At 34.8% G+C, this 67,459-nt stretch overlaps 2 protein-coding genes across 6 annotated transcripts; both read left to right on the top strand.

Moving 5' to 3' along the window:
• Window positions 1-7,612: 7,612 nt before the first annotated feature.
• Window positions 7,613-54,114, top strand: LOC106052687 (transient receptor potential cation channel subfamily M member 8-like). Of its 5 annotated transcripts, none has more exons than XR_008773565.1 (28): window positions 7,613-8,083; window positions 8,957-9,119; window positions 10,832-10,909; window positions 11,047-11,163; window positions 12,685-12,862; window positions 14,054-14,238; window positions 15,223-15,382; window positions 16,449-16,549; window positions 18,492-18,628; window positions 19,495-19,592; window positions 19,953-20,071; window positions 21,090-21,221; window positions 21,521-21,638; window positions 22,585-22,688; window positions 24,038-24,138; window positions 25,674-25,902; window positions 26,250-26,281; window positions 27,071-27,143; window positions 28,282-28,413; window positions 28,533-28,628; window positions 30,818-31,024; window positions 31,478-31,658; window positions 32,256-32,418; window positions 40,805-40,965; window positions 42,021-42,108; window positions 50,204-50,374; window positions 51,964-52,422; window positions 53,513-54,114. XR_008773565.1 is itself a non-coding variant. In XM_056003628.1 (27 exons), the coding sequence occupies exons 2-27, from the start codon at window positions 9,012-9,014 to the stop codon at window positions 51,965-51,967; spliced, it is 3,312 nt and encodes a 1,103-aa protein (XP_055859603.1). In that variant the 5' UTR covers window positions 7,613-8,083; window positions 8,957-9,011; the 3' UTR covers window positions 51,968-52,587. The 5 variants fall into 5 exon arrangements, 1 of the variants encoding a protein (XP_055859603.1); XR_008773563.1 differs by having other exon boundaries at window positions 30,779-31,024; XM_056003628.1 differs by lacking the exon at window positions 53,513-54,114 and having other exon boundaries at window positions 30,779-31,024; window positions 51,964-52,587.
• Window positions 54,115-57,160: 3,046 nt separating this feature from the next.
• On the top strand, window positions 57,161-61,048 carry LOC106052979 (uncharacterized). The gene is made up of 3 exons (XM_056045444.1): window positions 57,161-57,261; window positions 58,464-59,015; window positions 60,530-61,048. The coding sequence occupies exons 1-3, from the start codon at window positions 57,189-57,191 to the stop codon at window positions 60,970-60,972; spliced, it is 1,068 nt and encodes a 355-aa protein (XP_055901419.1). The 5' UTR covers window positions 57,161-57,188; the 3' UTR covers window positions 60,973-61,048.
• The last annotated feature ends 6,411 nt before the right edge of the window (window positions 61,049-67,459 follow it).

Genomic DNA, 67,459 nt, shown 5'->3' with positions numbered 1-67,459 from the left:
CAATAATAATAATAGTATGTTTCCTTTGTAAATAGGAAGTAACTCAGGAAATACGAATGTTTAATTCTCGGAGGAGTTACCTATCTTATAGAAAAGATGGCAATGAGATAGATTCAGTGATGCTCAACCTTATTCGGCCGGCGGGCCATTTTAATTTCCGACAGTCGTGTCGCGGGCCACATCAACAAAAAGTTTTTTTTTAAAAAGAAGAAAAAACGACAATATACCATTTTTTAGTACGAGCCCCTGAATCTAGTGCTTACCTTAATTCATTAGAGGTTTATTCTAAACCAGTGGTGGGCAACCTTTTTCAACCGAGGGCCGCATTAATAAAATTTGGGGACCAGGCGGGCCGCATATATATATATGGCTCCTTTTGTCTCGAAAGGCAATGGATGCGCCCAAATGAGTCACTGGCTTTGGCTTAATCTTGAGACGGGGCAGAATCTGGTGTGGCCAATCAAGCCAATTCTAGAACGGCAGACTTTGCCACAATTCGTACATGTGTATGCCTCTGATTTAGGGCTAGCAGACAGGGCAGCTTTCTTTTTATCCCTCTTGATTAAAGCCGCTTCAATTCTTTTGTTCTCAGCAAGGGTTGTCCCAGCACGCACAGTCTGTCTCCATGCACTCCGGTCTTTGGCTATGTTTTCCCACATACTTTCGCTGATGCCTGAGGCTATCATGTCTCGCTTGCAGACATCCCTATATGTTAGTCTTGGGCGGCCCTTGGGTCTGACTCCTTCCACAAGCTCAGCATATAAGATATCTTTCGGGATTCTACCATCTGGCATGCGGGTGACATGTCCGAGCCAGCTAAGACACTAAGACAAACTAAGACACAGTTTACAGACACTCTATGCCAGTGGTGGGCAACATTTTTCAACCGAAGGCCCCATTAATAAAATTTGGGGACCATAACTGTTTACTCTCGTGCATAATATTCCGGAACCATGGAACTAGCTTACTAGTCGTTGCTTTTCTTGCGACTACTGTCAAATTAACTTCAATAAGCATCGACCTGTTCTAACACTTGATAATTTTCAAACAAAAAGAAAAGCTTTTTCAAAGATGAATGTGGTTACTTAAAATGTGAAAGCTTAGGTTTCTTAAAGTGTGGATACAGCTTCTGGCACCCATAAAACTCCCGCGAAGGCAATGACTATAACTTCTCTTTCAGGTCATAATTTGCTTGTATGTCATCTGAAGCTAAATCAGCTTCTGCATTAAATGGTGAACTGAAGCTATTGAAAACTGGTTTCAAGTTCTTGACGTCTTAAAATTTGTTTTAAAATTCCACAATCAAGGAATCCAAATAAGTGTTGTACTTTTCAACCATTTCACTAGAAATAGTTTCACCTTTCAGCTAAGGTAAAATGATAAAGCCTTAATTTCTCTTGCTGGCCTCAAGAAATGGAAAAGCTTTGTTTGAAAAGATTTAAGATGCACATACATTTCATGTGCAAACAACAAATTGCAATGCTTCCGATGATAAACATGAAGTCTGTCTTCCACTCTTCGTTAGAAATATTAGTAACAAAGTCACAGTCAATGTCCATCAAGGAACCTAACATTTTCTTCCTTGAGATTCCATGTTGATCTAATGATTGGCCAGCGAATACTACCGTGTTACCGAATATCAGAATGTTTTAATTCCAAATCTTCACGTACTTTTCGGAACTGCCAGTCAGGGCCGGCCTTGGATACTTGGAGGCCATAGGCGAAGTAAATTTGGTGGCCCCGAATAAAATATAAAAATACAAAATAAAGGTAAAAAAACTAAAATTAAGCAATTTATTAAAGACCTAGTGTACTTCAAACAATAACATTGAATTCAAGTTTCGCTCTTCCCTCTCTATAAATCAAAGCGTATTTCCTTTGCGAGGCCCCCAACAATCATGGACCTTAGCAGCTGCATACTTTGACTATGCCTAAGGACGGCCGGCCCTGTGCTTAATAGACTATTATGTAGGAATTTGAGATAATACGATGGCTGCCTGGTCGTGCGGTTTGCACGCTGGACTGTCGTTCAGATTTATCGATGGTCCCAGGCTCAAACCCTGCCCGCTCCCATCCCCCGTCGTCCTGCGGGAGGTTTGGACTAGGAAGTAATTATCTTCAACTCTGAAGGAACATCCGAAACATGTAAAACATTTTACCTTTGACAAAGATCGTATTCAGTGTTTTTTTTTTTTTTTTTAATTTTTCAGTTACTAGTTTACGGTTGGCATATTTTCTTTATTTTATTAAAAATGTTGTTTTTCTCAGTCAAAGCTCCATCAGTTGTTACCCTTGCCATCTTGTACAAGCCAGTCCAATTCATTCAACACATTTCTTCATAGCATTGAATAAATACTGGCCTGGGCTTATGTCTTTTACTGAATTTATCGAAATATTGCTATTAAATATAATGTTCGTTTACTTTAAACTTTTTAGAAGGACGTTTAGAGACAATAGTTTCTTTAGCCTCTTCATTATAAGTAATTAGAATCAAAAGTTTCAATAATTTCTATAGATATTAACACTTATTTATTTTCAATATATTTGCAATTTTATATGTGTAATGTGTGGGCACACTTGATTTATTTAGGTTTTCGCGGGCCGCATAAAACACTTCGGCGGGCCGCATGTGGCCAGAGGGCCGTAATTTGCCCACCCCTGTTCTAAACCAATGTTTAAATATCGGGCTGCATAGATGTGACGCCAAGTCGCTGAACTTAATCTAGAATTTGAGATGTTCGTCCATGAGACGATGACGTAACATGGGTTTCCCACGATTCATCGCTACAAATGTTTATATTCCTGGCACTTTCGGTAGTCATGCCCCCCACTAATTTCTCCAAGGAAGAGAAAGATCCTTTGTGGTGGTTGAAACTTCTTCGACAGGACTTCGCCAGTGGTGGTCCCATGCATGCTCCTCATGGCTACTAACTTCTATGATTTAAAAACTACTATTTGTACCGTGAATAAATACGTAGATTTTGCGCGGTATCAGATGTGTCGGTAGACTCGTCAGAGTCAAATGTAAACATTTCGAAAGATGATTTGTTTCTGAAGGTTTTGAATGAATGGAGATTTTTACCCATATCTTTCAAATGACTTCTAATCGTCATGACAAAGGCGGACGGCTCCAACAACATTCTTCTTTCAGGACACATTTCTTCCATCATAGCTAGTAAGTATTTTTCATGCATTCTTCTCGAAAAATGGCTTCATATCTCTTCAATCCTCCATTCTAGGTGTAATCTAACAATTGTGTCTCCAACCAAGAATGCTGCCTTATTTGTTTATGTGTTTGGTTTCATAAAGTTGTTGAATGCTACGTTCTTTTAAAAGAGCAACTCTTTCTTTATAAAACAACTATGTTTGCTTATTGGATTTTCTACACTTTGTGACGACTTTTCGGCGGGCCGGATGGAACCACGTCGCGGGCCGGATATGGCCCGCGTAGCGTATTTTGGGCATCACTGAGATAGATACTGGTGTAAAGGGAGGCGGAAGGGGGGGAGTGTATCTTTTTTTTTTAAAGACATTTTCGGAAAAGGCAATTTTTATTTTTTTATTTTCGAGTACGCTATCTTTAATACTTTATAATAAGACTTTTGTACTAGACCAAATAGTATACTTACGCCTCCTCACGACGACATACTAACCACTCTGCTAGAGAGGTAGCAATATAAGATCGTGTAGTTATGTATTGTTTAATTAAAATTACTTTAAAACGGCGACCTATAAAGGGGACTAATGCAGCCTATACCATTACTCCAGTCAAGTACAGTTTCTTTACCTTGTGCAAGATACCAAACGAATAATTAATTACCGCTAGTTAACTAATTGGTTATTTATTTTTATTGCTTCTCGTGTTGTCAGGTAAAAGGAATAATTGTGCAAAATTTCAGCTTGATCCGAGAATGGGTGTGATAGAAATAACGTGTACAAACATTTTATCAGACAGACATAGTTGATATAGTTTTGTAAAAAGAAAGAACACATTAATAATTTGCGTGTTTCGCATATTGGAATCACCCGCTTAATTGCATTACCAGAGTTCGACAGCTGACAGTTAAACGATTTAAGTTGTAACTATTAATGTAAACAAGTTGGGTTTTCAGGAAGACACTGTTCTTATCTGTGCATGTCAATTCAGGGGATTTCAGCTCTCGTGTCTTTGTAGTGGAGCCCTTGTGGAAACCTTTAGTGGAAGTCTGGAAGTGGACAGTTTGACAACGAAGTGCGAGAATGCACCGAATAGCATTGCATGGCCTTAGGGCGGGACTTCAACAGAGATACGCTAGTTCAGTCCAAAAAGTTCACCGAAAGCGTGCTATGAAGGGAGCTGTTCCAATAAATTGAACAATTTGGAGATAGCAGCACTCCTTTTAGAAATATATGGTATTTTAATTGGAACATGAAAGGATTCACTGAGTTGTGTACCTTTTGGTCACTGGAGATTCATGGGCAGCAATCTAGAAACATCTTCTGGAAAAAAAAAATGGAGCTAACTAGATTGTTATTATCTACTCTTGTTTGCAGGCTGCTTCAGAACAAGACAACTGGAGGTCACTTACAAAGGCCGCGGGAAACATATGTGAGAAAATCCGCTTCCGAGGACAAACGTAGATGGCGAAAAGAAAATCTTAATCGACCACCGGTGGACAATGGTTAAGCCTTGCTAGTTGTGGCAAAATATGAAGGTCGCAGCTGGGGCTGCGTAGCCATGGGAAATACTGCAATCCCCATTAATCTTCGGACTCGAATACAAATCATATCATCTTATCTTATAAGCTATACAAATAAGCTACATATATTTAAAGATAATTACATCCTACACGTATCCACGTATCTATCCAGTTGTGCGTGTTTTATAAAACTGCACTAAGCACTTGGTTTTCACAGTGGATTCAGGTAATTAATTCCGTGCTCTAATGGCTCCAGGTACGAAAGATCACTTCTAAGAATTCGTCATGGCATTCGGAATAAGAAATGTGCCTTTATCTTTGTGTCTCTCTTATCTTATCTTATATAATACAGACGTTACTCAAATAAAAAAGAAGATGATTACGTCCTACGCGTCATGCATTTAGTCATGCATATTAACCAATGACTTAAATTCTGCCAAGTCACTGGTTTTCCTGGCTAGCTCAGGCAACCCGTTCCATGCTCTAATAGCACTAGGGAAGAAGGAGCACTTGTACAAATTTGTCCTAGCTTATGGAACGATACACTTAATATAAGATTTTTTTATTTTTTTTTAACCAGTAGTGAAACAATGATTTAAAAAGAGACGTCACATGTGAATGCAGCCAAATCATACAGAACACGCAAGCGTCTAAGCTACAGTTTGTCTTATAGTTCACTATCTCAAGAGCCTTACAATTTAATTTCTAACATTTCTTATTGAAGCAAACCAGAAATAAACGTGTTTATGTGTCCTACATTTTATTATTTGTAGGATATGAGTATCGGCGTTGTAGTGGGGGGGGGGGATATAGTTGAAAGTGATAAGGGAAGGTCAAAGATGAAGGCTAAAATACTTGTTCCTCGCTAATACTGCATGTAATTTCCAGTGAATGTGGCCGACTGATCAAACGTTTATCTGCTTATATGAGCTTTTTTATGGGATCGTGTCTTAAATAATCGAATCATTTACTTCATGTTCAAATATGGCTCATCAGCCTGAAATAAGGTTATCAGACGTCTTGCATAAGAAGGCCATGTCCTGCTTTTTGGGGTCTTGTAATGGGTCCGGCCGGTATTATAAAAAAGTGTGAAAATGTCAGCCTTTTTACAAAGCTTATATTAACTCACTGTCTGTCAGTATGGTAAAAAGTTTGTACACGTCATTTCCCCGAAAACCGATTTCGGATCAAGCTGAAATTTCGCACAATCATTACTTTTACCTGACAACACAAGAATCAATTTAAAAAAATAACCAGTTAGTTAATTAATTTTGTTTGGTATCTTGAACAAGGGAAAGAAATCTTACCTGACTTAAGTGTTGGTATAAGCTGAGTTAGTCACCTTAATAGGCAACCGCTCTAAATTGTAATTAACAATATGTAATTATACACACTTTTCTAGTCATAAGTACCTCATAAGCACATTGGTTAGCACGTCTGTCCGAGGAGGCATGAGCCAAGGGTTCGAATTTAGATCGTTCCCCCACCCTTTTATTTTTGTAATGCTTTTAACCCAGATACCCCTTTCCCCCCTCCAATTCTCCCAAACTGATCTTAAAGTATTGAGAAATCTAAAAGCATGAAATGGCGCTAAATACAAACAATTGGTACACATATTTTTTATTGCCAAGATTTCTTGTTGTCGGTATAGATCTCTTACGAGTTTAATTACAAGGCTGATCCAAACTAATTGAAACTGTTACACTTCGTATGAGGTTTTATTTGTTTTAAAAGTATTTTATAGGCTAGTAGTAAAAGAAAAGCAATAAAACTCATAGCTCTCAAAATTTTTGAATATTTTTTTTAGATTAGTTTGTCATTTTAGCTCTCGTGTTTGTGTTTGTAATGTTATCACAGCGCCTTGAGCCTACATTTTGTTTGCTAACAGCGCTTTATAAATAATATTATTATTATTATTTCCGGGCATAAGTGTTTTTGCAACTTCATCCGTTTTTTTACTCCACGTGAATAGGAAAAGTACATGGCAGTGGGGTAATATAAACTAAGACTAAGGACAGAGAGGAATGGAGAAGGACGGTCGACGAATCTTGCGTGGTGCCCCAACGGTCCAACAGACTAAGGGATAGGTAAAGGTTTTAAGTAATAAAAAACAATTCGGACACTCGTATTGGCCTCTCATGTGGGTGTCTGGGGGGACATTCAAATTTGGACCCCCCCCCACCTTCCTCTCACCCTAGCTGCTCCACTCTGGCAGTTTTTATAATGTTCGGATGTTTATGTTACTACATTGTTGAAACATAAAGTCGGGATTGATTTTGAAAACACAATTTTATATAAGGTATTTTAAAATTTACTGAGTGGCTTATATATGTTTGTAATCTATTGACCATGTAAACATTACAGAAATGGAATTTACAAAACGTTTAAGTGTAAATAGGTCTTTTGTAGCATCGAAACTAGAAAAAATCTGAACTTTTTGATGTAAAGGTCATCTGTTTCTGTGATCGACGGTTAACCAGGGTGTCATGTGGCCGGCACAACGACCTAGCGCTTTTACTTTTCCCCAACGTATGTCAGGTATTAGAGCTGGGTGGACTCAGAAGTGCCCAAAGATCCCGAAGTAAAAACAATCCCAGTCTTCACTAGGATTCGAAACCGAAGACATCCGGCTCGAAAAACCGCTAGTCAGAGTACAGCACGTTTTATTTGAAACACAAAGTGCTTTAATAAGCTGTATAATTCTAGTCATGTTTTTTTCCCCCGAACAACAAAAGCCACGGCCCGGGCATGAAGATGTGTACGTGTTGAATGAATACATTCTTCGGTTGTTACTAAACAGTTAACCTAAAAAACACGTTCGAACCTGCGGCTGTCGTTCAATGCTCTAAGGCTATCAGGAGATAAGATTTCCCAGAAAATCAAACAATGCCTGAGCTCTTTTTTAAATACATTTTGTTGTAATGAAGGTCTCTATTCAAATTTGAAAACAAATGCGAACGTTTGTCTTTTCAGTTTTAGGCCTACTAGAAAGTAGTGAAGGCTCCACTTAGGCCTACTAGAAAGTAGTGAACTCTCCACTTAGGCCTACTAGAAAGTAGTGAAGGCTCCACTTAGGCCTACGTTTTAACGAAATAAATGTATTATCGCAGTGCAATATTTTCGAAATTATGTCTTTTTTTTACGACACTTTTTTGTGTTCTATTGTATAATGACGTATTGCTCATTTATTTCAGCTAATGCATATAGTTTGGTCTAAGATCTAAAGATTATAAATTGATCTAAGATCTAAGGATTAGAGTGCTAAGATTTAATCATTATAGTTTAAGACCTTTGTAACAGATTATATGCTGTAGACGACAGAAACTTAGGCCAATATATGAGTGTTGACTTGCGAACGTTGTTCACCGGATACATGCTCTAAATCCTTATCATACATATGACAGGTAAATGCTAAGTTAGCCGTTTGTCGATATATCTAGTAAGGTTCTATGTCTGAGGCATTCATATGCTTCTAAGCTACAAAAATATAATAGGCTTAATTTTGTAATTCTAAATTTGTAGCTTAAATACAATGGAAATATTAGTCCATGAATATTATTGTCTCTTGTATAAATACATAATTAGCCAATTAGGCCAACGTTTCAATTTCGATCCTCCATGTAACGTGTAAGTATATTTTTCTATTAATTTTTTTTCTACTGGCTAGGATTGCAGTCCACATCATACTTGCAAAACTCAAAACAATCTAGAAAGACAGAATTAAATACAATCAGACAGATGATCTCCTTGGTCCTGGTCTCATTCTTATATGTAGAGCTAGAGAGGATGATGTAGAGCTAGAGAGGATGATCAAAGAGTTGAGATGCTTTAGAAATATCTCAGGTATCAATTACAAAGACCGCATCACAAACGAAGAGATCGCAAACAGGATCACAACGGCAATGGGCCCCAAGATGACCTGATAAACACTATTAAACAACGAAAACTAGAACTTTAAAACTTTATGGCCATACCACAAGGTCCTCAGGGTTCGTAAGGACCTTCCTGCAAGGAACAGTACCTCGAAAAAGAAGTAAAAGCAGGCAGAGAAAGCGATGGGGAGACAACATGAAAGAATGAATGTCATTGAAAGAGATTCTATACAAGGCAAAAGACATAGAGGAATGTAGAAAGATGTTGACAGATCATGTGTGGTTCCACAACGCTTAATCAGACTAAGGGATATGTGAAGGTCAAGAATAGGTCTATTAAAGAATACATTGTGGATATCGCCATTTATAATAATGCATTGACGCTTTCAAATTGGTTTTCTTTAGGAGAAACAGATACAAGCTAACTTATTGATACAGCATTATACATAACAAGTCAGAAATGGACCAGCGACCCAAGACTCCAAAAGTTATCAAAAACCTCAATGAAAAAGACATCAAATATGGTCAGTTTTACTTTGTATCTGACCAAACCACTCAAATCAGTCAAGTAAGTAGAGGAATCTTATACAACACGCGTAAACTCACTGGTCGCAATTTCTTTAGTCTAACTAATTAACTCGTTAAAACTATTTTAGAGTATCTAATATTTAATTTTTTATGTTAAAATACTGTAAAGTATATATTTATACACGTAAAAATACGGTGGGTTTTACAGTTTTAGGGAATGACTCAAATTAACCGGGTTCCCCACCTCGGCAGGCAAAGGCAGTAATACATGACTACAAAACAACGTAAATCTGAGAATAAAATAACTTTTAACTTGAAATAAATCAAAGCACGTTTAACTAATGAACATTTAATAACGATCTATAACGTGCAAAGAAGACTGATAAGTATTGTGGTACATTGCGTTACGTTACAATATCAAGTTCTAAACTGTACAGCCTACTATTGGAAGAAATAACACAGGTCACACACACTTAAGTACGGCCCAGGAACATATAGCTGCAGCCAACCGCACAAGCGGGATGTAGCTTTACACTAGCCTAGGTCTGGCCCAAGCATGGACAAAAAACCTGGCTTAAACATTACCCAAGACCAACTTATCATGAACATAAAATAAAGCCAAGATCTAGTGAATACAAACAAATCAAGTCTGATTAAGAAAATCTTTTTATTTAACCTTTAACTAATAAACAGCGGCACAATACAGGTATCAGCACAGAACATTGACTCAACAGGAGGAATACAAGAAACTAAGGAACTAGATTCATGACTAGATTCATGACAACAAGCCCTAGAATGATGGGAACTCCGTAGGCCACGCAGCACAAGTTGATGCTCACAAAGAATAGAAATATCAAGAAAGACATTGCGTACACGCAATACAGCTTACCACTGTAAAAAAAAATGAAATCTTAAGTTTTATGACCATATCACAACGTCCTCGGGGCTCGCATAGACCTTCCTTCATGGAACAGAAACAGGAAAAGAAGAAGAGGCAGACTGATAAAGCTAGATAACATAGATAGATAAGATAGGAAGATAACATCAAAAGAGATTCTATGCAATGCACAAGACAGAGAGGAATGAAGTAAGACGGTCGACAGATCATGTGCGGAGCCCCAATAGTTTAATAAACTAAGGCAGCGATAGCTACTGAAACATCGAACATAGTGATAATTTTTCATCACTTTGGAGAGAGCTTGCCGACTTGTGAATAGTATGAAAGTAAGGGAACGGGAAGAACTAAGTTTTTTGGAAGTGAGTAAGTGAGCAGCGATTAATAGCACGTATGTTGGATGGTAAGATTCAAGGTAGACAGGTAGCTGGCTTGTCTTTTCTCCAAAACTAAATGTGCATTATTTACAAACCTCTAACTCTAACCATTGAAGGTATTTCAATTGGCTTTTTGAGCCACATAACTTTCAGAAGTATATAGAATTAATCGGAAAATTCTCTGTCTTCTTCTAGCTACAAAAACTGTCTTCTCTCTTTCACTTCTTTCTTTCTCTTTTCTCTTTTTCTTTTTTCCATTTCTTAATATTCTTTACGTCTCTTATGTCTCCTCTCTCCCTATCTTGAGAATCAAAGGTAAAAATCTAGTTTTATTGAAATTTTAAACTACTTATTCATTGTTACAGTCTATATTTAAACTAATACTTCGTAGCCTAACAGTGCTTATATACATATATATATATATATATATATATATATATATATATATATAATGTTTGTGTAAAACTCTACTATTGTCAGTTTTATTGTCTACACAATGATGGAGCTACAGAACATCGCCGTGAGGGGGACAAGAGAAAAAGATCAAAGAAAGACAAAGTAAGCATTCGAAGACAGACCTTAGGGTTACCTTCTATTATTAGTGATCAACCCATTTTGTACGTACTATTGTATTAGAGCTCTATTAAAGATAGAAATGACGCTGTAACTAGTTTCCAAATTTGCCTGTTTCCCAGCAAGATACACACCCTGGAACACGTGCGGACGGTGCAAGTCCACGTAGAGCTGTCACTATTGATTCTTTGTCTCGAAATTTTCAAATACCGAACAATGAATCGGGAGCGAAACCAAAGGTAGGCCTTTAGTAGAATTGAATTCATTTCTCTAAAGTTATCATTGGGCCAGAGGCGTCGTGTCTGAATGGTAATAGGCTACGCATGGCCGAGGGGTCTCTAGTTCAAATCCTAGGGACCTTTAGTATTTCGGGAACCTTAGTACGCCCATGAGTCCACACAACTCTACAAGGGCCACAGACATACTTTGGGGGAGTAAACGCTAGGCCTATTAGGTCGTTGTAGGCCTACTGGTCACGAGATAGTGAAACAGATGAGTATACCCCATGAGTCTGAAATGGGTAGCTATACTTTACTATGTTACTATAAGATATAACGTGAACACCAAGTTTTGTCTTTATGAAAGCAGGAAGGTGTAGGTGGACGCACCAGAGATGTGCATGTGTATGGGTCTATAGTTCGGAGTAGACACGTGTAGAAGGTGTGCCAATGGTATGGGCATGGGGAGATTATCGCACGCACAGCTACCATCCACTTGTGAATCTTATTATTGTTACTAAGTTTAACCAATACTTATGTTTTGTTATTTATTTCAGGCAAATCTAAATAGAGTGAATGTGTTATTTCTTTGTTGCTATTTTGGTATGAAAGAGTTATAAAGCCTATCCCTTTGTTTATATCCCAAGGTATGAATGTGAACAGAACACACGTGGTGGGTTTGAATGTGTTAGTTTATCCTTGCATAAGAGAGAGAGAGAGAGAGAGAGAGAGAGAGAGAAGAGAGAGAAGAGAAAGAGAGAGAGAGAGAGAGAAAGAGAGAGAAATTGGTAGTCAATTGTTTTCTGGTAGTGAAATAGAACACGTGTGGCAGTGTTCTCATTGAGTCTGTTCGTGGATATTAAATTTTTTATTTTCCTGGATGGTTGGAGTTTTTTCCGGAGTTTATTTAGTTGTAGGCCTAATGTTTGCAAATTATCGATCTGCTGTGGTCAAAGTCATAGTATTTTAAGTGCACCTTTGATCCCAGTAAATAATTTAGTTACAAAATGTATTTTGCTGAATATAATTTGCTGCTGTGCTAAGCAAACAATAACAGTGTTGGGGGTAAGGTGATTCTATTGGAGACTCCCATCTTTGACGGATAACACTAACTACTTTGGGTGTCTCAAGTGTAGGCTTACATAATGTATGGAAGTGTTGATAAACTATTTACTTTAAAAGGGTTGAAGTCATTTACAATTTTAAGTAACCCCTTGAACCAGGAATAAGAACCTGTCACTCTAAAAAAAAAAAGTGAAATGTTAAAAAAAACAACAACTAGCAATTGTTACCTGTAGCAGTATGACTATAAATGAACTGCAAATGATATAGGCCTAATATAGTGACCATTTTTGCCATCCAGGTGGCTGAGAGCTTTGCAAATGATATTACGTTCTCTATTTCAACATAATTTAAATAAATTATTGCCTTTTTTTTAATGTTAATTATTCTTTTTACCCCCCCCCCTATTTTAAATGTGTTAATTAAGCCGTCAATGAAAGATTTAACAAGGGGTAATATGTCAATATCTTTTCGTTTCAGCTCGTTATCTGGTTACTCTGTAATTTAAAAAGCCCAAATGACCAGGGCATAAACGCAACTGACACTACGGGTCAAAGCTCAAAAAGTGAAGATAAAAAGGACCATGGCGAGCTGAAAGCAAACAAAAAATCCATTCGAATGTGGTGTAGAGAACTGATAACATTCATCGCAAACACAGGTACAGCTTTAGTTTTACATCTTGTAATTCTATCTAAACCAAGAATAAAACTTGAAATAAATATAGCATTACCGAAAACATTAGCGGTTTAAAACTTTACACACACTCCCATATAACAATTAATCTATTCTCTATCTCTGGCTGATACATGAAATACATTTTACACACTTTGTTTTATAACCTCAGAGCGTTTTTTTGGAAAATATATTGATAAAGTCATAGTCAATTGAGATGGTATAGAAGGTTTCTATGTAACATACAAAGACTTGCATCACAAACTAAGAAATTCTAAACATAATCAAATTAGTGATTCGGTCCCCATACGACCTTCTGACCATTGCCAAAAAAAAAATAATAAAAATACAACACACCATGAGATCCTCGAGTACCTAGAAAAAAGAAAAAGAGGCAGCCTTGAATTAGGTTTCAGACATTCTTACAGACTAAATTGCAGGACGGCAGGAGAGGGTAGCGGATACGGTTAGATCCGGGTCCACAGTGACTACAATTTGAAGCACAAAACACTGTTATTGTCTGTTATGCTTCCAGGCAGCCATCTCGACTCAACGAAAGCAGGTGACATTTTTTTTTGTTCCTAAAGATAAAGGAAAGATTTCGGCTGCTCTAACACATTATCTATAAAGGCCCTTGACTGCATGATCGTGTGATATGCATTTCAGGCTGTCATTCGATGGTCCCAAGCTCTTCTGGAGGTCTGAACTAGAACGGAATAATCTTCATTTCTTTGGGAAGTTCCCAAATTTGTTAAACAAACAAAAACCATTGTGTCGGTTACTTTCACTTTTAAATAGAGTTTTATACTCTTTAAAATATAGTCAATCACTATGTAGGCAGTAAAAAAACTAACAAAAAATCTGTATCATTTACTTGCCACATTGATATTGGACATCGACTAAATTATTATAGAAACTGTTCACTTATATAATATTTGCCTATAGCGCATCTCTCTATTTAAATATGTTCTGTGTGGTCTCGTCTAATTGCATTCCCTGCTATTAATATAATGTGACACCTTTGAAAGTTTCATTCTTGCGGCTTTAAGGCGCTGGAAGAAAGCTTCAATTATTCATAGACAAGATATGAATCAATTTTATCAATATAAAAAAGAAATTAAGCAATTATAAGCAAATATATATATATAATTTTGACCAAACTTTTTGAACTACCTAGAAGCATGGCTCATAGCTGAAGGAGAAGACACAGAATTTTTCCGTTACATTGGCGACGCAATCCGAGATCATCAGCTTGTCTCCAGATGTAAAGACCCCATTGTGTTTGGTCTTACGACTTGGCCGTATATTCAAACGGATTTGTTTAAAGAGGTGGAACTTCAAAATACTTTCAGCATTACCAAAGTAAGGAAAATATTTTTTACACTTTATGAGTTACATCTTGTTAGAAACATTGAATTTGCTTAAAATTCCCAGACTATGCTCATCGTAAGCCGACGGTAAATGAGGGTGTCATGTGGCCACTGCAAGTAACTCTTTGTCAGAAAGCCCCATAGTTTGAGAAACGCTGATGGAAACTTTTTTGGGTTTGATTTTTTTTTTCATTTTCAATGTCACCTCTTACCGTAACAAATAAAGAGTGAAGCACATTGTGGATTCACCGTGTAACTTACAAGGACAGAAATTTTGTCTTGTTACAAAGCTTATATCAACTCTGTCCTTCTGGTAAAAAGTTATTTCTCCCACAACCCTACTCGGATCAAGAGAAAACAAAATTATTCATTGACACTGACAAGACATGAATGAATCAAATAACAAGTAACGAATTAGTCAATTAATTACTGGTAATTCGTTATTTTGTTGAAAAGCAACAAGGGAAATTAATACTTTAGTATTTATACATATGTCTAGATTTGTTGAGTTTAGTCCCCTTAATTAATTGTTAACGCTATTTCTCCCTCATACATTCTCAGGTTGATACTTTAAACAATTATCTATTGTACCTAACAAAACATGAAACAGTACACAAATTACTAAACTAGTCAATTAAATATTGGTAATTAATTATTGTATTGAAATCTAATGTGGGAAATAACTTGTAGATTACTGATAGATATAGTTTTAAGGAAGGAGTTCTTTCCCTTTAGATAAACTTTGTTTTTATTTTAAAAAAAAAAGATTTTTTAATATTTGCTTGTTTTGTCTAACTAATTTCAAATAATGTTAGTAATGTTGTGGGTGGAGAGCTTTAAAAAATGGTTTAGCACTGGCTTAGTACTATATTTAGACTACAATTAACAAAAAATAATTGCTGTAGATAATAAAAGTTTTATATGAATGCTCAGTCTTTGCAATCACTAATTTTGTTTTGCTAAATTTTCTACATAGATAAGCCATACAAGAACAACAACCAAAACAAGAACATGCCATAACATTGTGTACGAGAAGCCAGATGGATCAAAGAGAAAACTTAGTCCAAATATCAGATACTACATTTTCTCAGAAAACACAGACAATTCTTCAGCATTGAGACCAGGTTTAGAAAAAGGTATGATTGGATTTTATAATCCTCAATTTGCTGTATCATTTCAGTAGATTATATATCCACATCTTTATTTGTCCATAAATCACTGATCATTGTATTAACTAAGCCCCCATTTCTAAACAAGCTCCTAAAAATGTACTAGATGAGATACCAGCATTGACTGGGGTAATTATAAAAGAGAAAATAAAGATAACAAGCAAAAAATAAAAAAAAAACCTTTTAAAACAAAAAACATCTAAGAAGAAGAGCTCCAAATTTACAACTATATCTCTCAATAATGAAGTTATTCCCCTTTTTTTATATCAAACATTTTAATTATCATAATTGATTGACTAATTAATTAATTTTTATTGATTCATGTTTTGTTAAGTACGATAAATGTGTAAAGTATCAACTTGATCCGAAAATGGGTATCGGTAAAATAACAGTGTTCAAAATGTAATTTTTAGGAGACATAAATGTAGTGAGGGCCTAGACGAAATGACCTTGGCGGCCCCCATTGGAATTAAAACAAATAATAAATATGGAAATAATATAATTATTCAGTTTCTTCAAAACCTACCAGTATCTAATAAATCTAAGCCAATAATGAACAGAAATTCATACACAGCATTTTCCATTACATTTGACTAAGGTTCCATAAGCTTCTTAAACATATTCGAGCAGATGTCCTAAATCTTCAACAAACCAGGCGTGAAATAAAGTTTCGACATTTTCACTAACAGAAAGCAACTAGGGTCTTCTAGCATATGTACTCTATCAAGTGTATAAATCTTAAGTAAAAGTAGTTAGTTTAGTTGACAGAGAGACATAGATCTCTACTACCAGTATGTTTAAAAATTAATCCAAGTTTGGTATATGTTTTTTTTTAAATGTTGATTCCTGTGTCAGGCCTTAAGCGACTGCCTAGTTTTCCTATGACTAAAGCTAGCCCTGATGTAGTACCCATCAAAATACTGAACAGTCAACAATTTGTTTTTTTGAATATCATTATATTCAAGTTTTCTGTATTTTAAAATTATGTTTAGTTTAAACTCTACAATCACAAGACTTTTTGTTTTCTTCTTAGATATATTGGAATGTGTTATAGTCCTGAACAGTGCCAGCATATCTTCAATTCATGCACAACTGGAACAACAACATAACAACACTCCAGTCATTAACATATTGGTAAAAATCACTTTTGTAATGTGTCAAAGAACTCTGCTATTACTTCTATATGAAACAATGTTTTGTTTTATTTACTTAATTAGCTAAAGAGTTGTGGTGGTTGAGTGGTAAAGTGCTTGGCTTCCAAACCAGAAGGTCCTGAGTTCAAATCTTGGTAAACAGGATTTTAGGACACCTTCGGTTACCTGACTTTATTTAGGGAAAATAAAGGCGGTTGGTTTTTGTGCTAGCCACATGACAACCCTCGTTAACTTTTGGCTTTATTAACATATGACCCTTACCTTACTACACTATAGTTTGCAAGGTCTGAAAGGGGTACTTTACTTTTTTAGCGACCCTGAAAGGAGAAAAGTTGCCATTAGTTTTGTGTGGAATGTCTGTCTGTCCGTCCGCTTTAGATTTCGTAAACTAGAAAAGATAGTGAAAATCCAACATCATAATATTTTAGACGTTTCGAAGTTCAGATGCAACGGCTACTTTTGTCTTTTCAGACAGCAAAAAATCTAATTTTTTAAATCATTAATGCTAGCAGTTTTTCATAAAAATAAACCACTTTTACAACTATTCACTATTAATAAATAGTAACAAACACAGGAGGCTCTTTAGTAGGGGAGATAGCCATTTACCATATTTTCAACACATTTATTTAAATAGTTTTAGATGTTTTGCGCCCCCACCCATGTTTTTTTTTTTTACATTTGTTTTGCTAAGTTAGGTGAGTTCTGTCATGCTAACTAGCCTACTACATTAGCAAAAAAAATGTTTGCTTTAAAAGAGAAAAAACCTATTTAGTATGCATATAAGTTAAACATAATTTAAAACAACAATTGATAAGTAGTTTTTCATATTATCACGTGAACTGCAGTACCGTATCTAAACTATGGAACACTTTACTAAAGGAAATTTGTTTTATTTTTTATGGAAATGTTTTTTTTCTTGAGGACTTGAATACTTTACAAAACAAGTAGATCAATTAGATATTCATTAGTCAGGCCAGGTTCACATCTAACTTCATATTCACTTTCATCTATCCTTTGGTCTGCTGGACCGCTGGGGCACCACACAAGATCTGTCAACCTTCTTTCTCCATTCTTCTCAGTCACTTGTCGTTAATAGAATTTCATTCTGATGTTCTTTCTGAAAATATTTAAAAACCTGCCTTTTACCTGACTAGGTGATTCACTTCGGGGGCCGATTTTAAGTTTGTGTTTCCACACAAAGTGTCTTTGTAACCTTGTTATTTACTTTAATTTAGCTTAGCAAAGCACCTTACCTAAAATGACATTTATAGTGACTTCATAAATTGTAGTTTAGTAGCCTGTTTAACATTAACAGTTTGTATTTGACTCTTGAGGTGACTATATCATTTTTAGACTCTGTCCTATTGCATCTTTAAAGTTAGTACTCTCTTACAGTGTTGCCTTAGTAATTTATCTTGATCATGTGAGGAAGTGTATTTGAAGTTCTCCCATCTAAATATGCCTGCACAGTACCCTCTAGCACTTTGATCAAGGTTCTGTAGAAATAGGCAACACGCATCAGCCATGGTACAAGACTTTATAGTTTATACTTAAAACTTTAAAGGATATGCAGCTGGTAAAAAAAAAATTGACTAGACAATATGAAATAAGTGCAAATTTTTACTATTCTAATCAATGTCTCAATAAAGATTTAGATATTTCAATATATTTTAGGATTATATTGAGCATGATTGTATTAAGCAAAATATATATTTTTTAATGTTAATTGCTTTATTGAAAAAAAATAATTTTTATCTGAATATAATAAAAACTTTGGTAGCTGAAAATGTTTTTTTTTCTTTCATAATACTCTTTTTAAAAGGTTTTCCATTTTTAGAAATTAAGAAAAGTGCAGTTAATATAATTTGTCATTCATATGTAAACAAATTGTAAAATTTGAGATACATTACAATTTTTTATAGAAATTTGGAGAAAAATATCGAATTCATCTAAGAAAAACAAATCAAATCATATCTTCAACAAGTTGTGAAGAATCAGAAGCAGAACAGAAAGAAGCCACAGAAACAGGAAAATGTGATATTTGTGATAATGAGTATAGGTCAAATAATCTGGGCTTTATTTTTATATATAGGCCTAGCATGTTAGTTATTTCATTTTAGTAAATTATATATATTAGAGTTTTTTGTTTCTTCTCAGAAAATACTTTCAAAAAAGTAGGCCTACTTGCTTAGATATGCATCTATTTCATTATACATATCCAAAGTGCCAGAAAATATGCAATAGAAAATATGCAATAAGAATTAGGCTAGAAAATTATCACATAAAATGGTTTCTCTTTTGATCAGTTTATATATATTTTGAAGAATTAATGTAAAATTGCACAATTGATATTAAAGAAGTTTATGAGCTACAGGCCAACTTTAAACTTTTAGGTGATATACATAAATTTATATCTTGTTTACCTAATATACTCTGTTGAAAATTTCCAGCAGGTTACAATATTTCATAGGGCCTATTCAATAACAAAGACATAATATGTCTGAAGAATTGTGAAAATCTATCATTTTTGTTTTCCATCTTTAAATTTTGGACTCAAAGACAAGCCTTATTATTATTCCTTTCAAGTTTTCCTTGCCCACAAAAGGTCTATACAGGGGTTCATTTTAGTTTTGGAATCAGATAATTTTTGTACAACATCTTTAGTATTTTAAATTTATTCGATGTAAACGCTTAGTTTTTTTAATTTTCTTAAAGGAGCAATGTTTATTTTATCCCTTGAACACGCTCCATATACAAATTTCTTTTTTTTTTAATGTAAATTTTGATTGAAACAATTAACATCACCCCATATTAGTAATCATTTGTAAATTTGAATTGCCACATCAATTCATGTCAAGAAGTTTACATATACATTTATTATAATTATTACTTTAATTCTTTTTTTTGTTTTTTAAAAATGTACAGTTCCAACAAATATTCAAAGAATGAAAACAGAAGATGTGTTTTAAAATTATCATCATCCAGCAGAATTGATCAAGTTATTTTGGAAGCCCTTACAACAGGTAGAAAAATACTTGATATATCTTTTAATTTAATTTAATTTGTTATATTTTTGAACTAGAACAAAAATAAGTAAATAACATGAATAAAGGTCTTATAGTGAAGGTTAAGACTATCAGAAAGTATTTTGTTGAAGAAGAAATGACTTGTTAGAATGAAGAGTATTTCTTTAAAGATATGTAACAGTATTTCTAAATAAAGCAAAATTCCACAGCCATCAATATTCTACCTAAATTCCCTTTTGTTTACTTTACATAATTAAAAATAAAGTTAATAAAATATACTTTAACTCAAGCTCATCTGGACACTAAGTAAAATAAATATGTTAGAGACTTTATATTTCCTCCTCATCATCTTTCAAGCATCAAGCACTTCGGATAAAAAGCAAGATCTTCACAGGTTACTTTCTCTATCGTTTGCCTCTGATCAATTTCCCATTGTCCGAGACAATAAGAAGATGTGGCAAGAGATGTTTTTCAAGGTAACATAGTGTTGTGTATATATGTTCTTGTTGTGTTTCATTAGGTTACTACACATAGCTTTGAAGTTTAGAAAAATGTTAATGAAAGGGAATACACAAAACTGATGTAAGTAAAAATAAAATATGGTTTTGATTGGTTTTATTTACTTTTTGGGGTTTCAATAATATTTATTGGATGCAAATTAATAGAATTAGTGAGAGATACCAAGTAATATTTTAATATTTCCATGTATATTTAATTAAAAATGATCAAGTGCACAGCTTATTCATATAAAGTTTAAAACTATTAATATATGGCTTCTTATTATTTGTCTCAGAATATATATATACAGCTTAGGGGTAATTGAAAAGTTAAAGACAATTTTAGCTAGCTCTCATTGTTAAAATGAATGCTGTACAATCTTGTACAAATCTGACATCAAATTTAGTACAACTCAAAGTACAAAAGTTTATAAAACAATTATAAGATAGATGTATGCTCACTTTCATTATTTGGTTATTCACATGCACAGGCACATGCACGCACACACACACACACACACACACACACACACACACACACACACACACACACACACACACACACACACACACACACACACGCACGCACGCACGCACGCACGCACGCACGCACGCACGCACGCACGCACGCACGCACACACACACACACACACACACACACACACACACACAGATATATATATATATATATATATATATATATATATATATATATATATATATATATATATATATATATATATATATATATATATATATATATATATAAATATATTGTATGTGGGTTTATTACAGAATTGTAATATATTTAGCTTGAAAATAGAAAATAACTTAAAAATTTATGTTTATGAGTAACATAGCATAACTAAATAATGTTTAAAGAGAAAGTAATTCTTTTGTTTAGGCTTATTTCAGAGATAATTTTGCCTACAGTTGATAGTATCAGCTAAGAAACTACACAACTCACACATAATAATTACTTTATCCATTCCTTCAGAAATACCTATGGCTTGGGGTTGAAGCTGTAAAGTACAACCAGGTTAAGTTTATTGATGACATCATCCAGAGCAGGACTGACTTTAAGAAAGCTTTTAGCGAGCACCAAATAGGAGAGCTTTATAATAGAGAGGTTTCTGTCTTAACATAAAAAATACTTTTATCATCTTTACTTTGTAGTGGGCCCTATTTATCTTAAGCCAAAATTTTAATCACAAATTGAAAATTAATTATTTTTATATTTTACAATTAGGAAATACATGATTATCATGACTGTTTTATTAAAAGAAGACTCAAATTGTGGTTAGTTGTTCATAAGAGTTTCAGGCAACCTATTCCATATCTATATAATAAAACATTGTAGAAAAGGCTCAATTTAGTATCACTATCGGAATTTTGCTGAAATATAAATTAATGTTTTGATACTTTCAGAATACATCAAGCAATACTTCAAAAGATCTGAATGTAAAGCTTCTAGAACGAATTGGACAATACTGTGATGCAAAAAGACTAGCTATGTTTATGCATGTTACTGATACAGAAGCTGCCAGTAATATTTCTTTCTTTTGTATATATCTAGTGAAGCCCAAATAGGCAAGCTATTGAAAGTCTAGTGTTTCAATCCCAGTGAAAGCTAGAACATTATTCTTTATTTCAGCAACAAGTACCTGATACAAATGTAAGGGAAAAAGTGGGGGTTTTCATCTGTGCGGGTGCCTTAGTTAACAAAGTGGCAAAAGAAACAGATTTAAATTTTAGGCCACCAAGGAAAATTCAACTTTAAATTTTCGCTTCATAGTAGCCAAGAAATCACGTTTATATGGTAGACCCATCAAAGCTTCAGGCTTGGCATCACGATTGACAAGGCTTAGAGCGCTGTGCATTGTCATCCTATGTCCTCCTAAACGTAACAATATTCATTTCTGAAAGAACATCTGAAACGTACATATCAAGTTCTGTATTTCTGTTTACCTTCCTAATCATATGGAAAAAAAAACGATATGTTAGAAGAGCCTATACTGTGTAGTGTGTGGACTACAAGGAAAGAAGATCTATGTCTATCTATGGCCTCTATTAGTAGCGAATCTACAATGAAAATAAGATGAATGTCTGGGCATTATTTATGGTCGGAACGATGTCGCCCAAAATGCAGTTTTCCCCTCCAGCTGATCTATCCAAGGGTCAGCGGCGTCGCAGGTTTTGCCAGGGTGTAGCACTGTGATGGTGTACCTAAGGGTCGCCGGCTACTGATTTTTCTTTAGATGAATGAATATCTAATCTATACATAGGCCTATATATATATATAGATCCATGTGTTTTCAAATATTTTGTTACTAGGCTATATTACTTTCAATAAATTGATGTAACAAAAAAAAAACATTTCTTAAAAAAAAAGTGAGAAAAAATGTTCAATGATGTAATGTTCTACGTTATATTTCATAAACCTGCCGGGCGATCTTTATAGAATCAACGTCCGCTTAATTTTTTAATTCTAGAATTCTCCACTGACAAAAATAAAAATGCATTCCAAGATGTGTTCATCTGGTCTTTGATTTACAATAAATTGGAGTTATCTTTTCTTCTTTGGGAAAATGTAGCGGTAAGTAGTAGTAAGTACATCTAATCTACTTTCTTTTTAATTTTTTTTTAAATCTCTCAGTAAACTCTAAGATTAATACTACTTTATTGATCCTTATGGACATTTGCTGCGATTTCAAGGACTTTTTCTCATATAACGATAACAACACAGAAACATACACATAAATCTAAATAGAACAGACACAACATAAGTTCCCATAGCCATAGCCATAGACTATCATCATCATCTGACATCATGACTATGTGACAGTATGTCTATGAATATGATAGACGGCATAGTCATAGATAATAATAGATACTAGATTAGTAGATAGGCCTAATTATAGATAGGCCTAATACTTAATTTAATAATATTATTTTAATTTAATACTAATATTAATATGATACAGAGTTCATTCAGCGGCTATACGCATGCACACACACACTGCACACAGGCATCTTTATCTTGCCATTCTTGGTCCTTTTCATGTTTCCTGATCAACGATATAGATCTAGATTCTAGGTCTATCTATATCTAGATTTAGCCCAGTAAAAAGTCAGAAAGACAACATCAAAAACACAAGGAGTACACTCATCAGTGGTCAATGATACTTACTTACTTGGTCAATAGTGTATAGATAAGGAGAAAGACAACCAAATGATCATGTGATAATTTAAGTCTTGCCCCAACCAACGGTTGAACAAACTAGATCTAGATATCTCTTATGGCATGGGAAAGGTGAAGATGACATTGAAACAGCAAGAAGAGAGACGGGGCACCATGTTTGGAAGTCAAGCACTAAACCACTCAGCCATCCTAGCCCATCTAATTTTGTCACATAAAATGCTCTGGAGAAATTCACATCTGCACAGGTCTTCTTTAAATGATATTTATTTGTCAATCCTAGTACAGTTTGATATCAGCTGAAATTAAATGATTAGCTTGTCAGTATTTTTTGCCCTGCAGCTTAAGAAACATTGATTTGGAGGAAAGCGATTTTAGGGAATGCTTCTCAATTATGGATGCGCTGTGGCTGATTTGTAAAGCGCTTGGCTTCTGAACCAGGTTCCCAGGTTTGAATCCTAGTGAAGACTGGAATTTTAAATTTCTGGATCTTTGGTGGGAAAAGTAAAGGCGGTTGATCTTTGTGCTCGCCACATGACACCCTTCTTAACCATGGGCACAGAAACAGATGACCTTAACATCATCTGCCCAATAGAAAGGGGAATGTAACTTTTTTTTTTACTCTCAATTATGAGTTCAAAATATTTGTCAAAAGAATTATGTTTATTGTAATTACCAATAGAAGGTAACTTTCACTTCAACTGCTGTAATGACTGTTTTTTTCTTTTACTTTTTTTTAATCCTAGCATCACATTGGTGCTGCTCTGTTTGCCTATTATGTATTCAAAGTGAAGTACAAAGCTACAGATGAGACAGGACATAAGGAAATACTCCAGAACAATATGAAGTAAGATTGTTTCATTTTAATGTTGTAGTTTACTTATTTGTATTAGGATTGTTTGTGTATGACACAACTTCCATATTCCTAAAGTTTATATATGTGTGAGGTAATGTAAGTTAATGTTTCTGTACTGCCTATAGACAATCAACTCAAATCAGCTCGTCAAATGATGAATAAAAAGTTTCTAGTTCTTTTAATTCTAAATATAAGCAGCCAGCTTTAGGCCACTCAGTAACACTTTCTGCCAAGGTGACAGCTTTAGGCCACTCAGCTACACTTTCTGCCAAGCTGACAGCTTTAGGCCACTCAGCTACACTTTCTGTCAAGCTGACAGCTTTAGCCCACTCAGCACCACTTTCTGCTAAGCTGACAGCTTTAGGCCATTCAGCTACACTTTTCTGCCTATTAACACTGAGAACAAGTAGTAGAGATTTGGACTACAAAGTGTTCAATGATATCAGAATTTTACTGAGTTCTTTAGCCACAATTATAAAACTTTCTACTTGAAAAACTGACAACTGACTTTACTTCTTCTTTTAATTTTATTTTTAATTCACTTATATTACCTATAGATTACATATGTTCCTAGGCGATTCATGTGTCCAATCTAGTCATGCATTTTAATTAATGATTTAATTTCTGCTAAGCCATTGGTTTTACTAGATGATTCAGACAACCCATTCCATGCTATAATGGCACTAAGGAAGAAGGAACACTTGTACAATTTGTGTTAGCATATGGAATAAGAAATGTGCCTTTATCTTTGTATCTTTTTGAGTATTTTATTACGTTATGTTTTTGTATTTGATGTTTATGGTTCAATGTTTTATGTAACATTGTTACTTTATTTTTATTCTTCTGTCCTGAAGTGTCACTAAATTTAGAGATTTTACAAATGGTGTTACTCTAATCAAATGTGAATATTCGTTTGTTATGAATCTTATATCTCTTCTGAAAGTTTTCGAAATTGTTAAACTTTTATTTAATCTTAAATTATATTTGGAAGCTATCAAGGTAGTTCAGCAATAGATAGATATCACTTACATTTGTTGGCTAATTTTAAGAAGGCATAGTGCCAAAACCATGATGCAAATGGTGAAATTAGGCAAGATTTGTCACAGTTAATATCTCTGATCGTGGCCTTTCGGAGCATATGTAGTTATGTTTATGTGCCCAAAATTAACATAGTTACCCAAGTCTTTTTAGTGTCAGCTAAGGGCTGGTGGTATTTTTTTTAAATATTATTTTTCTCTTTTGACCTCAACAAGTTGTGTGTAAAAGATACAATTTTTTTTAGTTAGTATAGTTTTATTATAGAATCTAGATTAAAGCTGAATGCTAAAATGTGTTTTACTTTCCACAGATGTTTGTTTTATGCCCACCAAAAATAAAATCTTGATTCATTAGAAGACCACCATAACTCTACTTCTTTGTTAACCTGAATCCTAATCGTAACATAAATATTTTATATATATATATGCATGTACAATCTGATACAATAACAAATGAAATAATGAGCACATATCTGTCTTAACTTCCAGAGACTATTCCAGAAGGGCAGTTGAGATTATCAATCTGAGCTATAAGAAAAATAAGCATAAAACACTGGATTTGCTGACAATGAGAATGAAGTGCTGGGGAGAAGCCAGCTGCATAGAAATGGCCATAGATCTGGAGAATCTTGAGATTTTGAACCACCCAGCTTGTAGATTTCTGTGTAAAAGATGTTGGTATCAGGGTCAAAGTGAGAAACTTGTAGCCTTGAAGCAGGTTAGTAAAGCATTGTAGAAGACGATGAGCTGATTCTCCATCTTCAACAACAAAGTAGCTCTTAAAGAAATTTTTATTTTTGTCTTTCTAACTCATACCTATTTGCAAGTTGACATGACTGTCCCATTGATCTTCAGTCTGTCTCATTTGTAGCTCCTAATTGGTTGCCTTAATTTAAAAACTTGCATCTTTGTTTTTCTTTATCTATTTAGTGTTGTCAAAAGACATTTCTAGTTACTATTTTATATTTGTAGATTTCCTTACAAGCAGAATATTTTTTATCTATACTAATATTTACAATGTAATTAACTAAAGCATGCAGATTAATTTTTTTTAAACTTTCATAGATGACTGAGACAAATGAATCACAAGATGTGATGTAAGTTTGACCTTGTTGTTGTCTGTACAATAATTAAATTAGAATGAACAGAACTTAGCTAATGATCTTAAATTTCATTATTATGGCTAGCAGGTAAAATAATAGTTAAGGGGACTTCTTTGCTGCCCAATGCGCCGAATGGCGCGGGAGAACCTAAGTCTAAGTAAGTAAGTTTTTGAGAAAGTTTTTGTGCTGTCTTTATGTACAGCAAACAAGTTTCCACTTGAGTTGGATTTGAACTCAAGCCACCTTGATAGACAGCTTAGTGGTTAATGCCCCAAAACCTACCTCTGACATGTCTAAAACAAGCTGTCTGCTAAAAACAGTAATGTCTGTTGAAGCCTGGAAGACTAGGAATGACTAACAAAGTATTTTTATACTATTGTTTGAAATATTTGTTTTAGCGCTGTTACATAATCAGATATTTCATCTGAATTCTGTGTAGATACAATATGTGTGTAAATTGTACTTTAGGCTTTTTAAAGTTTTAGAGGCTTCCCTTTTTTTTAAGACACAGAAGTTATGTTTTTAAAATGTTCTTAGTCTATTTCATCAATGCTTATTAGATGTGCATGAAATAAAATAGCAATAGCGTTTCTTAATTGTAATGAAATGACTAAGATTAGCTGCATAACAATCTTAGTGAAAGTTTAGTCTATCTAGAACTTTCATAGTTTTCTTAGAAAGAAATAAGTTTATATTTTATATTTAGAGATAGTCCAGAAAAGAAGAAACAAGAGATACAAATCTTTAAAAAATAATTCTTGCACTGTGATTTTTTTCTTTCAGTAAACAGAGCACAGTTACATCTGTTTGGATGAAATATTTTTTTTCTCCCATCATCATTTTCTGGTTTGATTTTGTATGTTCTGTTGACATTCAAAACTTTTATCTTTTCTTAAGACACAAAAATATTTTTTTTTTAATATCTAAACAAAAATGAGAAAATATAAAACATTCGCCTAAACACTTAGATACCATTCAAATCCTAATATCAAATTGGCAAGGCTATTTCTCCTGACTAAACAAATTCATTCACATTGAAGCTAACCATATATTGAAAACATTTCTGCCTGGAGTCTTGTCGTAGAGCTCAGTTTGGCTTTATTAATTATTGTGCATTATATAGCTTAATTAAACTGTATTCCTTGTAGTACTTAGAAGGCACACAAGCAGAGAGAAGATGTGAAGAACATGTTATTTCTTATTAAAGTCATAATTTCATGGTTGATTATAAGTCTCCTAGGAACTTCTTGGAATAGGCTAAGTTTAAAATACAGTGTCAGCACACAGCCAACAGTTTTTTCAAGAAAATAAAAGGTTGCAAAAATTATTGAAAGAATTGTTTTGTGGGGATTAAATTCACTTGGCAGTTTCCTTCTGAATAAAGTAGATAGTAAATTTTTGTCCCCAATATTCTGAAATTGCCATAGAAGATAACAAAAAAAATTAAGTTACAAGCGTATTATATTTTTTTCTGGTTTGAGTAGCTCTCAACTTATGAATATAGATTTAGCAGACTCTTTGTTCTTTTATAAACACATCTATGTAATGAAGAAAGCCCATAAATGAATAAATTCAATAGAATTGTTGTATCTACTATTTATTCCTCCCTATTTAAACTTATGGTTATCTAAACTTTTAAAGCCATACTAGGCTTTACAAAATTAAACAAAATCATCATTATAGTTGTACTTTCTACTGTAAAAAAGATTAAAGCTATGCTTGTCAAATTGGCTTTTGAAAATGAGACTATTTTGTTCCATATAATATTTAAAAAAAAATTATCCCCACTTTTTGAAAAGAACCCTGACACAAATTTTGTTTATACTTTGACACCTTTCTGTTTAATTACTAATCTAGCCTTTGACTTTTACCTGTATTCTAAATAGTCACATATCTTCATGTCGGCATTTAAGCTAAAATGTTAGCTTTTTAGTAATAATATATTTTGACTTTATTTTGTTTTATTAACTTTTGTAATTCTGTTTATTCTGTAGCTTGGTCTGATCTTATTTTTGATGCTTTATGCACTACTTTTGTTAACCAAACTGGAAATGTCCAAGTTTCATTGGATAGAATGGATCTTGTGGTCTTGGATCATCACCTACACTCTGGAGGATATTTTCAGTGTAAATAAAACTTAGATCCATATTTACTTTTTTTAAAGTTTAACATAAAAACGTATTGTTACATTTGTAGATCTACAAAAAAAAAATAAAAACATTATAAAAATATCATCTATTTACAGATATTTGACAATGTCTCAAGAGTGGTAAAAAGCAGAAGAAAAATGGCTGAAAATTCATCCACTAAAAAAGTGCATAAGTCAGCATTAATATTTATGGTAAGTTGTATTTAAACAATGGACTTTAAACACTTATAGAAATGTTAATTATTTACATTTACTTTTATTAATGCATTCTTTTATACCTTGTTTTTAATTATTTGGCTAACCAATAATTGCATAGCACCTTGTCTTCAGTTCGGCCATTTAATGAAATGAATTTTGTTTATTTGTGATGGTCTAAATATTAATTTGTAGGGCAGCAAGATGCTTGGGTGTCTAGGGGCCATTTAAAGTCACAAGTATGAACATGTAAATTAATAACAAAACAAAAGAAATATGCTCCTCACATCCTATGAATATACAAATTGGACAGACAGAGGGTTGCAAACAGAATGTCTTATCACTTATTATGTGAGACTGCTTTGTCAATTAGCCATGGTGTAGTCCTGTATAGGGAACGTCCAGCTGTGAAATTTTAAGGTGCATTTTCAGACTGTTTGGTCACAAGATACCAGATTTGCACAGATTACAATAGCATTGTAGAGTCTGTTGTGGTTTCATACATGGCTGAAAATTGAATCAGGGATTGTTTGAGTTTCTGCCTGGGGGACATTACTTGCCAACCTACATGTGGTGTCCTCTAGTAACCTCCACATGATGTCCTCTGTTAACCAACCTGCACATGATGTCCTCTGTTAACCAACCTCCACATGATGTCCTCTGTTAACCAACCTGCACATGATGACTCTGTTAACCAACCTCCATATAGTGTCCTCTGGTAACCAACCTCCACATGATGTCCTCTGTTAACCAACCTGCACATGATGACTCTGTTAACCAACCTCCATATAATGTCCTCTGGTAACCAACCTGCACATGATGCCTCTGTTAACCAACCTCCACATGATGTCCTCTAATAACCAACCTGCACATGATGCCTCTGTTAACCAACCTCCATATAGTGTCCTCTGGTAACCAACCTCCACATAGTGTCTTCTGGTCACTAACCTCCACATGGTGTCCTCAGGTAACTGAAGTAATTTCATCCTCTTGTGGTGTTCCAAAATGGATTAAAGTTGTGGAAGTGTTGGATTCCTTCTCGCCTACTTAGATTGGATTATTGCAGAACTCTGCAGGTTGCTCTTTGAGGGAAGCCCTGAACTCTGGCTGACATAGTTCTTGCACGATTGCCTGGTGTAGTGACTGTGTCTATCTGGGCTTAAAGCTAATGCTAGAATTGATCAGCCTCACCCTGGATAGTAGTAAAGGGTTGATCCTTTTTTGTAATCTGCAAGTTGTAAACTGGTGGTATCAAAAAAGGTCCAAGTCCAAGATAATGTCTGGCCTTGAATTAGATTCCTCTAAGGGGCAGCCCAGATCTCTTCCTCCTGGAGGAACCCATACTATGATGATGAGTTTCTGCCTCAGGCTTTTGGAAATTGAGCTTATGCCAGTGTTTGTAAAAATGTTTTACATGTTTCGGATGTTCCTTCACAGTTGAAGATAGTTTACTTCCTAGTCTAAAGCTCCCGCAGGATGAAGGGGTATGGGAGCGGGCTTGAGCATCAACAAAGCATAGTGAAATAAAGTACATTTGTAATGATATCAATATTAGAAAGGTTGATGGGAGGAAGGGTTTAAAATCAACAACAGTTCTGCTGTGCATAGTAAAGAAGATTTATGTTGTCAAATGGCAAAATAGGGATTATGTGGTAATATTCTGATAATCGGTCATCCATGAAACTGCCCAAGAAACAATAAAACGAGACCCTTCATTTATTAATGAGACAGAAAAGTGTTTAAGACAAAATATTTTACAGTACCAGCTTGGAGAACTGGGTTAAATGTGATAAGTCTCAAGATTTAAATAAAAGTTGTATGTAAATGTGTTAGTAGACAATGATAAAACAAAAACTAATTATATATCAATAGAGGAACATTGTAGAATGTAAAGCATCTTAATAGAACCCTCTTGTTGTTTTAATTATATTCTTCATTCACTTTTGAAACCTGTATAAGATTACTGCAGCAATTTTGTTATGAACATATTCTAACTCAAATAGTTCAGTCTGTTATGCTTTGTGACATATTATGACAAGACATACAAACACGTACATAATATATGATAAGTAAATTTTTGACAGTGACATTTGTATTATGTTAAAGAATTATTTAGATATTCTTATTTGTAATTATTGATTTTTCAGTCTTTTCTTCGGGTCATACGAAAAAGTCGTCCTTTTCAGAGATTGGAGTTTGCTGCACTTCTTTTGTTCTACATAGCATGGATAAGTCGATGGGCTGCCTACTACCAAGCAAGAGAGGACAGCTCTGCCATGAATGTAGCAATAGTTTTTTTTAGTCTGGACTACATTCTCTTCACACTGCTTCTCTTCAAGTTTTTTTTCTCCAGTAGATTCTTGGGACCTTTACTTTTGATGATAATTGAAATGGTATGGGTTTTTTTTTGTATAAGATTAACAGATAGCAAATGAAGAAACATCCATAGAACAGAACCAGATGCTAACTCATTAAACAAACTTTTTTCTGGTAGCTACAACACCATCTGTCTTTTTGGTGGAAGAGTCGATTTTGATTTTTAATAAAGTTAATAAAGCAAATGTTATTATGAACCTGAAGTAGCTTTAACATAAAAAAAAAATGTCAAAGATAAATAAGAGTAAAAGAAATCATCAGAATATGAATATAATTTTAGCAGCAGCAATACTATTTAGACTGCTTTTTTTTTAAATTTATATATTAATATTTAATGTAGGCGTATGTGTTGTTCACATAATGTTGAAATATATTTAATTTTTTCATTGAAAATTGTGTGAATATAAAATTCGAAAAATGTAGTTTAGGATTATTATTATTATTGCTGTTCAAAAATTCATTTCTTTCAGATTAGTACCATGGGCAAATTTTTACTGATTTTGCTAGTGATTTTCATAGCATTTGCTATTGCCTCTGAATCAGTTCTGTATCCCAAGACTCAAATCAACTCCTTGTTGGTGTACCACATATTTAGAAAGGCCTACTGGATACTGTTTGGGGAATTCTTTTTAGAGGAAATAGAAATCAGAGGTAAGGTCTTAATTAGTAATGTCTTCATCCCTAGTGCTATTAGAGCATGGAATGGGCTGCTTGAGTCAGCCTGAAAAAACAGCATTTTGGTAGAGTTGTCATTGATTAACATGCATGACTAGATTGACCTGGTGACACATACCGTAGGATGTAATCATCTTCTTTTTTCAAGTATAATCTGTAGATAAGATTACTGACTTCAATTACTTAACAGAAGTAAATACTTAAATCTCACTTAAATTTAAACTGGAAAATGTGTTAGATTAAAGAATTATCTTTCAAGTATAAATTTCTGTGTGCAAATTTGCAGGGTACTTGACATTTGATGAGGAAAATTGTTTTATTCCATTATTATGTTAGCATAAACCACTGATCACAAGAATTGGCTTTTTCATTTGCCTACAGGTTAAGCTATGTTCTTTAACTACTAGATGAAACCATACCCTAGTTTGTTAATGTTTTCACATTTTTTTTCTTCTATGTAGCACTAAGCAGCATCTTATGGGGTTTCTAAGAAATGTTTTTCCTTACACTTAACATAATAATATATTTCTTTTTATAGCAACAAAATTTTATTATTATCATTTTAACCTTTAGACATGCAAAGTGATCAATGTACGAATGACCCTGAGAAGTACAACCACTACGCCTCTCTTCGATGCCCTTCGTACCTGGGCAGTTACTTTGTGCCTATCTTGATGGGAGTCTATGTCATGATTGCCAATGTGCTTCTCTTTAATCTGCTAATAGCCAAGTTTAAGTAAGTTGTCTAGACTATTTGCTTGTGTCACCTCTGTGTTTTATGGTGTTGGGTGACAATGGGTTCAAGATTTATGTATTTGTACTATTTCTAGTATGCATTGTTAGGATTGATCATTATCACAGTTACGTTTCTCTTGTTGCTGAAATGCCTATGTCAAAGACTCATTTTCATGCTAAATGTACCCAAGTCCTGGATAATATCATAATGACACATACAACGATAAAATAAGATTCAGAATGCCACTTTACCGACATATAAACATCTTTAATTCCATTATTTTCACTCTCATACAGCAAAAATAGTTAGAGTCTCTACACTTAGACTATATGTCCAAAAAACCAACCGTCCTGCACTAGGAACAAAAAACACACCCCTTATCATGAGTTACATTATGTTTTTCAAAACATCTCACCAAATAAAACACAACCCAAAACAATAACAGTTTTGAAACCAACAACCTGGATTGCCCCCCTTCTCCTCTACAGTAAACAGGAGACCCAGGCTGACCAGAACTCAGTCCTGACATTTCTCCCCCCTCTAATTTTTGTCTGTTTCTGGGTTCGTTTAAAACAGACAAACTTCCGATAAAGAGATTTTCCAAACGTACATATATCAACATGCAAATAAAAGTAATCTTGGTACTAAAACATAGCCTACAGTTTGTAAAAAAAAAACCCACAAAAAAAAAAGATGTATCCACATGAAATGTCAATACTATACACAACCTGCTAGGCAATAATAATTATATGTAAACAAAAAAATTAGTCAGTGAACAAGCATATTTTCCGAAATGTAAATGTTATATACAACATACTAAGCAATTATAATTATATTTATATATATATATATACATATCAACATGTAAACAAAAAATATTGTGCAAACATATATTCTACCTTTTGTAGAAGGCGGTTAATTACATATCCCCAATCCTAGCAAACAAATAACTTTGAAATGAATAAATATTAAATGTCAGTTATCTGTAATCAATGTCATGTTGGTCTATTCTGTTAGTCTAGATAGAAAGTCAGCAATTACATTTAGTTTGCCCTTTAGATGTTCTACATTAAAGTTAAATGATTGTAATAATAGAGCCCAACGACAAATTCTATTATTCCCATATGTTGCGCTCTTCAAAAAGGCCAGTGGTCTATGGTCACACTGAATTGTGAATTTAGCGCCATATAAATATCTGGACAAGCGTTGCACCCCCCAAACAATGGCAAGGCATTCTCTCTCTATTACAGAATACCGTTGTTCTCTGGGCAACAGTTTTCTGCTCAAGAACTTAACAGGATGAAATATTCCTTTTACTTCCTGCAAAAGGCAACATGATATGGCTATGTCCGACGCGTCTGTTTGCACAATAAATGGTCTATTAACGTCTGGTAATTTCAGTATAGGATCCCGTGTCATGCACATTTGAATTTTTCTTAATGCCCGGTCACATTCTGGAGTCCAATTGACCCTCGTCGGTGTCCCTTTTTTTAACAATCCAGTAATTGGAAATACTATTTCCGCGAACGCTGGTATAAATCTGCTATAAAAATTAGCAATACCTAGCAAACATCGAACCTCTTTTTTCGTTTTTGGTGCTTTTATATTTAATACCTTGTCTCTGTTATTGGGTTCTGGGTATATGTTTCCTTCACCTACAATATTACCCAAGAAAGTTATTTTAGGATACGCGATTTCAAGTTTGCTTGGCTTGATAGTAAACCCATATTCTTTTAGCCTGGACAACACTTTCTCTAGTGCTATTAAGTGTGATGACCAGTCATGCCCGAATACACAAATGTCATCAAAATAAAACACAACATTTTCCAGTCCTTTAAGAATGGTCCTAATAGTCCGATTAAAAAAACTAGGAGAATTAATCAGACCAAACGGTAGATATTTAAATTGAAAGTGACCACTTGGTACCCTGAATGCAGTGTACTTCCTACTATTCTCTTCTATTGGTATTTGCCAGAAGCCTTTTGTTAGATCTATCTTTGTAAAAAATTTGGCACTATTAAGTTGTAGGAAAAGATCTTCTTGGTCTGGAATAGCCTCCGCGTCAAATTTGGTAACCGCGTTTAATTTCCGAAAATCTATGCAAGTACGTACTGTTGAATCTTTTTTCTTAACCAAAACGACAGGAAATGCATAGGGCGATTGAGACTCTTCAATAATGTCCATTTGAATCATGTTCTCTATCTCCTTGTCTAAGACATCTCTCATATGAATAGGAACTGCGTATGGCCTCAGTGTAATAGGCTTTTCTGTTGTGAGCTCAATGTTGAATGATTTAACCTTCGCTTTACCCGGTATATCAGTAATTATATCTTTATACTTCTCAACTAGCGTCTGAATCTGTTCTCTTTGGAATTCGGTTAATTCAGTATTGATACTAATATGTTCCCTGGAATTTGTACTCTCAAGAGTAGGTAACTCAGTAACTTCATCCTCTTGGTTATCATCTTCCTGGTCGGTTACAAGGGACGCTATGCACGCATGTAATAATTCTTCCCCTTGACCCCCATACAAGACATGAGACGCACTTCCCGAGAGTTGTAGATCACTATTTTCCTTACCCGTACATTCCGTGTTGTTTTTTTCATGATATTTTACTAATCTGTTAACATGAAGGATTTTTACTCGATTGCCTTTCTTTATTTTTACATTAAACTTGTTAATTCTTTTTTCTACTTTATAAGGCCCCTCCCAGTGCAAGGCTAACTTATTCTGTCTCTGTGGTTTCAGTAAAAGCACAGAATCACCTGTTTGAATATCTTTTTCTTTGCTATTTCTATCATAATACCTTTTATAATTTTCCTTACGTTTTGAGCTATTATTCTGAGCTATTTGACAAGCCACAGCCAGCCTACTTTTTAGGTCTAATAAATAGTCAAACACATTCTTTATTTCTGGTTCTACCTGTTGATTAGTAAAAAGATCTTTTAGAATTGACATAGGCCCCCTGACTTTCCTTCCATACAACATTTCATAAGGGGAAATGTTAGTAGACTCATTTGGTACCTCTCTGTACGCAAACAGAAGTGCGTTTATAGCTCTATCCCAATTCTTAGGTTCTGCTTCGGCCGTCTTTCTCAGCATGCACTTCAAAGTCCCGTTAAAGCGTTCTACGCCCCCATTTGACATGGCGTGAAATGGTGTTGATTTAACAATCTTTATTTTAAAAAACTGACATATTTCTTTGTATAATTCGGATCTGAATTGAGATCCATTGTCAGAGAGTATCTGTTCCGGGAATCCTATTCTAGTAAAAATAGCACTTAGAGCTTCTATTACTACTGGTGTTGTTGTATTAGGTAGTGGTACAGCTTCCGGCCATCTTGTTGCCAAATCAACCAACGTTAAAATGAATCTATTCTTCCGATCTGTCATTTGGAGTGGTCCGATGATATCAATAGCAACTTTAGCAAATGGAGTGGAAATAATATTCATGCGCCCTAGTTCTACCTTTCCAGCTTTTCCTGGGTGTCTACCTCTTTGACAAAGGTCACAACATTTAATGTATGTTTTTATATCTTTATCTACCCCAGGCCAAAAGAAATGCGAATATACCCGATATCTGGTTCTATTTATAGACATATGTCCAGCTAAAGGTGTAGAGTGTGCTATTTCTAATATTAGTTCACGTCTATTCGTAGGGATTACAAGTTGTCGTTCTATTACCCCAGGGGTATCTTTTCTCTCAAATTCTTTGTAAAGTAGACCTTCTTCCACTATAAATGATACCAATCCCTTTTTCTTATCTTCGACCGTTCCTGCTTTCGCCTTTTCCCATAATCTAACTAACGAACTATCATTTCTTTGATCCTCTCTAAAATCACTGTCCAATTCCATCCACTTACTTAGACCAATCCTGTCATTATCTTCCGATTTGACCCTATTGTCTTCTGCTTTCGCCATGGCCCTAGTAACAGCATTCCCATATAAAAATGCTTTAGCCTGATCGACATTTCCAATAATAATATCTGCTATTGGGTCCTTGAACATGGCCGCTACAAAGACTCCTTTTAAAAATGGAGTATCAATGTCTATCCAAGCAAGTGGATACTGAAAAGTTTGTCCATCTATTAATTTTAAAGTGAAAAACCCATCTATCTTCTGACTTTCTTCTATCAAACTTTCTCGGACCCCAATTATGCTCGCCCCTGTATCTCGTAGGACAGATACCCTTCGATCTCCTAAAAATCCCTCAACTATTTTCAATCCACCAACTGATTTATCTTTATAATCTAGAAAATTATATGTATCAGTGTGACATGCAAATAATCCCACTTGTTGCCCCCTTTCTGGTAATACTCTTAGTCATTGCTGTGTTGGCCCTCTATTCTCATTTATCTTTACCCGACACCATCGAGCAATGTGTCCGCCCTTTCCACATCTATAGCATATCACTTGTGTACCCTCTGTGTTTATATTATTCGGGCGACGACTGTTAGATTGACCAGTGGCACCAAAAGCTACATATGGGATATCGTTACTAGTTACTTTGTTACTTCCCTTTACAATATGTGTGGAGCCTTTCGTGGCATCTCTAAATTGATCAATACAGTCTAAGACCTCTTGGGCTGAAGTAGGCTTTCGTAGCAAAATATCTTTCAGGGCCTCAGAAGATAGCACACTGTAAAGTCTGTCTCTCATTATAAGGTCAATTATACCGTCTACTGTCATTGGGGTTTGTGATGTTTTAAGCCAGTTGTCAAATGTCCTTTTCAAATGGACATAAAAATCTTTCATATCGTCCGTCTTTGGGGAAAGTTCATGCCACAGTGTTCGACAGGCTTCTTCTGTGAGTTGGGCTTGTTTTAGGAGCTCCCCCTTAACAAAATCATAGTCAGTGTTATGTATCAGTTTTGTTTGTATCATAAACAATTTTAGTTTTTCATTTAACTTGTGAGTGAGGACAAGTGGCCATCTTGTCTTGGGTATGTCGTTAGCAGTAGCAGTCGTTTCGAACAGTTCTAAGTAGAATAACAAGTCCTCGTTGTCTGTCATGCATTTTAGGTTTTTGTCTAACTGTTTATTCTGTTGTGGGTTGTCGTTAACTGTCATGTCTTTCTTATCCATTTCATGTTGTCTTGCTAGTTGTTTGTCCTCCATCTCTCTTATATGTCTTCTCTCCTCCGCTTCCCTTGTCAGTCTATCTGAGTCAATTTTCTGTTGGGCCTCTATAAATTTCTTTAACGTTTTGCCCTTAAACCCCAACATCTGAGCCTGGGCTACTATCTCCTCAAATGGACGAGGTATAAACTCTGACATTTTCCTAGAGCAGTGTCCTTTATTACAATATTACCTCACAAAATGATATACATACAAAAAAAATTAAAGCAAAATTAAAATAATACTAATACCTCTGTTCCTACTTATGTTGTTCAACTGGTACTCCAACAGGTTAAAGACAATTGTCCAAGGTTATCCAATAATGTGATTTCTCTTAGTCTATTTCAGGTAGATAATCCAACAGGTAATCCCAACATGGCTTTATACCTACGCGCGGTATCGGTACTTGGAATGTATCACAAAAGTTAAATTCATATAAGTATTATATCCAGCAGTAGCTTCTTCAGTATAATCCAAATAGAATGTACCACAAAAGTTAAATTCATATAAGTATGAGATCCAGCAGCAGCTTCTTCAGTATAATCTAAGGAATGAGCGTATTGGTAATCCAATTATAAGGAACGAAATTGGCCATGCATATACACTTATGTTTAGACGTACGAAGGGGTGCTACTATTACTTGCTAATAGTGAACACATTCGGCATGTTAAATCATTATTATTAGATAGTAACAGCCTAAAATACAGACGACGAGTTTCCGCTCCTTATGGACTTGAACTCTTTCATTAGTACACACTTGGAGATATGCTCTGTCTGGGTGTAGCAGATACTTCAGGTTACTGTACTCAGATATGCGCTGTCTGGGTGCAGCAGATACTTCAGGTTACTGTACTCAGAGATATGCGTTGTCTGGGTGCAGCAGATACCTCAGGTTACTGTACTCAGAGATATGCGTTGTCTGGGTGCAGCAGATACTTCAGGTTACTGCACTCAGAGATATGCGTTGTCTGGGTGCAGCAGATACTTCAGGTTACTGTACTCAGAGATATGCATTGTCTGGGTGCAGCAGATACTTCAGGTTACTGTACTCAGAGATATGCGTTGTCTGGGTGCAGTAGATACTTCAGGTTGCAGTACTCAGAGATATGCGTTGTCTGGGTGCAGTAGATACCTCAGGTTGCAGTACTCAGAGATATATGCTGTCTGGATACAGCAGATACTTCACTGGAGATTGATGCATCCATCGCATGTAGTTGTTTTGGACAGGCCCCCAAAATGTCAAAGACTCATTTTCATGCTAAATGTACCCAAGTCCTGGATAATATCATAATGACACATACAACGATAAAATAAGATTCAGAATGCCACTTTACCGACATATAAACATCTTTAATTCCATTATTTTCACTCTCATACAGCAAAAATAGTTAGAGTCTCTACACTTAGACTATATGTCCAAAAAACCAACCGTCCTGCACTAGGAACAAAAAACACACCCCTTATCATGAGTTACATTATGTTTTTCAAAACATCTCACCAAATAAAACACAACCCAAAACAATAACAGTTTTGAAACCAACAACCTGGATTGCCCCCCTTCTCCTCTACAGTAAACAGGAGACCCAGGCTGACCAGAACTCAGTCCTGACAGCCTATTTTTCGAAGGTGCTAATAAGTTGTAACTGTGATGCCGGGGATTCTGTAAAAGTATCTCTATATCTAAATAAATCTTAGAGATTCAATAATTGAAGGTTCTTTTAATTAAAAAAAACAGAACTTTAATTCAAAACTTGAGTCACAAAATATACTGTATGTACAGAAATAAAACTGTATCAGATGAATAACTTCTTTCAAAGCTCAATAATAAAATATATTCAGATTAATACTAGATCTAATAAATTACAAGACTTGTCACTACAAGTTTCAACTCAAAACTAAAATACGTCTTATCTCTATAAAATTTTCTCCACAACTAAAGTTTCAAGATCACTCTTTTTCTTAGCCCCTTCCCCCAGACACTTGCTTAACCAATCAAATCATTTCCTGTCAGATGTCACGCTATCACTGGACCTGTGTCAGATTACATAATGGGTATTTTTGACACCTGCACGTGGGGACTTTCCCTACTGGGAAAAAATTATACTAAGTTTAATAACCCTAGATTACGTTTATTAAAGTTGATTTGTGACAAACTTGCACATTAAACATTCAAACATCTACTTTAAAGGATTGAGCAACTCTTCATTCAGCAGACAAGACATTTATTAAGATGATATTTACATACATGTCCGTAGACTCCACAAATTGCATAGTTCACAACTTAATATGTAGAACAGATTATAATCCAATAAAATACAAGCTCCCTCATAGAAATAGGTTCTGTATCAATTCTATAATGACTTAGAGTGACTAAAATACTGACCATATCAGCTGACTGGTTAGTAGCACAACTGAGTGATTGACTCTCTTAACATCAAACTATGGACTGCTTTATGGATTGATTGACTCTCTTAACATCTAACTATGGACTTCTTTATAGAGTGACTGACTCTCTTAACATCAAACTATGGACTGCTTTATAGAGTGACTGATTCTCTTAACATCTAACTATGGACTGCTTTATAGAGTGACTGACTCTCTTAACATCTAACTATGGACTGCTTTCTACTGTTTGGACATGAATGTGTTTGTGTCTTTTTAATGCTCTATACTTCACCTGATCTCACAAGATTACTGACTTCCAGTACTTAACACTTATTTAGTTAGTCTGACACATTCAAGGTACAAACAAATAACAACAATACACTTGATAAGACTTGAGAAGACTTCAACTATGATTATTTACATAATGGGATGATCATCCTATGTCTATAAATCCTTACATATTTCCTAGCAGTCCTATTCCCGTGCTTCTTGCTTCAAACCCAAACATATTCTCTTCTTGTGAACTCCTGTTCATTAGTCTGTCCATTTAAGTCACTACTTTTTACTGTCGCTAAATAGAATGCACAATATTTTTGTACAAACTAATATGCTCTCTACACTAAACCACTACACTACCTTCATTCTAAGTTATGCTGAGGATTAGAGGAATTCTCTGTAAACCATAAGTAAATTTAAGAAGATCATCTTAACATTGTAAAATCATTATTCATTTTTTTTAAAGTCATAATTTTAATTTTCATTCTCGAATTGTAAAACTTCTCTTTAAATAATGTGCTCCAATATTTGAAATTTTAATATATATATATATATAAACAAAACAAATAAATGCATAAAAAAATAACTCTCTTTTTTTTTATCACAGTTCAACCATTGAACACATTGAGAAAAATGCTGAAGTGATCTGGCAGTTACAGAGGTTCCAGTTGACCAGGGACTACTCTAAGAAGACCATACTGGCCCCTTGTTTCTTACCAATCACTCTAATTATCCTTTTGACCACCAAATCCAGAGCAGACATATTCAGTAAGACATTTACTGAAGTACTTTATACTGTATTTAGCAATATTTTTTGACCTTTCATTAATATGACTATAACCACTGCAGTTATATATTGGAAATATGTTTAGAGAAAATGCATTTAGAAAATTTTCTTAATATTAAATGTCAATTATAAATGGTATACATTTTTTAAATCTACAAATCTACATGGCATACTATAAGAATAGCTCACCCTCTTATTAATAATTTTTTTTTTAATCTGTACATTATTTTTACTGAGGCCAGCATTCTGAGGCTTACTTATTATATACTTAGACCCTCCTGTGCCATTCTGCGCATTGGCGCATGCTGTCTCCACAAAGTTCTGTCACTGGCAATGTCTGAATCCTCTTCCCACCTGGTGTTCACTGCTCTGAGGTCCTCCATGAAAGTGTGGCACCAAGTTATACAAGGACATCCCTCTTTGCCCTTTCCTCGTATTGGCTTCCATGTCATTGCAACTCTTGGTATGCATAGTTTATTTTGTCTGAAAACATCTCCCACAAACCTCATGCTATTCTCAGTCACAACCTCACTAAGTTGTCGACTTTCAGTGCAGCATAGGATTTCCTAGTTTGAGACCCAATCTCTATAACTGACTCTTAAAATCCGTCTTAATCATCTTTGTACAGCCACATTAAGTCTGTTCTCAATTTTGGCAGATGACTTCCATGTCTTGCATGCATATGTAGGTGTATTTTTGACTCAAGTCTAATAGCGTGGCTTGTCCCAATAGGTTGCAGCCTTTGGAAAATGTTCCCTGCCATTTCTGTTTGGCAGCTTTCTAAATATATATTAAAAATACTTGAGCTTGTGGTTCTGGTTCTAACCCTTCTTTAGTGAAGGTGGTTTGGGCTAGGATGTAATAATCTTCATATCTGAATAAATGTCTGAAACTTAAAATCATATGTAGACGGTGATGGTCTATACAAAACTGGTGTATTCTAAACTTTACATTTAACTCTAAAATAATTAAATAATATATACTTTAATTTTTAGTAGTACTTATGGTTGATTTGTTTTTTTTTACTGTCTTCAAGAAAAAAGGATACCAAATGAACGCATGACAAAAGAACTCATTCTACTGGAGCGACTAGTTGTAGACGAGACCAGTTCACAGAAAGAAAAGTAAATCTGAACATTTTTTATTTCATACTTGTACTTTATCCTTTCACACTTTCTTTTTAAATTGATAGAGCCATGAATACTTTGTTTATTTATCTAAATGGATAAATGAAAGAGACATTTTTTTAAATCAATATTTTGTTTATTTATCTAAATGGATATTATATTTATTGTCCATTTAAAGGATAGTATTCAGATTTTAAAAAATAAAAAACATAATTATGTTGTTGTTTTTTTCTCATGTGATAATAATGTAATAATAATCTTTTTGTTTGTGGCTAAAGATGAATCATTATTTGTTTTTATATAAATCTGAAGATGACTTTGAAAACTGATCTTGGCTTTTAAAAGTTCAAACACTCAAGGCATGAGTAGGTTGAACCTATTGCAATAGTGACTTTTCTTTTGTTTTTAAAGCAGTCTTTTAGCTTTGCTCTTGCATGACATTGTTGCCTGTGCTTTTGTAATTAAAGATAAGTCAAATTGTTTGTTAGACCAATGTCATTTTAAAATTGTATTTCTTTAATCTTTACCATTTTATCTTACTGTGATATTTGAAGATCTACTAATTTTATTTATTACCTTTTTTTAACTTTACCTATCCCTTAGTCTGTTGGACTTCTATAGTCTAGGCATAAATTGTGCATAGATAGATAAATAGATCTATTATAGCATGGGTGTAGCCAGTATCTTTTGTTTTTCGAGATGGGGGGGGGGGTGTTGGGTTTTCTCCCCCTCTTTATTACATTCTGACCCTTCATTCTTTTGGAAGATGTTTATTCTACCCTAGAATAGGTTCTTCCTAGAGTGAGTGAAAAAAATTGTAGACTCCATGCCATAGCCAGCAAAAGGGTCTGGGGCAGAGACCCGTCGCCAAGCATTAATGAAAGCCAACAAAATGGATATTCTGAGGTATCTACAGTGGATTATCCTGCTTTGAAAAAGTTTTATTTTAAAAACCTAATCTGCTATTCTTACTTACTTAGATCCTCCAGCGCCGTTCAGTGCACTGGGCGTCAAGCTGCTTCCACAAAAATCTGTCACTGGCTATGTCTGAAGCCTCTTCCCACCTGCTCAGAGGACCTCCTTGAAAGTGTGGCACTAAGTTGTACTAGGATGTCCCTGTTTGCGCTTTCCTTGTAATGCCCTCCATGTCATCACAACTCTTGTTATGTGTACCGGTAATTCATTTTCTAGGAGAACATGTCCCTCTAACCTCATGCGATGCATTGTCACAACCTTACTAAGGGGTCGACTCCCAGTTCGGCATAGAATTTTTCTGATTGAGACCCGATCTATATAACTGACTCCTAAAATCAGTCTTAGCCATCTTTGTTGAGCCACATTTAGTGTTTTTCAATTTTGGCAGATGACTATTCACTGCACTTTATTAATGGAGCTCTCTCGGCTAAGCTCTTAGAATTAGGAAACTGTAGTTTTCTTTATATTATATGTTGAAAAGGAAATTTCGCTTTTAACAAATTTAAAACCCCCTTTGCTACACTCATAGAATTTGGTGACTGTAGTTTGCTTTAGAGAGATTTTTAAACCTCAAACCTCTCTGTAGGTGATTTTAAACTCAAAGCCATCTGAAGAGGTTTTAATCTTTAAAAAAAGCCCTCTGAAGATGGGGGTAACCTCAAAACCCCCTTGGCTTGGCTATACTCACAGCAATTTGAGTGTGTAATTTGCTTTTTTTTTTTATAATGAAGAGGTATTTTTTAGCTTCAAACCTCGCTGAAGGGGGGTTTTAACTCAAAGGCCCCTTTGACTACGCTTATAGAATTTTGAGTGTGTAATTTTCTTTTTTTGATATTGAAAAGGTGTTATTAGCTTCAAACCCCCGCTGAGGGGGGTTTAAACTCAAAACACCCTTTGGCTACACTCATAGAATCTGGTGACTGATGTATGGATAGTCTTTTACAAAAGTGGGATTTTTATCATAAATTAATACAATTTGTTTTAAAATCAAAATCTTCCTTAGCTATGCTCTTAGAATTTGGAGATTGTCGATTGCATTATATATTTTTTGTTTTGTTTTATAGATAAGGGGGGTTTAACTGCAAGACCCCCTTGTAGGTTTTTTTAAAAATCAAAACCCCCTTGTAGGGGTTTTTAACTAAAAACCACCTTGATGGTTTAGTATTTAAATCTCACCTAAAATTAAAAAAACTCAAAGCAAAAAATAAGTCACTATATTCTGACTCCATCCTGGCTACACCCATGTATTATAGATCCACAATTTTAATAGAGATTTTACTACTATTAGATTTTATTACTAAACTATATCTAGCCTGACTACTAGACCAAGAAGGCTAGATCTAGCTAATAATACTTAATAGGCTGCTAATCGCAGACGATTGCATAATATATAAAACAATGAAAACAAAACAAGATACAGAAATTTTACAAAGAGAATTAGATGAATTATAGAAATGGGAATCAAATTGGAGCATGTCTTTCCATCCAGAAAAATGTCAGCTATTAAGAGTAACAAAACAACTAAAGCAAATTAATTCCACTTATCTTATTCATGGTAAACCAGTAACACAGACTAACAACGCAAAATACTTAGCTGTTATAATAAATGAAACACTGTCATGGAATCCATATTGATGAAACTATCAAAATTAAACAAAGCATTAGGGTTTATTAAAAGAAATTTCTATAAATCAAATAAGAACATTAAAACTAAAATGTTATTTAACGGTTCATGGTCACTTCATCCCTTGTCATATCATCCCCGGTCACTTCATCCCCGGTCACTTCATCCCTGGTCATTTCATCCCCTGGTCATTTCATCCCCAATTAAATATTTTATATATAAATATGATTATGCAGAATGCTTTGTTTTGACATTTTATGACATATTACTAATGCGTTTATGGTGTTTCCTCTTCCACTTTGTATTCTTAATGAGAAGTTTCAGACATGCAGAGTAACGGGATGTTATTTTCACCTCTGTCAAGCTGTGTTACATAAAGTAAATGAATTGGGCATGAAAAGTGACTATGACGGTTGTAACGAGTTACATGGCATAGTAAGATGTCTTTCGGCTTTGGCCTATGTACGTGAAGAACACATTAGTAATTCCTTTGAATTACTCGCCGAATCCATGCAACAACACGATCGGATGCCGGAACTGTTATCCTACTTCGAGCATACACATGTACGTGGTCGCAGACAGCGTGGCAGAGGAGATAACTATGCTTCAGCTTTATTCCCTCCAAGTACATGGAATAAATACCTGGACGTAATCTGTGATGTTTCGCGAGCATGGAATGGGTTGCCTGAGCTGGCCAGGAGAACCAATGACTTAGCAGAATTTAGGTCATTTATTAACATGCATGACTAGATTGACCTAGGAACACCCATAGGATTTAATCATCTCCTTTTTGAAGTAATGTATTTATTTCATAAGATAAATCCAAATATAATCATACAAAATGTAGGCTTATATAATTTATTTATAATCATATGATGTATTAAATTGATTTATAATCATACAAGATGTGTTAACTTCATCTATAATCATACAAGAAATATATAATTTATTTATAATCATACAAGATGTATTAATTTTTTTTTTTAATTATACAAGATGTATTTAATTGATTTATAATTATACAAGGTGTATTTAATTTATTTATATCCATACAAGATGTAATTTATTTATTTATTTATAATTATACAAGAGGAATTTAAATTATTTACAATCATACAAGATGTATTTAATTTTTTTTTAATTATACAAGATGTATTTAATTTATTTATAATTATACAAGGTGTATTTAATTGATTTATATCCATACAAGATGTATTTTATTTATTTATAATTATACAAGATGTATTTAATTTATTTATAGTCATACAAGATGTAGGCTACTGAATTAATTAGTCATACATTTTTTTTTTATATTTATCACACACACCAACATTTTTCATTACTTTACAATTTATCACCATACCAGAAGATGTACTACTATTTACAACCATGAAATGGATAGCATTACTTTTATTTTTATATACAAGATTTTTTTTTTTTTTTTTTTTATGAATCATAAGATTTATAATTGTACAACAAAATGTGTAAGAAAAATGATCTGAATCCTTTAATGAAAAGGTGCTATTGAAGATGTTGATCAAAAGTGTATAGAGCTGTAATAAAAGCTGTTATAGGAGCTGTTGATCTAAAGTGGATAGAAGATGTTGATCAAAAGTGTATGGAGCTGTTATAAAAGCTGTTATTGAAGCTGTTTATCTAAACTGGATAGAAGATGTTGATCAAAAGTGTATAGAGCTGTTATAAAAGTTGTTATTGAAGCTGTTGATCTAAAGTGTATGGAGCTGTTATAAAAGCTGTTATAGGAGCTGTTGATCTAAAGTGTATGGAGCTGTTATAAAAGCTGTTATAGGAGCTGTTGATCTAAAGTGGATAGAAGATGTTGATCAAAAGTGTATAGAGCTGTTATAAAAGTTGTTATTGAAGCTGTTGATCTAAAGTGTATGGAGCTGTTATAAAAGCTGTTATAGGAGCTAATGATCTAAAGTGTATGGAGCTGTTATAGGAGCTGTTGATCTAAAGTGGATAGAAGCTGTTGATCTAAAGTGTATGGAGCTGTTATAAAAGCTGTTATAGGAGCTGTTGATCCCTAATTTTCATGTTTAAATCACAAACTTGAGTAAAAATTTAATTTTCTTAACAAATTTTTTCTTCCAAACTTGATTTTGTATTTCTGTTTAGGAAATGTACTTGCTATAGCTCAAACCAAGGTTATAATAAAGAAAAAAAAACCCAGTCTGGATTGTATAGTTTTAGTTCTAAAAGGAGATTCACCTTTTCCCTCTGACCTACACAATTATATCAATATTTATACTGAGGGAGAACAAAAAAAGATATTTGTGATCCATCCATTGCTTTAAGTATTTACACTATATAATTCTTAAATAACGATTTTACATTATTGTTTCTGTATTTGAAAAAAAATGTATCTAACAAATCAAATGAAGCGGGCAATGTGCTTGCTTCTTCCTTGTATACAATATTTATAGGCTATTTCACAAGTCCATTGTTTCCTCGATATTACATTTTCCAACTATGTATACAATTTTGTAGTCTGTTCGAGAATTTGTGTGTGTGATTCTCTGCTCTTTGTCAAATCATCATTATACTCCATTTGAGCGAGGGTCTGAGATGCTCAAATCCTCTCTTGCAAAAACCCTGGACAGAAACCCTGCTGTTTTGCCTAGTGTCTAATAAAGCTTTGAAGTCTGACGAATGTTTTGATAAATGTGTTTTTTTTTTTTTTTTTTTTTTTGCTTTGCATGATCTCAGAGAGTTGGATGAGAATGTTTCACAAAATGATGGTGTCTGGAAATTCGCAAACTGATTGTTAAACTTACTTTTAAAAGGAATATGAGAGGTCAAGGCAACTGACTGCCTGGTCGTGTGGTAGGCCTATGCGCTCTGGACTGTCGTCTCGTTAGATAAAAAGAACCCTTGGCTTAAGAGGTACAACTATTCTGAAAGATAGAATTGGTTAATGTTATAGATTTAATAGCAGATCCTGTAGCTGTCGAGTAGAACCCGAGACTGACGTGATCACTTTTGGATAGTAGCCTAGTTTTGACTGAGTATTACAAAAATTCTTTTTTATTTGTAAAGTAATACGAAAATAGAAGTAAAATATAATAAGAATATAAGTCTGCGTTTAAAATTATGGAAACCTAAACACTTCATCACTCAAGAGGATAATTGATTGGACCGTGTGTTCACTTTGAAGTGAGGTAGCTAATTAATTAGTGATTATTGATTAACCTAAACTGCCTCGAAGCTTTTTAGGCTTGTTTTTTTATACTTTTTATTTTGTCTTTCAACGTGTATTTATCAGGCCCAAACGTTTAATACCACTCCTCATTTTGAAGTAGAATATAATAAAAGAAAAAGGGGGGGGCGAAAACAACAACCTAGAGATAATGCGATGTTTGAGAGAATATATATCTTTAAATGAAGAGTTATTTACTCTTTGAAGTGCGGTTTCTGAGCGGTAAAGCGCTTTGCTTCCGGATTGGGGTCCCGGACAGGGCCGTTCTTAGGCCACTGCAACCTATGTGGCCGCAGTAGGTGTAAATTATTAAATTAAACCATTTGAACTTATTTTTTAAAGAATTTCTGGAATTCTCCTGAAATTGCTTATGAAAATCTCCTGAAATTATTAAAATCTGAAAACTCATGCAAATCTCCTTATAAACAGACACAATTATTTTCTTTTCTGAGTGTCATTCAATATGGAAAACGCCAAATCTTAATCGCGATAAAAAAAAAAACGGATTTGTCAGTTTTCATTTAATAAAAATGTAATAATAAGGCGAATTTTAACCAAAACAAAAAGTTCAAATACTTAATTTATTTTAATAGTCACTGGCATACAAATATAGATCTAAATCTATCTCGACCTCTTTAAAAAAAACACGATATTTTGCTGCTCGATAGTAAATCTAAAAAGCAGATCTGAATGTTTATCGGCTATTGTTGGAAAACTATCTTCGGTAGATGACTCGTCAAGTTAATTTGACAGTGATTTTGTACTTAGTAAAGTATGAATAAAATGCAAACACGATTTTTTTTTCTAAAACAAAATCTTAATTTTCACTTATTATCCTTATGTCTACCAAGACTAGGCCCCGCGACATCCGTTTCACATAGTGTCCCGCAATCTGTAGGGGTTCGTTTCCCGGGTTTGATTCCATAATCGCATGTCCTGGGCTATCCTTTCCACCTTGTTACAGGTGTAATCAAACTTTAATATGTCCGTCGCTAGTTTGTGTCGCCAAGTATACCCTCCTATTCTCTTCCTTTGTGGGTTCCACTTTAGTTGGCGAGTTGCATCAAGTGTGCCCAATCCAGCACCATTTTCTCTTTCAAAAGTTTAGATAATAGTTTGCAAGGGGTCACTGTTGATGATAGCGGATGTTTAAAGATTCTATGTGCAAAGCTAATGAAAGGTAAAGCTAATGAAGGTCTTAAACAATATTTAAGTGTTATTAGTTCATTGATTTCCTAAGCACATTTATAAGTATATCTACTATCATGAAGTGAAACTTTCACCTGTAATTAAATATACTTGGATCCCTTCATTGGTAATATATATCATATGGTCATTATAGCGTTTCCAGGCGGGGGTGGGGGAGGTAGCTGTTACTCAGACCACCTCACCTCATCAACCAAAAGAAACAAAAAAAGATTGCCTTTGGCATACAGTCATCCCCATAGGGATACGTTCCCTGCCCAGAAATATAGTCATTCTGTGGTGCAGAGTCCATATCCTTTTCAACATATCTGTTGGTCTCTTTCAGTCGTAGAGCGACTATGGTTCATCTCGAACAAGCGAGATGAAAGCCTGGGCATTGTTTATTGTCGTAACGATGTCGCCCACACAGCGGTTGCCCCATCTCCACACAGCTGATGTGGCCAAAATAATAGCAAGAGCCGAGTCAAGGTTTAACACTGCCTAATAGTCACGGGCTCCTGATTTTTTTCTCATAGTGTATAGTTGCAAGGCAGCAGAGGTTTAAATCCTAGAAATATATGTCTCGGAAGACAATGGATGTGCCCAGGTGAATCAATGGCTTTGGTTTCACCTACAGTAACACAACATTTCAGTTTCACGTTTTGGAGTAGTCTGCCCTAACTAAGACCAAATGACGACAATGCCACCTATGTTGCATCATTGACAACCCAGCCCTAACCTCTTCCCACCGTCACCATAGAAACACACACACACTCCATAACATCATGTAAACATAGATCTAAGTAGCCTACTTTTGAGACTCTTTGTTCGAGGATCAATTTATCAGTGGCGCAGCTAGGAATTTGGCATCATTTGGGGGCCGTGGGGGGGGGGGGGGCTAGACTTTTTTGGGGACTTTTGCATTTTGCGTAATATGTAATGTAAAAAGCAATTTCGAACATTCATATGGGGGCGCCCTCAAATGGGGACCTGGGGTATTTTTCGACTCTTCACCCACCTTAGCTACGCCACTGTAATTCATTAAGATTTTCAAAACCGATCCTTTCACCAAAAAGCCTACTTTTCAGAGTCGTTGTTCGAAGATCAATTCATCAAGATTTTCAAAACCACTCTTCGCCCAGTAGACCTAGATACTTTACCAGTACGTCCGGGTGTCGAGAGCAAGATGGCTCGAAGATTTGGTTTCTACCTGCAGAGTTTGTTGGTTTTCAGCTCGCTTTTAGCAATCGTATTTTCAGGTAAAACATTAAATAAATCAAGTTCAAAAAGTAGCTGTGGCCAAACTGGGTAGGTGGCTACATACCATGTGGTGTGCTTTTCAGTCTGTCGAGTCGATGGAAGGGCCGAATTTAAGGGAGGGCAGCGGTGCTACAGCCCAGTGCCTCCACAAATGAGATTTTAAAATTTACAAGTTTTTTTTTGTTTTTTTTTTCCAAACCTTCTATTTGCATTTATACGTCTATCACTAATGTCGCGATTAAGGAATATATGCTTGTAGCATGCTTGGAATAATTAAATACAGCTCTAGATTTACGACAGTGGGTCTACCAAGGGCCTTATCCGCCAGAAATTCAAAAACCTATAAGCCTCCATTGTTTAAAACAAAAATTGGCATATACAATATTTTTTTTAAAGGAAAGTTTTATTAAATTTACAAGAACTCTATTTCTTTCATCAAAAATATAGCATGCTTTTAGATATTCGCATTTTTGTTTTATTATTAAAGTTTTTAATAAAAAATTGAAGGGGCTTCCACAAAAATCCAGACTCGGGCCTCCACCTACTTAAGCCTGGCCCTGCTCGATGAAACTATTACCAGACATGATTAATGTGAAAAAACGCCGAGTGAATAATTAATAATAATCGTTGGCCAAAGAGAAGTTTACATACATTTTAATGATACAGTTATAGGTAAAACATATTTTACAGGTGCTTTTTTTCTTTAAACCTGATTTAATTATTTAATGTTTATGAAAAAAATATTCTAAACCCTGTTGTGTAAGTCGATAAAGTTTCCTTCGAGTCGTACTGGTCTAAATGAAAGGTCGTTAAAAGAGACAATTAGCCAATTGAGAAGCAAAACAGAACTCCCGTTGTAGTGCTTGCGGGGATGAACAACCATGTCGCTATCCACACATTGTTCCTCAAGGGGCCGTTCTGTTGTTAACCATTTATTGGTCTTCTAATATATTTTTCAAAGAATTTTTTATGTTGTATCTAAATTAATAGAAATTTACCTGCTTTCTCAGGATTATAAAATCTTACCCTAACACGAGTGATGTGGTACAGAGAAGGAATACGTCCGAGCTCACCGATATGCTCGGCCTCTGGCCTCGCCACTAACCCGAGCGTCCTGGGATACCATCCATTAGTACTATGGATGTAAGAAATGACATCTGCTTGGATCCCGCCAAAAAGACTCAAGGAATTTGGAGTTTCTACTTTTTTTCGACTCAACTCTTTAGACAATTAAAAAGATCATGCAACGCCAAGACCCAATCATACTGACACATATTAACCCAGGGCTGGGGTAAAGCTGGAAGTCTAGAACAATGTAAATCTAGCAAGCGATACAATTTTTCTCCTTCACTTTGTTTTCAACGCGGGATTTTTAGGCTTGTTTACTTTTCAATAATTAGTTACTCGATTGTTATATTATATTTATAAAACAGAGAAGAAAACAAACGGATATGATAAATCAAAGACATAAGGCTCTAATACGTAACAGGACAATTTCATTATCATTGATTTACAATGAATGCGTTTGAAATGTATATAAAAAAAAATACTTCCTCTTAAATGTATCTATTTTCTATTTGCTCCCCAGATGACTGTGTTCAGCTACAAAGTTCTGAATACGAAAACAAATATTTCCAAAAGCTGATGTGCACACTGAACCCTGCCTGTGGCACATTCGATGCTGCGACATTTACACCAGAAACGATTGAGCTCTACGAAGGAGACAATCTTTTGGTCACAGCTTCTAAGCGATCGATGTACACCTTAACGAGGTTGGGCCAGGTCGTTGCTCAAGATGTCTTTCGAAACACCAATTGGAATTCAGAACTTTCTTTCGGCATCGCTGTACCGCAAGAAGGCGACAAACTCGTCACCTACAGGTGCACAGTTAAAGGGAAATCCCAGAACGGAGAATCGTTAACACTCACGACCACCTACTCTAGTGTCAAAGGCCCAATAGGCGAACCAGTAAATCCCCCCAACGAGCCTCAACCAGCTACAGAGAGAGACAGCATGGCAACGGAACCCCCTAGAATCGGTAGCGAAGGTAATGTTCCAACATCACCAGGTGATACAGATTAAAAGTTATCGCTTTGTTAAATAAATCTATCTTCTTAGAAGAACGTGCTAAGTCGATGTCAACCTTCAGAAATTTCAACCAAAATCTCATGTTGCATTGATACAATAATAATAAACGATTTATAGAAATACCTTTTTATTGTTAACTATTTGTTGATCTTCTGATATATAACCTATTTCGAAGCATATTTTATGTTTTATCTAAATTAATAGAAATTAGTCTGCTTTCTCAGGCTTAAAAAATCGAACCTGACCCCTTAAAGCGATGACTTCTGCTCCGATAAAAATAATTGAATATTTTGGAGTTTATACAAATGCTTTCGAAAATCTAAATTTGATGAAGAGTACCGTATGTTCAAAAGAAGAATGTTAATTTATAGAATAACAGAGTAATTCATTTTCTAACATTATTGAACTCAAATGTAGTCATTTGTGTTTAGCCTTTTTATGTATGTAATAGCAATTTTTTCTCGAAGATCCGTGTGAATTCTTCAAGTTATAGTGTGTTTTTTTTTCTTCGTTGGTGTAATTTAATTATTTCCGAATTATTACTGTCTTTGTTATCAAGAAATAATGTGCCACTAAAAAGAGGTTTAAATTGTCTACAAAATGCAGTAAGTAATTGTGATTGATAATTGAAAGAAAAAAGATTCTTTTTCCTTTCTGAGTGTGACCTTTTACGTATTTTCAAGACATTGAAACTTACTTTAGATACACAATAGTAATGTTCTGATGTACTCTGTAACATTCATAAAGCTTTCATGGAATAACGTGCTGATCTTAGGAGGATATTGAGAGAGAGAGAGAGTGAGAGAGAGAGAGAGTGAGAGAGAGAGAGAGAGAGAGAGTGAGATAAGCTCATTCTTTTATGAGTGTCATGAAAACCATAGAAATGATATCGTAATAAGATATTGGTATTAAATAGAATTTATAAATTTCGTTACAAACAATATCCAGTCGACTTTTTTTGACGTGTACAAAATGTCTTTGCTAATCATTTCGTTTTTTTTCCCCGTTTTTGCCACACATATTTTTATGTTTGTATATTTTGCTTCTAGAAACAAGACCCTGTTTGACTTTGACCGCTGGATTGACCACACCAGTGTCGTCCCCTCGAAATCCAACTGACCACTTTGTCTTCTCATGCAGGGTCAGTAAATGCAATGATGAGGACCAGTGGACGCTGACGTCCATTAGAGCTATCAAAATGAATGCTGCGGCGGAGGTCGCTTTAGGAAGCATAGAGAGACCCCAGGGCGTCGCAGTAGCGTTGGCGAGGAAACCTTCAGAACAAAATTTCAGAGTCACTGGTCTTCTGCGGGATGATGGTAGCAGCTTCCTGAACGCGGAGTGGGATCGACCTGATGGGAATGACTACGGAGTTTACCGATGTACAGTGACCTTCTCCAACAACCAGGCGATGTCAAGGACAGTATCTGAGAACAGTGAATACCAGTCAACAACAAACTTCGTGAACTCTCTTTTGGGCACAATAGGCGGCTTAACGATACGACCACTTGTGTGACATCGCCAAATGAAACTCTATTTTTGGACATTGTTTAACTGTCACTGTCTTGAATCGGCTGTGGTTTTGTGGAAAGAAAAACGGTGAAAAAATACAGAAATCTAAAATAATTAAAATGCCTTTGGTTTTTAGCAACTGAGTGTGTTGTCTTATCTGTTCGCACTTTTAAAATTGTTTCTATTGTTATAATGTTTTTTTTTAGTGCACATATCAAATAGAAAAACAGATTTCCTCGTGGATAGAAAAGATAATTATTATTATTATTAAAATTTTAAATACTTAAACACACTAATCGTGAATATGCTTAAATGTATTGAGAAAATTCTAAAACGTAATGAGATAGAACTTACACAAAAACAAAATACTACGAAAAAAATAAAAACAGCTGTGGAAAGTCTGTGGTTATTACTATTAAATCATCGATTTTCAAATTTTAGAGTTATTTACTTAAGCTTTAAAAAGACACAAAGAATGGACTTGGTTTTTGATGGTCTTCAGCTGTTTGCTTTCAAAAAAAGAAAATAAAATAATGAACATCTGATGAGCAGTAATGAAGCATTACAAGAATGACATATCATAGACGAATTTCAGCAGCATAAAGTAGGGGCTTATCTCATGCTCTATCACAGTGATGCCCAAAATACGGCCCGCGGGCCAGACCCGGCCCTCGACGTGGTTCCATCCGGCCCACCGACACGTCGGCACAAAGAGTAGATCATTCCCTGTCCCATTTTTCCCCCCAAAAATGTTGAAAAATGTTATTTAAGGCCCTCTGATTGTTTGGCGCCTTGACCTTTAACATTTATACGTTTACGACCAAAAAAAGAGACAGGAAAACGAGTCGTTAGCTAGCTCGCTATAATTTCGCTCACATTTTACGTAGAGAAATAAAGCCATTTTCTGACTTGTAAAAAAAAAGTTAACTTTCAGATGTACCATTAATTATTTAAGTACAGTAAATTGTAAGTACTAGATCCACAGGTTTGTAGTAAGATTGTTTCAGGTCAATTTCTTTTCGTTTGTTTACCTTTACTGTCATGTGGCCCGCGACACGAGTGTCGATAATTAAAATTGGCCCGCAGATTGAATATAGGTTGGTCATCACTGCTCTATCACATCAACTAGACGACTCCCTGTGAAAACTGGAGGCTAAAACTTGTTATAACAGAATAGAAAACAGAACTAAACAGATATTTCCATTACCACCCTCTATCTATATTGGAGATATTCCTACTTGCAATAATAATTGCAATTTTTTATTGTTGTATCCTGTGTACAGAATACGTAAGTAATAAGAAATCATTTTGCTTCTATATAGCGCTACTTTTATGCTTATAGCATGCTCAGAGCGCTATGGTCCAGTATTATTTCTTGACCATTGGCTATCTGGGAAAATGTTTTCCGTGCAGCCTTTAGGCACTAATCGCACTTCTATCTCTCAAATGATTTTCACTACTTCCACCACACCTTGGCCTTTGATCATTACGTCATGCGCAGGATAATATTATAATATTACAACCCCCACATCAAATAGAAGCGCTATATCTAAGTACACAACCAGATTTACAAATATAATATAAGATTTCTCACCAAGAATGCAAAGTAGAAGAGGAAACACTATAAAGCATTTATAAAATGTCAAAAAATATCAAAAAGCATTCTACATAATCATATTTATATATTAGATGAAATGAGGGCTTAAAGTCAAAGCCTTAACAAAACAATTAAACAATGAAAAAAGAAAAAATATTTCATTGGGGATAAAATGACCGGGGGGTGAAATGACCAGGAATGAAGTGATCGGGGATGAAATGACCGGTCACCGTAAAAATTAAGATCAAATAGAAAATTTGATTAATTTTGTCCTAAATCTGTTTGACACTCAAGTAATTGGACAAAACATTTTAAAAGGAATGTTATATTTAAGATTTGGTGTATATACTAGACTAAAAGTTGGTCTCGGAAGACGGAGATATTTATCAAATGATGCCATCACCTTTGGAAACTGCTAGTTGATGGAGAAAAACGCTAGTTACTTAGTGAAGGTGTTGAAGAGGAAGTAACATCGCTTGCAGAAGTGCGATAGCTCTAAAAGGAGATTAGCTAGAACAATAAGATAAGATATCCAATAATTTGTAGAAAAAAACCAAACTACCTATTTTATTGTTTAAGATTTCTCTTTATTATGAGTATATGTACCCCATATATATAAATATATATATATATATATATATACCCTTTTATCTCGTAAAAAAAAAGGGATACTCCCTTATAAGTGAATGGTGTAAATAGCTTTTTAGGCAGAATTTGCTTTGATTTCTTCTTTGACTACAAAAAGACTAATTTTGAAGCGGCAAATTTTGCCTCATTTCGTGCTTGTGACTAAATCCGTATTTGGGCTCATCCAATTAAGAAGCTTTATCACTCACTTTTGCCTAAGGCCGCCCCGGTGCTTTTTCTGTCAGCAACCGTCATAACCGCAGAAACAATTTTGTCTCCACGCTGTTCCACCATGAAAGATTTCCTTCCACTTACTTATAATAGCGTTAGTTTCAGCCTCTTTGTAAATCAGTCTTGGACGTTGCTGAATATATAGTGTTACGTCACGATTGGAAATTAATTGTTTCGGAAATAGGGGACGTTTTGACCTAGTGACAATCATGTGACTAGTAAAACACGGATAGGGTTTTAGAGACAGAATGAAATAGAAGTCAACCGTAAACAGAGATACTTCCAGAACAACTTAGAAATAAGTCACAGTTTATAAACGTCTAGAGTTAGCTGACATTCGACTGTTCCCTTCATCGCTTTTAAACTTGTTCGACATTCATTATCTGCGTCGACTAACTTTGATTATTCGGCCTTTCGCCGGTGTTATCGGATTAGTTTGAGTGTTGCCTTCATTTGGTTTATCTGCATTAGACATCGCGGAAGCGCCTAACAATAAAAATGAAAACCACTAATGTTTAGATATTTAAGGAAAACAGATTAATTAATAACTTAAATTGGCCGCCAGAGCTTTCCAATATTTCTATTTGGACCCCTGACTAAAACGTTTGCATATCAGGTGTATAGTCCTCTAAGTAGTATACAAATATGGTCCTTAATTGGAAACAAATGTTTAAACTAGTTAATACAAAAAAAAATCCATAACCTAATTAAAGGTTTTATAGGAAATATATAACTTTGCAATACCTGCACTGACCAAGATGTCTCTGCGGTGTGGTGTTGGTTTGAAAATCGTTATTTACATTACTTGTTTTCTACACTTGATATTCTCAGGTAAGTTTATAGATAATATTGTTTTGTCTCAGGGCAGATATACATTTTATCTAGTACGTCTCGATATTAGAGGAAGTAAGAGATATGTCAGGCGATACATGACCACTTGAACAAAATGTTAAAGAAAAAGAAAGACTTGTGTAATATTGTCGCAGGCAAAATGGTTACCAAATTGTACTTGAGTGAATCTTGTGAACACACAGAATAAAAGTGTAAATAGCCAACATAAGTAGGGTACGAACGGAAGTAAGGCATTACTGTGTTGTCCCGATAGTTCAAAATCATTGGGATTGAACCATAGACATAAATAAATATAGACTGGCCGATTAAAGAGTTTTATGAAACGAAAATTTGTGACTTGCAATTTTGTGTACTTTATTATACAGCATTTATGAGCAGTATAAAAGTTAAGTATTTATATCTATTTCAGCCACACACCTATATATATTGTAAATAAGGAGGCAGTGTAGTTTTGTTTAATCTCTAAGAATGAAGATCATGGAATTTTTCATAATTCGGAAATCCGAATAGAATAGATATACATGTTTTCAAGTTACATGAGGTTACTTCCTTCGGCCAGTCTATATTTATTTATGTCTATGAATTGAACCCATTTACGATTAATGAATATTTCGGATTTTACATTAATACTAGAATAAACAAAATTATGAAATAGATCGTGTAATGACATACACCTTGATGTAATGCTATATGCTAGGTGAAACACAGTCCCAAGAGACTACATTGTTTCTGAGGCGATGGGGCGTAATTATGTTTCAAAAGACATGTCGTCTTCTTTTCAATAAAATAATGTAACAGAGAGTTTTGAACTAAAATAGCTTAGAAATAAATATACAATTTTTCTGCTTCATTCATTACTGTGTCTTTGAAACTTACTGTAATTTTCAGTACATAATACACTTTAGTCACTGATCTTTCTTTGTTCATTTAAAGTTTATTTTATTCATAAAAATATCCTAATTTCAATTTCGGATTAAGTGGACTTTCGGATTACCAAATTTTGGATTATCGAAACTCCACTGTAATATTGCATTAATAAAGTTGCATATAGCAGTGCATTTTTTTGCTTCCCAGTTTTGTTTGTTTAAATAGTTTGTTCGACATTCATATTTTTATTTTTTTGTTTGACTAATGTAGACTGAAACTACTGAATTAATAATGTTGAAATAGTTTCTCATCAGATCCATGTGTAGAGCTCGAAGGAAGTGACTACCAGGATCATGTAAAGCTCATCTGCAAGCTCAATCCCCGCTGCAGCTGGTATGACGTCACAACGCTTTACCCACATCGAGTTCAAATCTACGAAAACGACGATCTCCTGGCCTGGGCGTCTACCGAGAAGTCTTACAAAGTCACGCGAACTGGAAGGGAAGTCGTGGAAGAGGTCTTCAAAAACGGCCAGTGGAATTACAAACTCTTCTTCGGCATAGCGCTAGCAAGGAATGAGGACACAAATCTGGTCTACACGTGCATAATTAAAGGAACTACTTCGAAAGGAAAACAGTTCTCTGTAGTTGGCAGGTACTCTTTTGAAGAAGAAGAAGACACTGAAACGACCACTAGATCTACATCTACCACAACCGTACAGGCTTTTAGAAGAAGCACAAAATATTACCCCAGAACCACTCAGCATTATGATTCGCGAACGACAACGAAGAAATATGAAGTGGTGACTAAGCAACAATGGACGACGCAAGCAAATAAAAATATTGGTAGCTCTAAACTAGAACCAGGTAGCTAAAACAAAACACAATTAATTTTTTAAATGACCTCTCCTTCTTCGTTTGCATTCTGGCTATATTTTAGAATGGCCTATATGACAAGTCTAATATCTGAGTCTGAGATGAACTGCCCAGTGATTTCCAGGTCGGCAGTGCTACGGTGGGTGTTTTGGGGCCAGTGTTTTATTGGGGCCTATCAATATAGCATGCAGTTTTGAAGAACATGGTCGGCATTTTCTGATGATGGTCCACAAAGGCAAGTTTTACTAGTCCCAATTTTAAGCTTCCAGAACATTTCTTGTCATTCTGTCGTGCCCCTAAGCTCGCCGAACCCATTTTTTAAAGGAGCAGACACAGTCGTTAGGTATATAGTTAGAGAAACAATGACTCTTTTTACACAATCGGACACACTATACACTATACATAAAAGCTTCAGTAAGTAGGGAGCGGTTAGGTTGTATACGTAAAATACAATTATAAAGCTACGTGTTGAAAAAATGAATGATGCATACGTATTACATAGGGGTGGGGACTGGGGGGTCATGTGACTGTTGACTTCTTGGTAGCAAGTGTGGGAAGACAAAAACCAGATATCAAAAAGATTCAATCTTGATGGTCGAATGGTTTGTTTGCTTAATTCTGTTTTGCTCCTTGAAGAAGTTGTAGAATCCGAGGGTTCATGGATCATAACTTGGCTAGTGCTTTCTCTTACTTCAGTGAGAAGCCCCTACCAATCGTAAGCCCTAAGCGGCTGCCTAGATTGCTTATGCCTAAGACCGGCCCTCCCCCTTCTATAATAGGAGTGATTTTGGTAAATCATTTTTCTACTAAACGTACGATGGTATTATTGCTGCCGGTCGTTGACCTGTAGCACCAAACTGCTAGTAGACAACAAAATCGCTGTAGGCGTAATGTATCTTAACTGATAAAACTTGAGAAAACCTGAATAACTTCTTTTTTCAACAAAACATAAATATAAATTTTTTTATAATATAGACAAAATCAAGTTCATATGAGATCAAATAAATGTAGTAGACTTTAGTAATATTTCGTAACAAAATCTAACTCACTAAAATAAAACAACCTTTCAGTCTCACGTTCTGGAGTCGTGTGTCCTAACTAAGACCAAATAACAACAAAAGCTCCTAAGTTGCAACATTCTTAACCAATCGCTAACTATGACACTCTCTAACGACAGAGTTATCGAAAAGAAACGCTTTGGCTGAAATGAGTTTTTTTTTACAGACAAAATGTTTTTTTAAAATCTTTCGCTTTGTAAATATCATAATACAAATGTTTGGTTTCAATCAACCACCATGTATTATTTTTATGTAGTACTCCTTTACTTACACCTTTCGGAGCTTAATGGATTTTTTTTTTTATTTAGCGTGACCTGTGACTATTTTGCGCTGTTCTAATGAGCGAGTATTGTATTCTAGAGGCACCATTAAAATATTTTTATTTAAACTTAATGCGATAAAACAAAACTTTGCCTTAAACTTATTTCGTCTTGACTTTGTTCGCAGAAATGAGACCATGTCTATCTTTAAAGGCTGGCCAGCAAGAAACGAATTCTCCTTCCCCGTCAGATCAATTCACATTTAACTGCAGAGTTAACAAATGCAATAGTACTGACAAATGGTCACTAACCTCCATCAGGCTTATCAAACTGAACGGCGATATTCAAATCGCATTGGCAAACATTGAAAGACCTAGAGGCGTTGTGGAAGCATTGACCAGCCAGAACTCTTTTCAGAACTTCCGAGTCTCCGGGACTGTGCGTGATGGAGTAAACAGCTTCCTTCGTGTGGACTGGAAGCTTTCTGATGCCACGGATTTTGGTCTCTATCAATGCCTCGTAACCTACAGGGATTCCCAAGGAAAAACAAATACCTTGAAGGAAAACATTGAGTTCAAGTCAAGCACGAGTTTCGTTGGGGACCTAATTAACTCGATTAGAAAAAAGTAATTTGGACACATTGGTCATTTCTTTGTTTTTTCAAAGACATAAAGACTATAGTATAAGATAATTATTTAATAGAAATAAATATATCTATGAATAATTGTGTTACCATTTTTACATCCTAAAAAAATTAGGCACCGGCACCATGATAACATATTAAAAATAAATGTATAAGCAGTTTGCACTTTGATATATGCACAGCTCATATTCTTATTCCCATCGCCAACAACAGATAGAAAACAATGGTTACAAGGTAATGCCTGTGTACATTAAAACAAAGGTGCTGTTACAAGGTAATGCTTGTGTACTTTAAAACAATGGTGCTGTTACAAGGTAATGCTTGTGTACTTTAAAACAATGGTGCTGTTACAAGGTAATGCCTGTGTACTTTAAAACAATGGTGCTGTTACAAGGTAATGCTTGTGTACTTTAAAACAATGGTGCTGTTACAAGGTAATGCTTGTGTACTTTAAAACAATGGTGCTGTTACAAGGTAATGCTTGTGTACTTTAAAAAATGGTGCTGTTACAAGGTAATGCTTGTGTACTTTAAAACAATGGTGCTGTTACAGGTAATGCTTGTGTACTCTAAAACAATGGTGCTGTTACAAGGTAATGCCTGTGTACTTTAAAACAATGGTGCTGTTACAAGGTAATGCTTGTGTACTTTAAAACAATGGTGCTGTTACAGGTAATGCTTGTGTACTCTAAAACAATGATGCTGTTACAGGTAATGCCTGTGTACTTTAAAACAATGGTGCTGTTACAAGGTAATGCTTGTGTACTTTAAAACAATGTTGCTGTTACAGGTAATGCCTGTGTACTCTAAAACAATGGTGCTGTTACAACGTAATGCTTGTGTACTTTAAAACAATGGTGCTGTTACAGGTAATGCCTGTGTACTTTAAAACAATGGTGCTGTTACAGGTAATGCTTGTGTACTTTAAAACAATGGTGCTGTTACAGGTAATGCTTGTGTACTCTAAAACAATGTTGCTGTTACAGGTAATGCCTGTGTACTCTAAAACAATGGTGCTGTTACAAGGTAATGCTTGTGTACTTTAAAACAATGGTGCTGTTACAGGTAATGCCTGTGTACTTTAAAACAATGGTGCTGTTACAGGTAATGCTTGTGTACTTTAAAACAATGGTGCTGTTATAGGTAATGCTTGTGTACTCTAAAACAATGGTGCTGTTACAGGTAATGCCTGTGTACTTTAAAACAATGGTGCTGTTACAGGTAATGCCTGTGTACTTTAAAACAATGGTGCTGTTTCAGGTAATGCCTGTGTACTTTAAAACAATGGTGCTGTTACAAGGTAATGCTTGTGTACTCTAAAACAATGGTGCTGTTACAGGTAATGCATGTGTACTTTAAAACAATGGTGCTGTTACAAGGTAATGCCTGTGTACTCTAAAACAATGGTGCTGTTACAGGTAATGCTTGTGTACTCTAAAACAATGGTGCTGTTACAGGTAATGCCTGTGTACTTTAAAACAATGGTGCTGTTACAAGGTAATGCCTGTGTACTCTAAAACAATGGTGCTGTTACAGGTAATGCTTGTGTACTCTAAAACAATGGTGCTGTTACAAGGTAATGCCTGTGTACTCTAAAACAATGGTGCTGTTACAGGTAATGCTTATGTACTCTAAAACAATGATGCTGTTACAGGTAATGCTTGTGTACTCTAAAACAATGATGCTGTTACAAGGTAATGTCTGTGTACTCTAAAACAATGGTGCTGTTACAGGTAATGCTTGTGTACTCTAAAAAAATGATGCTGTTACAAGGTAATGCCTGTGTACTCTAAAACAATGGTGCTGTTACAGGTAATGCTTGTGTACTCTAAAACAATGGTGCTGTTACAAGGTAATGCCTGTGTACTCTAAAACAATGGTGCTGTTACAGGTAATGCTTGTGTACTCTAAAACAATGATGCTGTTAAAGTTAATGCTTGTGTACTCTAAAACAAGAATGGTGTTACAGGTAATGCTTGTGTACTCTAAAACAATGGTGCTGTTACAGGTAATGCTTGTGTACTCTAAAACAATGGTGCTGTTACAGGTAATGCCTGTGTACTTTAAAACAATGGTGCTGTTACAAGGTAATGCTTGTGTACTCTAAAACAATGGTGCTGTTACAGGTAATGCATGTGTACTTTAAAACAATGGTGCTGTTACAAGGTAATGCCTGTGTACTCTAAAACAATGGTGCTGTTACAGGTAATGCTTGTGTACTCTAAAACAATGGTGCTGTTACAGGTAATGCCTGTGTACTTTAAAACAATGGTGCTGTTACAAGGTAATGCCTGTGTACTCTAAAACAATGGTGCTGTTACAGGTAATGCTTGTGTACTCTAAAACAATGGTGCTGTTACAAGGTAATGCCTGTGTACTCTAAAACAATGGTGCTGTTACAGGTAATGCTTGTGTACTCTAAAACAATGATGCTGTTACAGGTAATGCTTGTGTACTCTAAAACAATGATGCTGTTACAAGGTAATGTCTGTGTACTCTAAAACAATGGTGCTGTTACAGGTAATGCTTGTGTACTCTAAAACAATGATGCTGTTACAAGGTAATGCCTGTGTACTCTAAAACAATGGTGCTGTTTCAGGTAATGCTTGTGTACTCTAAAACAATGGTGCTGTTACAAGGTAATGCCTGTGTACTCTAAAACAATGGTGCTGTTACAGGTAATGTTTGTGTACTCTAAAACAATGATGCTGTTAAAGTTAATGCTTGTGTACTCTAAAACAATGATGGTGTTACAGGTAATGCTTGTGTACTCTAAAACAATGGTGCTGTTACAGGTAATGCTTGTGTACTCTAAAACAATGGTGATGTTAAAGTTAATGCTTGTGTACTCTAAAACAATGGTGCTGTTACAGGTAATGCTTGTGTACTCTAAAACAATGGTGCTGTTACAGGTAATGCTTGTGTACTCTAAAACAATGATGCTGTTACAGGTAATGCTTGTGTACTCTAAAACAATGGTGCTGTTACAGGTAATACTTGTGTACTCTAAAACAATAGTGCTGTTACAGGTAATGCTTGTGTACTCTAGCTGGGTAGGATTGAGTTTTAAAATCTACATTCACATCATAGGTGGAAAATTTTATAGGGAGATGTAAATTTTGCGTGACCCTTTTGTGGCGCAAATAGATGGATGATGTAGGCTAAAAGTATACAATTTTTTTTTGTCCCCTTATAGATACGTAAATTAGTATATCAGAGAAATAGAACACTTTGAAAAATACTGTAACGATAATGTTTTATTATTAAATTTAAAAAAGACCAAAGAAATGATAATCGATTTCAGTAGGGAAAAGAAAAGAAAAGAAGGAAAATGATATTGTTTCTGTAGCTGGAGAGACTATTTAAATAGTGCAAAATTTTAAATACCTCGGTACTATCCTAGACACGGGGTCGGCAACCTGCGGCTCGCGATCCACATGCGGCTCTTTGGATGTGAAGCTGCGTCTCTTTCGTTCCATACGCAAATATTATTTATTTTATCAATTTTTTTTTTCAAAAAGTTCTTAATCGTTTAAAGAGAATTAGGCACTGATTCTATCTTCAGCCACTTGTACTCGCTTTTCACCACACCCCTCCCCCATTACACGGGTCCTCACTGTAGTCAGTCCGTCGGAAGCTCTTGAATGACGCCTTCATCTGATGCTTCTATGTACGCTTTAATTCACTTTTGGCTGTGACGTATAGTTTATTGTTTCAGGTAAATGAGTTAGGATTCTTACGTTTCACTGAATAATACACCAAGAAGAGCTTTTAGACAAAACGATTCAGGCCAAAATAGTTAAGGTCATAAGTTCGGTAATCAAAATTTTTATTAGCATCTTGTCAAAAGCACTTAACCATCGTCAGTTTAAAGAATTCTTAAGCGAACTGGAAACTCTGTATTCCGATCTCCTTCACAATAAAGTATGATGGCTTTCCAAAGGTAGGATGTTGAAACGTTTTGATTGTGCTTGAATGAATTAAATACATTCCTAAATGAAAAAGACATTTATCACCCTGAATTAAAGAACGGCAAAAGGTTGGAAAAAAATTTAACTTTACATAACAGCGAAATTAAATGAGCTAAATGTTAAACCACAAAAAAAAAATGTAAACCCAGCCGATGCTTGGGTAGAAGATTAGCCTTCTTATGAAAAAAATAAATTACTGCAGAAGAGCGTAAGTTACATTTTTTTCAATGTCTATAGAAATATCGCGATAAAATCAGTGCAACTGATGACATGAAATACTTCAGCTCGGTTACAAAAAATAATAATTCAAAGATGAATTTGTTGACAGTTTTCTATGACAGTTATATGAATATACAAACTAACATAATTTCTAGCATTACTAGTAAATCAACACATATTTTAACGAAATCCATATTATTCTTTTGAAATTGAAACTGGATTTCTAGAAATGTCATTGATTGAAAGTAAAACTTTGTAGAGTTGAAAATTTAAAGAGTTGAAATGCAAGTTGGAAGAGTTGAAAGTCCAAAAATGCATGTACGTAACGTAACAAGTGGACATCTTTAAAAAAAAATGCCGCGAGTTGATTCGGCGAAAAAAAATAATGATCCAGTTAGCAGCATTGAGGTGAAGAAGTTGGCATTTCGAGTGCTATATTCGGATCTACATATTCGTCCGAGCAAGAGTTGTCTTGCATGATATTATAAAAAGTAAGAAACCAACAAACAAATTAAATTTAGAGTCGTGTTTGAAACTAAAAACAACAAGTTATGAGCCAAATGTATGCAAAATTTCTAAAATTAAAGCCATCGCTCCCATTGAATTTGTTTGCTTAATTGCTTGTTATTGAAGTATAAGATGGTGTTGCAAATAAATGTTTAATTGCTTTATTCGCTACCAATATAAACAAAATAATTATCTAATGATGATATAAATATATATTATCTACTTTTGCTGTGAAAACTACTTATATATAAATAAAAAAATATTTTGTCTTATGAAACAAATCTTTTTTTTTCATAAAAAAATGGTAATATGAGTACTACGTAATGTATGCAAAAAAAAAAAAAAAAAAAAAAAAAAAAAAAAACGTTCTGGCTCTTTAAAAGTTTAAAATGTTTTAATTGCAATTTTTGGCTCTTTCGACTCAAAAGGTTGTCGACCCCTGAAATATACCACCAATTTTCCCTATTTGGTATACGTGGACAGGAAAAAAATATATTTGATCACAAAACAAACACTAACATCTATAAAAATGTAAATATACAAACAAACCAGTTTATAGGCAATTCGACTCTAAATTGTCCTCTTCATATGTATATAGTAATATTTTTGGTTAGATGAAAAGAAATTATGTACCCTTGCCAAAGATTAGCTTCATCTAAGTTTAACATTATTTTTAATAGACTTATAAAAGACATCCATGGAAGTGTGTCTAAAACGCATGCTTTTCTAGTCAGTGGCGTAGAAAGATGTTTATAGTTCAACAGTTACGCAAGGCAGAGCATATATCCTGCATTAGGAACGATCTTGCGAAAGATTAATTACTTTAGCAAGCTGAAAATTGATAGGAGTAACATAGGTGACTCCCGAAAACTTTTAAAGACCAACTTACGCGCCATCTCGATTCAACTTACATAGAAGAGAGAAACATAGATGCCTACAGCTTACGAACAATGCAGTTGGAGATTTTAAAAAATTCATCTTGGTTATTAGATAGTAGAATTGTCCATCCTGACATTTTGCGAGTACATCACACATACAGATTTTGTATTAAATCCTAGAAATCTGTGAGTTGTTAAAAATACTTTGCTAGTGCAGTGGCGGCGCAACGTGTAGCTAACGTGAGAAACCATTTAAGGCAAAGTGGTTTGTGGGACCTCGCGCAGAGACATGGAAAGTTTAAAATAGCAATGCAGACAATGTTCAGGCATTCACCAACAAATGCTTACCACATATAATGAGTGCTAAATGGTCCCCCTAAAATTGACAAACTAAAATATGGTGAAAGCAGCACAGCAAACACCAATAAAGCAGGAAATCAAATAATGCAAATGGAACTGGATTGGGCAGAACATGTTGAAGGATAAGGGAAAATGTTGTAGTGTCGGCTCTGAACTGCAACCCACATGGGAAGATAAAGGCTGTAAGATCAAAGTAAATATGGAAGAGAGCAATATAAATAAAAAAAAAAGAAAGCAAGGTGGACATGGTCCCAACAGACATCACCAGTGAACAGTGTACGATGGCAAAGTACTAATGCGACCCTTTTACTCACTTTGACTTTAAAAGGCTAAATAAAAAAAAATCAAGTGAATGAATGAAATAGTTTGTTTTTTATAAACCACACGGCACATCCTGCCATACTTGGTGATTGCGTATCGCTTTTACACAAAAAGTCAGTTAAAATGTATTAAACCTATGTTATGTGATATTTTCTTGTTTCTTTTTGGTAAATATTCCCATGCATCCTCCAATCTCTAGGCGTAGTTTAAAATTTTTTA

This window comes from Biomphalaria glabrata, chromosome 11 (assembly GCF_947242115.1).
Source record: "Biomphalaria glabrata chromosome 11, xgBioGlab47.1, whole genome shotgun sequence".
Taxonomy (NCBI): Eukaryota; Metazoa; Mollusca; class Gastropoda; family Planorbidae; genus Biomphalaria; species Biomphalaria glabrata.
Note: the sequence above shows the minus strand (reverse complement) of the source record. Positions and strands in the feature narration are given on the sequence as shown.

Bases quoted from the DNA above. Each gene is read 5' to 3' on its own strand.
- LOC106052979 (XM_056045444.1), top strand. From the start codon at position 57,189: ATGTCTCTGCGGTGTGGTGTTGGTTTGAAAATCGTTATTTACATTACT. The intron at 57,262-58,463 runs GTAAGTTTATAG...GTTTCTCATCAG, and splicing joins TCTACACTTGATATTCTCAG to ATCCATGTGTAGAGCTCGAA. The intron at 59,016-60,529 runs GTAGCTAAAACA...CTTTGTTCGCAG, and splicing joins TAGCTCTAAACTAGAACCAG to AAATGAGACCATGTCTATCT.
- LOC106052687 (XM_056003628.1), top strand. From the start codon at position 9,012: ATGGACCAGCGACCCAAGACTCCAAAAGTTATCAAAAACCTCAATGAA. The intron at 21,222-21,520 runs GTTTCTGTCTTA...TGATACTTTCAG, and splicing joins GAGAGCTTTATAATAGAGAG to AATACATCAAGCAATACTTC. The intron at 22,689-24,037 runs GTAAGTAGTAGT...TTTTAATCCTAG, and splicing joins TTCTTTGGGAAAATGTAGCG to CATCACATTGGTGCTGCTCT.